This window comes from Capsicum annuum, chromosome 3 (genome assembly GCF_002878395.1).
Source record: "Capsicum annuum cultivar UCD-10X-F1 chromosome 3, UCD10Xv1.1, whole genome shotgun sequence".
In the NCBI taxonomy this organism is placed as follows: domain Eukaryota; kingdom Viridiplantae; phylum Streptophyta; class Magnoliopsida; order Solanales; family Solanaceae; genus Capsicum; species Capsicum annuum.
In genome coordinates, this window is record NC_061113.1 from 13300799 (window position 1) to 13372887 (window position 72089).

Consider the following 72089-nt stretch of genomic DNA (forward strand, 5'->3'; position numbering starts at 1 on the left):
AATTAGTGTTCGATCAAACTTTTAAAACTATTTTTTAAGTATTTTTTTCAAAAGTGCTTTATGGGAAAAACTATTCTTTTTAATTTATGAAAAACTGCTTATTTTACTCCTCAAAAACAATTATTTTCTTTCATAAGTTTGACTACACATCTCCATTTTCTAAAATAAGCACTTCTAAAAAAACAAATATTTTTAAAGAAAAATAAGCTTGACCAAATAAATTTATTGATCCTTAAAATTCTTTAAATACTGCATAGTACAGTACTCATGAAATTTTTTATTAATATTTTATCCAAATATAAGGTTCCAGGCGACTGCAATTCAAATTTAAAACCCTAGATTCCATTTAATTTGGATTAGTTGAATAAAAAAATATGATAGCTAAATTAATTAAACTCATGTTTACTAATATTTTAGGAGCGATCTATTACCGTACCAATCAACCACCCTTCTATTGTTTGAAGTGAATTTAAGGCCTTTTTGGCGATGAAAATTATTTTTTTTCGGAATTGGAGATGAAATTGAAGATGAAGTTAGAGTTGGAGTTGTGTTTGATCATGAATATAAATTAAAGTCAGTGATGGATCCAGAATTTAAGGATGGTGGGTGCTTAAAAAATTTAAAAACTGAATAAAGTAAAAAATCATCTTAAGATTAACCTAAATGTCAATGCATCCACACAACTTTTTGTCACAGTGGTTGCTTTTATATATTTTATACCTATTTTTTTATATTTTTTATATAATTATACCTATTCCGCATCGAGTTTAGTGGGTGCCGGAGCACCTCAAAATCCTACATAGATTCGCTCCAAATTAAAGTTATTTTTGAAATTTTGTGAGAGAACTATGAGTGAAAACAAGTAAAACTTGTTTTTACTTTTTCAAATAATTTTTCGAAAGTAGAGTTGAAAAATTTATGACTAAACGAAACATATTTTCACTTTTTATGTTAAAGTAAAATAATTTTCTGAAAAAAAGAAATTTTTTTTTATGGCCAACTAATAAAACCTTCTGGACATATAAAACCAGTCGCATCAGCGTGATTTTCACGTGCCTGCCATATCATTGCAGACCTCCACGTGTTGCGTATGAAAGAAGATTACAACTTTTACAAGTCACTCCAATTTCTTTCATTTCTTTATTTTTTGTCAAATTAAATTTTTGGTCTAACTCACAATTTAATAAAGGAAGAAAGATTATGAATCTTACAAAAAAAACTCAGGATTTTATTTATCTTCTGGTGTGTGATATGTCATTCAGCATTATTAATAATCCACTAGTCAATTTGTCACACAATCATTATCAATTAGTGTTCATTAGAATGAAATACAACTTAATACATTTGATTATCGGTATTTATTTAATTTTTGTAAAAACTCAAAGATTCATTTCTTGTGTCATGAGTTATTCCGATTCAGGGTCTGTCTTCGGACTGCCCTGAAGGAGAGGAAGGTTGGACGCCTAACCTTTCGCGTGCTTAGTCTTGCTTGCCCAGACGATGTGCGTGTGGACCTCGGGCCTCTTGATACCCGGTACAATATAATAAAAGAAGAAAGATTGTGAACCTTATAAAAAACTCAGGATTTTATTCATTCTCTGGTGTGAGATATGTCATTCATCCTTTTTCATTATCCACTAGTCAATTTGTCACACAACCATTATCAATTAGTGTTCATTAGAATAGATTGCAATTTAATACATTTGATTATCGATATTTTTTTTTTTTTTTTTAAAAAACTCTAAAATTCATTTCTAGTATCATGACCTATCCCAATTCGGGATCTGTCGTGCTTAGTCTTGCCCAGACGACGTGCGCGTGGACCCCGGGCCTCTTGGTACCCGGTGAGAATGTTCCCCCAGCTCTGATCTAAAATCCATGGCCGATCACCCCTAAGGGGTAACCTGGGAAAAAAATAAAAAAATAAAAAAGTATCATGAGTTATAAGTTAGAATTATTTTGGTTAGCGAGTCCGATTACCAAATGATTAAACAAGAAAACCAATACTTAAAATGATAGAAATGATTTATTCCAACCAATAAAATTATTCATGACTAACCATACCTTAGCAAGTATTATTCCACTACATATTCAAAACAGCAATTTATGACCACTTATACACTAAACTAACTTGACCACTAATAACAAGATAAAGTCCATCTGGTTTAGCTTGCCAAAGACATCTACCATTGACCATTGTAACATGTATTTGGTTCTTTTGAAGGATCGAACACAACAAAATTCCCATGCAAATTTCCAGAACTTAATTCACATGATTCATTTGGATTATCAACACTTGTATCAACGGACATATTAAGTACAAATCCACCAGGTGCATTTTCTCTACCCAACATTTTTACCTTGTGCTATGCAATTCAGAGTTAATGGTGCATTCAATAAATTAGCAATAGACACTGGATAAAGTGTGGCTAAACAAAAAGTTAAAATTTGGACAAGGATAAAAATTGGGAGATAAAATTTGAAGGAATTCATGATTTTTTTTTTATTTTTTTGATGAGTAGGGTGACAATTTTTACCTGGTTTTATAGTTGCATGTGGCTTATTGGGTAAGGTAAGTTACTATATTATTTTGGGGGAAGTTGAATTGATTGTATTTCCAAAAATTTTCATAATACATAAAGGAAATTTTATATTTGGATGGAAAATGAGATTATAAAAGATTTATTTGTTACTATAGCTGGGTGATAAAATTGGCTATCTGATTTGATTGAAGTTTGGAAACTTAAATGATGGATCTCTGTCCCGCTTTAATTTAGCTAGTATACAAGTTTTTGCATGGATTGCCCCTATTTTTGGGTGATCTTTAATTTCGCTCTCTCAAATGGTGATTTTTAATTTCTGTACCTATTATATTTAATTTCTAGAGTTAAAATTTGAAGCCTTTTATTAAGGGAGGATACAATCACCCAAAATTTAAAAAAAAACATTTTGCCACATCATTGAAATAAATATGACAATTTCTTTCCATTTGGCCATATATTTTAAAGTTGAAATTTAAAAATTTAAATTTTTGAGTTGTGATTTTAGGAACATGAAATTGTGTATAACATGTGTTTTAGTTGAAATTTTGTGACTGAAAGTCAATTTTTAAAAACTTGAAAACATTTAAAGACCATATTTCAATATTTGAAAGTAAATTTTCAAACTCTACAATCAAACACTAGCTAAATATTTGCCACAATTTTTGCTGCAATCCAGTTTACTTCAAAATTTATATTTTTGGGGTAAAAAAAGCATCATCAGCATTTGATGAGCTTGGACAGCCGGTGCATCAAACATCTTGCATTCACATAGGGTCCAAGAAAGAACCGCACTGTAATAATCAATCCTAATATAATCATTAATGATTGCTTCCACATCTCGAGCCCCATGACCTTTTACAGGATTAAATCTTTCCTTTGTACTGAGCTTCTAGAAAATAAAAAAGTGGCTTTACTGATTAAAAGATGTCACTTCTGGTACTATGCCATTTGAACTTTTACATTGCATCCATCAAAAAGAGAAACAAAAATAACATTTAGCTTTTACTATGTATACCCTTAATCAAAAACCTTAATTACAATTATCAAACTGATATGAAATACAACATTTTTGAATTCTAAAATTTCCTCTGATAATAAATGGGCAGGTTTTAAAGCAAAGTCTGTTATTGTTGTTAGATCTGAAGTTCTATGTTAGAAGAGTAAATGCATGGGGATTTTCCAGTATAACTACTGAACACTTTACCATCATATGTTAATTATGTTTCTTGCACCAGCATAAAAGTTATCAACGAGTTCTGCTAAAACATCTGTATCCCCACCTACTTTCTGCAACATGCTGTTGAACGCGGTCTTCAAATGCTTTCTACCCTCTGGTTGACTCCAGAGAACGCTAAGGACATGCGAGGAGTAGACAGGTGCAGGCTTAGCTACCAACTGCTGACCATCTTCTTCATATCCGTTGAGACTTGGCACGTACAGAATCAAATCAGAAAAGAGCATGAGGGAAGCAAATGCCTAAGGGAAACCAATATCAGATAAGCAAGCAACTACCTGTTTATAATCTCTAACATTCTTGGCCATTCAGCAAATTTGTAATGCACATCCATGATGCCAGGAGTTCTCGTTACGAATTGGCTAGTCTTTCCCAGTTCTTTGCATAAGGGGATCATTTTTCTCATTGTAAGGAAATCCATATTTGACATCCTTACAATGGTTGTTCGTGGTGCATCGATTCTCAAGATTGATAGTTTCTCTCCATGCATGATCAATGCATGCTTTTCAATAGCAATTTCTTTGCCCTCTACTGTCTGGGAGAAGAAGCGTTTCATTGTAAATAACTAAAACCTCAACTAGTCAAACTACATGATTGGTCATTGGATGAACTCAAAAGAGGAAAACAAGGAAACTTATTCCAATAAAAGCAAATTACCTCAAATTCCACATAAGCAACGGAGCTTGACGAACCAAAGAAAATTCCAGTTATGTTGCTTATGCAGAAGGCTAGAGCTTCTTCAATGTCGCGAAAGGTCACATTGTGCTTGAATTCTTTTATCATAACTGTCCTTGAAGGATGCTTTACTAACGAGGTGGGAACTTCTGGATAACCAATTAAATCAGGTATACACGTGGCCTCCAAAACTACCGTATCCATAATCATCACATCAGATCTTTTAAGAGCCTTTTGCCTTCCCTCTTGTGACTGCAAAAACCAAAAAATGATAAGTGGAAACGAAATGTGAAACTGGCTGTTCAAATCATGAGCCTATGCTTCCACCATTTTGTATCTCAAAATGGAGACATTTTATTCACAGCAGCACAAAGTTGATACTGAACATATCATTTTGTGCAAGCCATGTGAAGAAGGGACACAAAAGGGAAGTGCATTGACGAACATACTTCCATAAGAAAATCAAACCATGACATATTATCAGTTTTAGCCCCTCAAATTGAACATAGAGAGGGTGTATTGTAAATAGCAGAGCCCTATTTTTGTACTAGTTACACATTTTAAAAAGTATTTAGTGTAAACTTGGTATAACATTAAATAAATTTCATTGTTGCATCTATTCATTAAACAACAGGGTAGTACAGCTATACTTCCTTCAAGTTAAGGAACTAACTTCAGTCCCTACACTTCTCTCCATCTCCTTGAACAAGCAAAACTAAGGTACGTCAGCACTACTGTCTGTTTTCCTGCTGAAGTGGAACTCATTTCATATTGGTCTGGAAAACACGTGTTTGTTTCTTGTTTCTCATTTTTTTTTTCTTATTTTGTGTTTCCTTTTGTGCTTGTGCTTTTTTGCCCTTTCTGTTTCTTGCTGCTCTACAATTTTGAATTTTACAACTAAAGAAAGTCGAGAACACAACCTGAAGCAAAATGGTCAAAGACTGGATAGTGAAGACAGAAAACATACCTTAAAATAAATGTGTGCAGCTTTATAATTAGTCGATTTGACACTTGGAAACACAACCTTAGAAATAGCCCCAGAACCCTGGAAAGCTCTAGAGACAGCACTTTCTGTGGCTTTAATGTTCACAAACTTAACAATCATTTTGTTTTCATCTGATAACTTTTCAGATGAAGAGGCCTCCTCACCCTTGCTCAGATTACCCTTTTCCCTCAAAGATGTAGTCTCTTTAGTTTCTATTGACATGCAGAAACCAAGCGGTGCAGTATTCCTGATCTCTGTTCTTTCATCACCCGGGTTAAGATCTGCATGGACTTCGTTGGATAGCCCACTGTTTTTTTTCTTTCCAGTCACACTCTGAGATGAAGTTTTTCTTTTTTTACTGTCTAATGTCTGCTTATCAGTGTGTGCTTGGATTCTGTTACTTGCACTTCTTTCCCTATCACTTCTGTCAACAACAATTTCTTCATGCCTAACAAAAGACGGATCCCAAGGAGGCAGCTCACCAATAAGTTCTATTAAGCCCTTTATGGTGGTGCCACTTTTTCCGAGAACATTCTGAGATGTTTCATCGAGGTGTTCAGACTCTCTAGGCACAGATTTTTCACTCTTTGGGTCGACAATCTGATCTATCGCTTGATGATCAGCCTCCACGTGAGAAGAATCATTGGAGAAAGATGAAATTTCGTCCATTTTGGTATTAGAAAGTGCGATAGGAATAGAGATGTCTTCAGCTGGATGGTGTTCACTTGTCGACAAAACTGTTTTTTTTACAAGAACATCCCGCCATTTGTTGGTTGATTCACTCTGTATGAAACTATTAGAATGTGCAACCTGCTTGAGATTGGATATTCCGTCATTCTTCTCAAAAATTGAAAGAATGTCTGATATTACATCCTTTTTCTGCATTTGGCCATTCTTAACCTCGAACTCTGGTTCACCATCTGATATTACGTCCTTTTTCTGCATTTGGCCATTCTTAGCCTCCAACTCGGGTTCATTATTTCTTTTTTCCTGAGCAACATCTACTACTTGGGCAACCCTCTTTATTACACATGATGAATCATCGGTACCACTCCTTCCAAGTTCTAAATTTGATGAAAATTTACACGACTCCATAATTTCCTGCTGCTCGTTTTCAGGTGCAGTTGAACCAGATTTATTTGCAGAAACTCTATGTGATGTCCTAGATATCTCAACTTGCATTTGATGTTCTACAAAACATGCTTCCTCAGATTTTGAAAGGATCTCTTCTTCAGAACTGATTTGTACACTTGATGATGCCTCCTCAGCTAGCAATTGTTCTCTCTCTTTCTCAACGAACTCTGAATGATGGAAACCATTAATCAGTTGAACACCGTCATTGGAATTGGCTTTTCCGCAGATAGATGAAGCGCCAGAAGACATGCCATTTACCCCATAGTCAGTGCTTCCTTCACATTCTTTTGAAGAGATATTTAACAATTCTTCAGGCCCAACTGAATCAGAAATGTTTTTCATATTATTAATAACCTCTAAAGCTTTACTGTTGTCAGCATGAGAAGAAAGATATGTTTCACTGTCAACGTTTTCTGCCATATTAGTTAGAGATGTCTTTTCTGAATGAATTGTAATCTTAAGATCATTCATACTTCCACTATCATGACTATCAGCAGATACAACATTATCAGAATCTTTAAGCTCGGAAGTGGAAGTTAATGCATGAGTGCTACTGCTCTTCTGCTCCATAAACTTTTCAAAAATCTTCTTTTTAGTTCTTTGAAAGCCGGATAGCAAATAATCCCAGGGACCTACTTCCTTCCGGGCATATGTTTCTCTGGGAAAGACCCCTTCATTTTCGGTCATATGCCTATAAAAACAACGACGATCCGACATATGTTTCAGAACAGATGAGATATTAGAGTTTACTCATTGTTACGAAATGAAAAGAACAGATACGCACCGACTTAAACACACAAAATACAGTAGAATTTTGCACGCTGAAGCAACTATATCATCAAACCAGAGAGAAAAAAGAAGAAACAAGAAAAGAAGCACCCTATAAATATGACATTACTGTATAGATTGGGTAAGCCAAAGAAGTGAAAAGGCAATCGATCTGCATGAAATTGGTCCATCACTAAATATGATATCCATTTCACATCTCGGAGCACTGTTACCAAGTCCCAATTCACGCACTCTCTATACTTTTAGAGACCCACAAATTTGGCTAGGTTCAGATCTTACCATGGTTTAATGATCTATGCAGGAACTATTATCGTTCATTTTTTTCTGTTCTTATATCATTTCGGCTATAACCTACAATGACTACAAATCTCAAGATTTATACTTCCTTATTCATTTTAAATTTATGACCTATCAATTTTAATGTTAGTAGCCAGATTTGCATGTTTTTTATTTCTCATGAACAATGCTTAGCATGCTAATCTTCCACAATCATTTCCATCATTAGTTTCACAATATGGTTACCCTTTCGTCAACATTTTCTACAATATGATTCACAAACAAACTGCAAGCATGAGCACAATTTTGTACTATCATACACACTAATTTCACTAACAGGTTAAATTTGTGATCGATAGATCATCTTCACGTCATACTACCAAAAATGCTAAGGTCATAATCTTGCAAATGAACACTCAATAAGCAACTAATAATTTTGAGGACCATGCTAATATTATCATCAAATTTCAACCAAATAGTTTAGCTCAAAATGCAGCTAAAGGCTCATAAGCATTTATAATTAAAAGATCTTACTTCTTTTCAGATATCTGCATTTCTGATTTCTTCAACGGCTGCGAAATTTCGCCTTTATCATTCACTGAAGAATACCATCTTCTACATTCTGTAACAGAAACTAGCTTCAATTAACACATACAATTAAAAAACGAAAACAGTACTCCTCGACCCTCCCTCCCCCAAACCAATATAACGGACCAAGAGTAGCATTTTACAGCAAAAATGATAAATGAGAAGAAGACATATTTTTTCCCAAATAGGTTCATTAATGAATACAAGTGATAAAATCAACACCCCTGGGGAAAGCTGGCCCAAACACCACGGTTATCAAAAAATACCCCTCCGCACACACACCCCACCACACATACCATAAAAGGTAATCAGGAATCAATATTTGACACCAAATACAACAACATACCCAGTATAATCCCACAAACAAAGTGGAGTCTGGGAAGGGTAGAGTATACACAGGCTGTTTCCGATAGACGTTTTAATACCAAATGAGAGAAAAAAAGAACACACGTCTTTCCAAAGGGATATCTGATAAACTACCTATTCATCTGCTTAATTCCAGGAACAGAAAAGAGGACCATTTTTCCAATAACTACAAGTGAAATAATCACATCATTCAACTCCCAACCGATCCCAACTGAGCCCCAACATTGAGGCAAAAGAGACAATTTTTTTCAAGTATGTATTTGATAAACTACTTATTCACTCCTCTGCTGTTCTACATTCTGCAAATAGGTTCATTAACACATACAACTGATAAAATCAACATCCCCCAACCCCCATCCACCCCACACCTAAAAAAAGATAATCAGGAACCAATATTTTGAGACAAATGAAAAGAAAGACATTTCTTTTTCCAATGGGTATCTGATAAACTACCTATTCATCTGCCTAACTCTACAAATAGAAAATACGTCCATTTTTTCCATAAACACAACAGCATACTCAATGTAATCCCTCAAGTGGGGTCTCGGTAGGATATAGTATACGCAGACCTTACCTCTACCTCGGGGTAAAGAGCATGTTTCCTATAGACCCTCAGCTTATGTACAGCAAATCAAAGTACAATTCAACCCCCCAACACCAAAATCAAGAAACAACATTATGCAAAAAAGACAATTTTTTTCAAGTGAGCATCTGCTAAACTACTCATTTCTTGAAATAGGTCCATTTGTTCAATAAACATAATGGAAATAATCACATCATTAAACCCCCCCCCCCCCCCCCCCCTCCCCGGCACACACACACACATAAGAGACACACAACACCAAAATCAAGAAACAACATTATGAGATTAAAAAGACAATATTTTTCCGACAGTGCTCGATCCAGTTTTCGTGCACCTCAACTAGTTCCACACAATAGTTGTCACCTCCCACCTGCAACAAGTACTATTAGGTAACTCCATCAAGAAAAGACAATTTTTTTCAAATGGGTATATGATAAACTAATTATTTCATGAAAATAGGTCCATCTTTTAAATAAACATCAATCACATCATTAAACCCCCAACATCGAAATCAAGAAACAACATTATGAGATAGGTGTTCAGGCCATCCTTCGCGCAGCTCAACTAACTCTACAGAATACCTGTCACCTCCCACCATCAGTAACTCTATAAAAAAGAAAACAATTTTTTTTCAAATTTGTACTCCCTCCGTCCCAAATTACCCATCCCAAATTGAGATGACACAACTATTAAGGAAACAATGATTGCTAATGTAATTTTATTATTTTGCCCCTATTAACTATGTCATGCTGTTAGTTCCAATATTGATGAGTTATTCTATGGCTATACCAAAGTATTTTTTGCATGAATAATTAGGATTATAGATTACCAAAGTCTTTGCAACATTTTTCAAGATTCGATAATTCAATGCTAGTAACAAGGAGTAATCAACTACTAAGGGTATAATGGAAAAAAAAAATTATCTTGTCTTAGATTGATGAAAAAAAACAAGTAAAATGAGAAATCACATTAGTAAATTTGGAACGGGTGATTTGGAATGGAAGGAGTATGCGATAAACTACTCATTTCTTGAAAATAGGTCCATTTTTTCAGTAATCACATCACTGAATCCCCAAAACCAAAATCAAGAAACAACATTAAGAGGCAAAAAAGACAATATTTTTGAAGTGTATTTGGTAAAGTACCTACAGTGTTGATGAGTGATCTGAATCTGAGTGGAAGAAGACGAGAGAGGGACATTTTGCCCTCCCTTCTCTACAAGGGAGAGGAAGCAAACAGCAGAGGGTTTTTGCTGAGGTTTTAGAGCTTTGATACTCCAAATAATGCTTCACATGTAAATGTAATGAACTACCTAAAATACCCTTCTTCTTTAATCTCAACTTTTTTTTTTTTTTACCTTGTAACGGTAGGTTTTCGCGCACCAATCATCCTTTAAGATTAAAACAGATAGAGAAAGAATCAGCTAGTATTTTTTGTGTCTACCTGAGACTTCACCCTCTCAACCTATTTCACTGACCACCAGATCACACACTCTTAAATGTCTCAAATTAAACTATATGTTATTTGGTTTAATTCAATTTATTAATAATCAAAATTTCAAACAAAAGAGGCATGATATTTGGCAGGGAAATAATGTTTGATAATATCATTATAATTTTTTTTTTTTTTTTTTTATTATTATTATTATTATATTAATATTAAATGATTTTCTGACGTGTTTATCCATTTTCTTCGTGAGTGATTGTCTAAATATTACAACTTTGTTGTACTTAATTTCATGTGCACAAGTCCATCAATTTGTCGAACGTCTTCTGCCTTTCTGCAAACATAGTGGTTTTCGCAACTGGTGGAGGAGCAACAACCCTAGAAATAGCTGTGAGTGTGAGCTCCTGATTTCTGGAGTGGTACTTAATTACCATCCGTGAGAGAGTGAAATAAAGAGATTTAGAATATATTAAAGTTGGATATGTATCATTAATTGAAATTTTCTACATGTCCTAGCCTCCCAAAAATAGACGTTATTGTACCGTTCCCTAAGACTCTACTAGACATTGCTCTAGTACTCATGAGAGACTAAAGTGTCCGCCAAAACAGCCTAATCTAGAGCTCTAATACCAAACTATCAAGACTCAAAAATTGAGTTAGTCGTGATGGTACCTACCTAAATCCTGTACAAAAATCATAATTTAATTTTAATCCTTTTTAAGCAAGTAAAATGTGGAAGTAAAGTGAGAATAGTGTATAAGTCATTAGCAATGTCTCATGACCTTAAATATGTAGAAATAACCGTCACACCTTTTAAAACCTGGTGTCACAAGTACAAAAGCAGTTAAGATCGATGATACAAGTTAAAGAACATAAAATTCATCATCTAGGAAAGAAAAGACATGATAAGGGTAAAGATATGGAGTCCAGTGATGTGGATTAGCCAAAAAAACTCGTCCCAATAACTCCAATCTACACCTCAAAGGCTCAATGCACCTCATTTGTTAGTAGAATTCGAACCACTTGTTATTTTCGGGTACATAAAATCTGTATTTTGACACAACAATTTCAACACAAGTTTAAGTATAAACAAGAATACTAATGAAGTTATGCAACACCTTCAACACAAGATCAAAATGACGTTTTAAAGAAGTGTGTTTTCAGAATTTTACGAAGAAAATTAGATGAAGCAGAAAAGGCCAAGTCCTCCAACTTCACGGAGTGTCCTTAAGAAAATAATTCCCCTCAAGTATCCAAGGTTGCGAAATTTTCCTCCCAGGATAAAATGGCCTAAAAATCCGATTGTAGTGGTACCTCAAATGGTTGGATTCTCTTCGAACTCACTCAACGATTAGATGATCACAAAGAGTATTTCAGAAAACAAGAAGTGTTTTAATGCAGGAATTTTTTTTTCATCCTAAACCTAAACCTGTGGAAAAATGCAAGTTTATATAGCCATCAAGTGCCTCTTTCGAAAAGAGGCAATGGTTCATTCGGAAACTTTGGAACAGTCATGTTTGTTCATCGAATCATTGTATCCTTTTTCTGGACAGTGACAACCATTCGAACAGACATCTCTTTTCTCGAATCAGTGTGTCATTTCGTCAAAGAGTTACATCCCTTCCGAAGCAGCATTTCGCAAAGATGTATTCTTTGAAACAGTCATGTCTATTTATCGAATTATTGTGTCTTTTTTCTGGACAATGAAAACCATCCAAACAGATATCTCTTTTCTTGAATCAGTGTGACATTTCATCAAAGAGTTGTACCCTTTCCGAAGTAGCATTTCGCATTTCTGTAGTTTCTGCACCGCGTGCATGCATGTTAATGGAGGAACAAAAACTGTTACATTTTTTCCTTTGGATTTTTTGTGAAGCAGCATTTTGCATTTTGTAGTTTCTGCACTGCGTGCATGCATGTTAATGGAGGAACAAATTTTTTTACATTTTTTCCTTTGGATTTTTCAGACTGCATTGGATTTCTTCCCAAATAAATTTTGTTCAAATTTGAAGCCGAAGCTGAAGCCGAGCCCAGTGACGATGACGACGGCGCGAGGCACCTCTTGGTTCTTGCCTCACTTACCATGTGGAGTAAGTGTTTCTAGATATAAACACTTGAAAGTTTCCTTCTCCCACCAATGTGGGAGAATTAGTAGACTTTTCTTTTTTTTTTTTTAGTACAATTTCCATTTTAAGTGTTATCTCAATTTTTCTCTCCACTTGGTTCCCTCCATTTTTCATTCACACTTTTTAATTTTAAACCCAACAATCCCCCACATGAATGGGGAATGACTATTTTTTCATAAAACATTATAGACAAGTATGTGATTATCAAACAAAAACTGATTGCGTTTGGATAAGTGGGTTTCCCTTTGAACTTTTCATAGTGAACATGCATCGGATGCACTCGGTCAATCGATAAATTTGATATCTTTGAACCATCGATCTTTAATGTACATCTAGAAAACACATGTCACACAACCAGACTTATACCGTTTATGGTTCTCACGATTTTGTTTGTTTCAGCCATGAACATGTCCCGGTCTCATGAGAGCTTAGAGAATAGGCCTTTACTAACATTCTTTTTGAAGCAGCTTCCACTTCACGGTCACATAGGTGATTTCTAAACATTCAATCATCTAGATTAAACTATTTGATTAAATCTGCTAAATTAGATAATCATTAAAAGACTTCACACGTAAGTCTTATCCTTGTTTACTAAACATTGTCTACATCATGATAATGAGTTGGTATATTGACAATGTTGAACCTGTCAGATACAACTTTATTTGATCTCCTTGAACCTCACTCTTGGGATCTCTAGTCTGCTAGGTAGAGTTACCGTCCTAGGCCATAAACCCATTCCTTTGGATATCCTCTCAACTCTTTCTCTAAACAGACCTTTTGTAAGTGGATCCGATATATTATCCTTTGACTTCACATAGTCAGCAGTGATAATTCCACTAGAGAGAAGTTCTTTAATAGTATTATATCTTCGTCTTATGTGATGAGATTTATCGTTGTACATCATGCTCCCTACCCTACCTATTGTCTCTTGGATATCACAGTGTATACATACTGGTGCCACTGGTTTGGGCCAATAAGGAATATCTTTCAAGAAATTTTGGAGCTATTCTGCTTCTTTATCGGCTTTATCCAATGTGATAAACTCGAATTTCATTGTGTAGCAAGCAATACATGTCTGTTTGGATGATTTATAAAAGACCGCTCCTCCACCTATAGTAAATACATATCCACTTGTGGATTTTACTTCATTCGATCCAGTGATCCAATTTGCATCACTATATCTTTCAAGTACCGTGGGATATTTATTATAATGCAAAGCATAGTCTTGAGTGTATTTAAGATACCCCAAAACTCTTTTCATTGCCATCCAATGAGTTTTATTGGGATTACTCGTGTACTGACTCAACTTACTAATATCATATGTTATGTCTGGTCGTGTACAATTCATGATATACATTAAACATCCCAACACTCTTGAGTACTCCAACTGTGAGTCACTTTCACCTTCATTCTTTTGAAGTGCAAAGTTCACGTCCAATGGAGTCTTGGCAATACCAAATTTCAAATACTTGAATTTTTCAAGTACCTTTTCAATGTAATGAGAATGTGACAATGCCAACCCTTGTGAAGTTGTAATTATTCTTATTCCTAAGGTCACATCCACAACTCCAAGGTCTTTCATATAAAACTTGCTCTCGAGAATTCGTTTCGTAGAATTTATGTCAGAAATGTCTCTATACTGATGATCAACATATCATCCACATACAAACAAACAATGACTTGGTGATTTGGAGTGTCTTTAATGTAAACATATTCATCACATTCATTTATCTTGAACCCGTTTGCCAACATGGTTTGGTCAAACTTCGCAGGCCACTATTTAGGTGCTTATTTTAGTCCATAAAGTGACTTAACAAGTTTACACATCTTATTCTCTTTTCCTAGAACCACAAAACCCTCAGTCTATTCCATATAAATTTCTTTCTCCAATTCTTCATTTAGGAATGTTGTTTTCATATCCATTTGATCGATTTCAAGACCATATACCACTGCCAAGGTAATTAATATTCAAATTGACGTTATCCTCGTTACAGGTGAGTATGTATCAAAGTAATCAAGACTTTCTTTCTTTTTGAAGTCTTTTACTACAAGTCTTGCCTTGTATTTTTTAATAGTATCATCCACTTTCATTTTCCTTTTGAAGATCCATTTAGAACCTAAAGGTTTATTTCCTGGAGGAAGATCAACCAATTCTCACGTATAGTTTCTTAAGATTGAATCAATCTCACTATTAACTGCCTCTTTCCAAAAAGATGAATCTGACGACGACATCGCCTCTTTAAATGTTTGAGTCTCATTTTCTAAGAGAAATGTTACAAAATTCAATCCAAACAAAGTTGATGTTTTTTTACGTGTACTACGTCTTGTATTCTCATCATTATGTACATCCTCAATTGGTTCATCTCGAGGTCATTTAGACCCCCCACTAGACTGTTCATGTCTAGTTTTATACGGATAAATGTGTTCAAAATATTTAGCATTATCTAATTCAATTATCGTATTTTCATTGATATTCGAATGTTTGGATTTATGCATAAAAAACCGACATGATTTACTATTTTTAGCATATCATATGAACACACAGTCTATCGTCTTAGGTCCTATTTTTATCCTTTTAGGCAGAGAAACTTGGACCTTCGCTAGACACCCCCACACTTTGAAATATTTCAAGTTGGGTTTCCTTCCTTTCCATTTTTATATGAAATTGATTGTGTCTTACTATGGGGCACTCTATTGAGTATTCGGTTAGCTGTAAGGATAACTTCCCCTCATAAGTTTTGCTGTAAACCTGAACTTATAAGTAAGACATTTATTATTTCTTTTAAGATTCAATTTTTCTTTTCCGCAATTTCATTAGATTGAGGTGAATATGGGGCCGTAGTTTGATGGACAATTTCATTCTCTACACATATTTGCGCAAACGAAGATTTATATTCTCTGCCCCTATCACTTTTTATCATTTTGATCTTTTTCTCTAACTGATTTTCAACTTCTGTTTTATATTGCCTAAACGCATCTAATGCTTCATCCTTACTGTTTAGAAAATAGACATAACAGTTTCTAGTGCAATCGTTAATAAAAGTTATAAAATACTTTTTCCCACCACGAGATGGTGTTGACTTTATATCACAAATGTCAGTATGGATTAAGTCTAAAGGATTGGAATTCCTTTCATCGAACTTATACGGATGCTTGGCATACTTTGATTTCACACACGTTTGATATTTTGATTTATTGCACTCAAAGTTTGGCAAAACTTCTAAGTTAATCAGTTTTCGCAATGTTTTGTAATTGACCTGTCCTAATCGTTCATGCCACAAATCATTAGACTACAGCAAGTAAGAAGAAACTGAACTTTTATTGATTTCAACATTCATTACATTCATTTTGAATAGGCCCTCTGTGAGGTAGCCTTTTTCTACGTACACTTCTCCTTTACTAAGTATAATTTTTCCAGAAATAAATACACATTTGAATCCATTTTTGTCAAGAAGTGATACAAAAATCAAGTTCTTTCGTAACTTCGGTATATACAAAACATCGTTCAAAGTCAACACTTTGCCTGATATCATTTTCAGGCAGACTTTTCCTGTTTCTTCAACTTTTGCAGTTGCGGAGTTGGCCATATATATCTTCTCTTCGCCTTGAGCCAAATCAAAAACAACAAATAACTCCTTATTTACATAAACGTGACGGGTGGAACCGAAATCCATCCATCATTCTCGAGGATTTCCCACCAAGTTACATTCAGACAGCATGTCACATAGATCGTCCATTTCTTTCTTGGATTCAGTCATATTTGCTTGGTCCTTCTTTTTGCCTTTCTTTGGGGCATGACAATCTGTTGACTTGTGGCCAATCTTGCCACAGTTAAAGCATTTTTCCTTGAATTTTTTCTTAGGTTGATTGCTTTCCTGTCCAGCTTTTTTTCACTTTTTAGAGTTGTTGTGGTCATTTTCTACAATGTTTGCTCCACTTATTGCAGAATTTCCTTTCGACCTCCTTTCCACGGCTTTGTTGTCTTCTTTAATGCGCAGTCTCACTATGAGATCTTCAACTGTCATCTACTTTCATTTATGTTTCAAGTAGTTCTTGAAGTCCTTCCACATAGGTGGTAACTTCTTTATTATTGCCACGACTTGAAACGCCTCGTTCATAACCAAACCTACAATTAAGTTCATGTGAACATTAAGAACATTTTTAATATGTTCAACTAAGGTATTCATCAAACTCATACTTTTCGCGAAGAGATCGTGGATAATAACTTGCAGTTCCTGGACTTGAGATACAACAGGCTTTCTGTCAATCATTTTATATTCGAGGAATCTTACAACGAGGAACTTTTTGGTTCCAACATCCTCAGTCTTGTATTTTCTTTCCAGCGCCCCCCATGACTCTTTTGCCATCTTCATTTTCCTATACATATTGTATAGGCCATCTTGGAGGCCACTTATAATATAATTCTGGCATAGAAAATCAGAGTGTTTTCACACCTCCATAACGATAAATTCTCCTGGTTCAAAGTTCCTTCAGGAACCTCTGGAGCTTCTTCAAATGTAAATCTCTGAAGAAACAACGTTGTAAGGTAGAATAACATCTTTTGTTATCACCTTTTAAAGTCAATATCCGTAAATTTTTTGAATTTCTTCACTGGTGACATTGTCTGCGGAACACTCATACGACTTGTTGTGGAAACATTAGTTGTTGCCACATTCGTTGCAGCATCATTCACTTAACTGTCAGTAGTTATTTTCCTATCACAAGAAGACAGTAAATTTAGTATATTGAAATACTACTTATAAAGTTGTAGCAACTTTGAACACCCCTTGTTTCTAGTTTAACGATAAAGTTTTTATGACTTTCAATCGCTAAACGGATGACCTCTAACTTGTGATGAAGATTTTATTTCTTCAAACCACTTGTTAAGTTCAAACGAAGTAGAAAACTTAAAGTTTTAATCTCCAAAAATCAAAATAATAAAGATTAAAATTATTTCCTTAAGATTGTTGTTTTCGGGTACACAAATTTTGTATTTTGGCATAACAACTTCAACACAAGTTCAAGTATAAACAATAACACTTATTAAGTTATGCAACACCTTCAACACAAGATCAAAATGACCTTTCGAGAAAATGTGTTTTCAGAATTTTACAGAGAAAATTAGATGAAGTAGAAAAGGTCAAGTCCTCCGATTTCACGGAGTGTCCTTAAGGAAGTTATTCCCCTCAAGTATCCGAGGTTGCAGAATTTTCCTCCCAGAATAAAATGATCTAACAATCCGACTGTAATGGTACCTCAAACGATTTGATTCTCTTCGAACTCACTCAACGATTTTAGAAAACAAGAAGTGTTTTAATGCAGGAATTTTTTTTCATCCTAAGCCTGTATCCTTTGGAACAGTCATGTCCGAAAAAAGGTAATAGTGCATTGGATTTCTTCCCATATACGAAGCCGAGTCGAGCGACGACGACGGTGTGAGGCACCTCTTGATTCTTACCTCACTTACCGTGTGAAGTAAGTATTTCCTAATATAAACACTTGAAAGTTTCCTTTTTCCACCAATGTGGGAGAATTAGTAGACTTTTTCATTTTTTTTAGTACACTTTCCATTTTAAATGTTATCTCAATTTTTTCCTCCACTTGGTTCCCTCCATTTTCCATTTACACTTTTTAATCTAGAACCCAACACCACTACCTGCACACAAAAGGTGTAACAAGTGCAGAGTGAGTATGAAAAACTTGTGTACTTAGCAGTATCATCGACCGATTCTAAAATGAAAGGATGATGATGATTATTGGTCTTTCCATGCTTATCTCCATACTTATTGATAATCAACTCAACTATAGTATAACTAACTCGAGCAGCAGATAGAAAAATGATCATACTTCTCAATAAATTATCAGATTGGTACTCGTAAATGGGGGTCTGCGGACTCATATACTCACCTAGATTATAGAGTTGATCAGTTCACTTGTTCGGAGGCATTGCAGAAGGGAAAATCATAATTTTTTTGACTTTTCTTGACTCTTTACGATGTGTGAGTGTATTGGTTTGCTAAATAAAGGGGTAATAAGTAACGAGGGTCATGTATAAATGAGATAACGAACATTATTTTAAGTTAGTACCAAGTATAATTGACTAGCTCATTAGTGCCAAGTATATTTAACTAGCTCATTAGTGAGATTGACTGCTTGAGTCTATACCAACATGATTTTATAATGGTCACTAGGATCTAAGGTCTGCTTACTTATATATCTAACTTCTCATGTGTTTTTTTTTTACTAATGTGGAACTTTTATCCTGAGCTAGGGTACCATACACATCCTCTCTTTTGAACTTAGCATTCCCATTGAGGTTTAATTACCCATCACATGAGATTTGTCAAAAAAAAAAAACTCCACATTGAGGTTTGTACTACCTTCTCAAGATTTATCTAAACTTAGTTGAACTCTGACCCATTATCGACGATGATGATATTGAAGTAACTGTGATACCATTTGTCATTGTCCAACATGTTAGTGGTATTGTACGATCTGGCATAGGTCCGCACAATTTTAAACTGTCATTAGGGTGTAAGTCTTGCTCATTTATATGGGAAATTGAAAAAGTGAATCGAAGTTAAAGCTTTGAGGTGAGTTAAGACTTGTTCTTACTAAAGTTCTCCTCTTACAAAGTCATGCATATAATAGTGTGTGACTAAATATTTCTTAAGGTTAGTGTGAGCTTAATTGGAATGAGTAAGCTCACATTTGCTTATCGTGTCTATCTAGTGCTATATGTTATCCTCCTTGTGTTTATGCTTATTCATGTGACCAAGCCATAATATATCCTCTTCTATAGACTAATACAATACTTGATTTTGGATGCCTATTGTCAGCTTGCTAAATGTTAGCAATGTTTTTTAACGTGATTCTAAATGCTAAAGTGCTGAGTTTAGACAAATCAATCTCATGTGGTGGGGTAAACCTCAGTTTAGCATTTCTGGTATTTATTTGGACTCTGATATTATTCATGAGATGATTAGTGATGTCTTTAGTTGTTAGTGTGTCTTTGAATTGAGATTTTATACTTATACGTATAACAAAGCGTTAGAAAGAATAGTATTGGACCGACCATTGTCATTGCTTCACTTAAGGATTAGTTAATGATGATGGTGAGTAAATATGTTTTTTTGTACTCAAGCTTGTTTTCTGCACCTCTATTGTGTAGGTTTCAAACATAGTACTAGCGGCAGGTGATCCTCGCTTGAGTTGGCGCAACTAAAGCTTTGGGTTTGTAGTTTGTTTTACTTTGCGCTTTTGTTTAATCTATGAAAGCTTGATTTTAAGACATAATTATTTACACTTCTTAATTACTTCTTGTTTTGCATTTTGTTAAATTTTGAATTGGTTTATGTGAAAGTATTAGACAAGTGGACTAAGGTGCCTTGATAAAATAAACACATAGCTAAGTTTATATGGAAGTTAGTTGCTGTTTTAACAGTTAGTTGCTAGTATTAGTAGAGTTAGTTAGGAATCTTACAGCTGTCAATTAGTTGGCATAACTACCACTAGTGAGTTGGTTATTTGAACAGTATATATAGATGTATGAGTGATCAAATATCCGTAACTGATTCATTTTTTGATTAGAATGGAAAAATCTCAGCTGCTTCTCTTTCTCCTCTTTCTTTCTTCTTCTAGATCACCATAGAATCTGGAAGCTTCATGTATTTTCTTTCGTAATTATGTGAAATTTGTCATGGTATCAAAGCAGGACGTGAATGGATTTGAGAATTTCAGTTGATAATTGACTGAAATTATAGAGATTCATCGTAATTTTTTTTTAAATTTCTCACATGAATTGTTTGGTTTTCTTCCTTTTATTCTGCTGATGGAAAACACAAGAATTAGTGCTGCACAGAGTGCAGATAGAGCTGGTGTAGCAACTGTTGAAATTGATCATTTATATCTATTGTATTTGTATCCTTCCGATGCCATGGGATCAATGTCAGTGGGGATCGAGCTAAAAGGAATGGAGAATTATACAATCTGGAGTCGCACAATAAAGTTGGCCCTACTAGGGCAAAACAAATTGAGATTTATTGATGGATCGATAGCTCAAAGTCACTACAATGGAGAATTGGCAAAGTAATGGGATCGCTGTAATGCTATAGTGGTCTCGTGGTTAATGAAAAATGTAAATAAAAGCTTGCTTTTTGGAATTCTCTATGGCACGAGTGCAACTTTGATCTGGAAAAACCCCGAGGAGCATTTTGACAAGGTAAATGATTCACGTGCATACTATTTACACAGAGAAATTGCGATACTGACATAGGGGATTTCGACCATCTCTACGTATTTTTCTAAGATGAGAGACTTATGGGACGAATATGGTACTTTAGCTCCTTCTCCTTGTTGTGACTGTGAGAGATCAAGGGATTTTGTTTTATATCTAGAGAAATAGAGGTTATTTCAATTTCTTATGGGACTGAATGATAGTTACGCACATGGTCGTAGTCAAATACTAATGATAAAGCCGTTACCTAGTATAAATCAAGTTTATGCTATGCTGATTCAAGAGGAGAGTCAAAGGTAGTTTGTGATAGGGTCACTTAATTCAGGAGATATAGTTGAACCTACAACATTGCTTACTGCCAAATATCAGAATATGAAAAAAACCATGTACTGTGATAATTGTAATATGAAGGGACATACTAGAGCCACTTGTTATAAGCTATAGGAGTATGATTACTGTCATTTGAAGGGGCACGTTAGAGAGAAATGCTATAGACTCATTGGTTATCCTCAGGATTACAAAGGAAAGAAAAAGGCAAACGTGGCTGCAGGACAGACCATGCCATTAATAGCAACACCAGGAGGACAATACATGGGACCTATGTTGACATAAGAGCAATATAATCAAATAATGTCAAGGCCTATTCTAACACCTGAGTAACATAATAAAGTACTTGCTATGCTGAATCATACACCTGCTACAGAAGGAAGTGCTCACATTACAGGTGATTTCTCTATTGAAGATGTTAACGATATAATTAAATCATACATGGATTGTTGATACTGGTGTAATCAACCACATGGTTGGAAATAAGGATATTTTGAAAAATGATACTTTAGTAGAAAGTGCAGGAAAAGTTGAATTACCTACAGGAGAGTCAAATCACATTACTCATGTTGGAAGTACTCAAATGTCAGGAGGTGATTCTATATCTAACATCCTTTATGTGCCAGCTTTTAAGTTTCACCTTTTGTCAGTTTCTCAGTTGACAAAAGAGCTAAACTGCTGTGCCTCTTTTTATCCAAACTTCTTCATTCTCCAGGACCTATGTACTAGGAAGTTCAAGGAGATTGATAAGGTGCTTGACGGTTTGTATGTGGTCAACACAAGATAGATGACAGATCATCAAAGGAGTAGGAGTTGCCTACAAGTAGGGAACATGATGACAGAAGATCTTTGGCACAAGAGGATGGGGCATGTTCCTATTGCAGTTCTTAAAAGAGTTTCTGGTTTGAATTTTTGTGGTTCTTTTACTTTAAAAAACTGTGATGTTTGTCCTTTAGCAAGACAGTGTAGACTTTCTTTCAATCCTAGTAGTAGTAGGTCTACAAAAATATTTCAAGTAGTACACATGGATGTTTGGGGGCCTTACAAAGTTGCTACTCACCATGGAATGAAATACTTTCTTACTTTGGTTGATGACTATTCTAGATGGACCTGGACTTTTCTTATGAAATTAAAGTCTGATGTCGTTGTATTGCTTAAAAAATTTATTGTTATGTCAATACTCAATTTGGCACATCTGTTAAGACTTTGAGATCAGACAACGGTAGTGAGTTTTTCAACAGATATTGTCATGAGTTATTTGAGAATTATGGAATTTTGCACGAAAATTCCTACCCTTATACCCCACAATAGAATGCGGTGGTTGAGAGAAGACATAGACATATCTTGGAGATTGCTAGGGCTATTAAATTTCAAGGACATCTGCCTGCATCTTTTTGGGGTGAGTGTATTAAAGCTACTGTTTATATCATCAATAGAACCCCCTCTACTGTATTGAATCACAAGACACCTTATGAACTATTTTTTCAGAAAACACCTTCATATGATCATATAAGGGTCATCGGTTGTCTTTGTTATGCTACTAAATTACCCAGAGGTGACAAGTTTGAAGCAAGGGCAGTAAAATCAATTTTCTTGGCTATGGAGTGTCATAGAAGGGGTACAGACTCTTTGACCTAGAAGATGGAGTCTTTTTTATTAGTAGAAATGTGGTGTTCTTTGAACATATTTTTCCTTTTCAGCTTTTTCCTCAACATCATGATCCCTCTTTTCTGCATCATATACACTGTGACTCCTCAGTAGACACTTTCATTATTCCATTAGTTGTTCCTACAGAACCCCTACTTGTTCCCGCAACACCTCCTGCTGCTTCATTACCACAAGACAGTAGTGTTGTTCCTTCTATTGAACCTATTCCATTACCCGCTACAACTTCATCAACTCAGACACAACTGGTTATTAGGAGGTCAACTAGACCATCTAAACCTCCCATTTGGCAAAAGGACTATGTTTTTTCCAAAACTCATAATTGTTTGTACCCTATTAATAATGTTGTATGTTATTCAAGTCTTTGTACTGCCTATCAATGCTACATTGCTTGGATCTCTGCAGATGTTGAACCTCATTCATACACTGAGGCATCTAAGGATATCAGGTGGGTTGAAGCTATGAAAGCTAAGATTTGAGATTGCAGCTTTAGAAGCTAATAATACTTGGAAAATTGTTCCACTTCCTCCCCATAAAAGAGTTGTAGGTTATAAATGGGTGTACAAGATCAAATATAAAGCAGATGGTAGTGTTAAGATATTCAAGACCAGGCTAATTGCTAAAGGGTATAGCTAGACAGAGGGCATTTACTATCAAGAGACTTTTTCGCTAGTTGTCAAAATGGTAACTGTAAGATCAGTCCTCTCTGTTACACCAACCAAGAACTGGGAAGTTCATCAGTTGGATGTTTATAATACTTTCCTTTATGGTGACTTAAACGAGAAAGTATATATGACTTTACCAACGGGCTTTGCTTGTACTAATAAGACTGGTAAGACATGCAAGTTATTTAAATCTTTATATGGCCTTAAACAGGCATCTAGACAATGAAACATTAAATTGACTTCTACCCTTATTTCTTCTGGCTTTTCTCAAAGCCATTTAGATTATTCACTTTTCACTAAACATGTTGATGGACATATTGTGGTAGTTCTTGTGTATGTAGATGATTTACTCATTACTGGTGATCATATTGACTTGATTCAAGAAACTAAGGATTCTTTGCAGCTTGCCTTTAAAATCAAAGACCTTGGTCCTCTTAAATATTTTCTAGGCATTGAGTTTGCTAGGAGTAGTGAGGGCATACTCATGCATCAAAGGAAATATGCTTTAGAGCTCATTTCTGATTCAGGTTTAGCTGGGGGGAAACCTGTTCTTGCACCTTTTGAATAACATCACAAACTTACTTCAGTTGAGTTTGATGCTCATATTGGTGGTGATTCTACAAACTCTTTGTTGCCTGACCCCACCAGTTATCAAAGGCTTGTTGATCGACTGTTGTATATTACCATGACCAGGCTAGATATTTCCTTTGTTGTTCAGACTCTTAGTCAATATATGCACTCTCCAAAGTTATCTCATATGAATGCTGCTCTTAGAGTGGTAAGATATCTCAAGTCAGCTCCTGGACTTGGGATCTTACTTTCTTCTCAGGTTGGTTCTCAACTTCAAGCCTTTTGTGATGCTGACTGGGGGGTTTGTCCCAATAGCAGAAAGTCTATTACTGATTTTCTTATCAAATTTTGTGGCTCTTCTATTTCTTGAAAGTCCAAGAAATAATCTACCATTTCTAGAAACTCTGCTGAGGCAGAGTACAGAAGTCCGACTTCCACAGTTGTTGAGCTAGTATGGTTGGTTGGCTTATTCAAAGAGCTTGGTGTCAGTGTTACATTACTTATTCCAGTACATTGTAATAGCAAGTCTGCTATGCAGATTACTGCCAATCCTGTGTTTTATGAGCGGATCAAACACATTGATATTGACTGTCACTTCATCCAAGAGAAGATACAACTTGGTCTGATTGAGACAGTGTATCTTGCATCTGATCAACAACCTGCTGACTTGCTTACCAAGGGTCTTACTTGTGTCCAACATCAGTTACTAGTATCCAAGCTAGGCATGAAGAACATCTTTATTGCTGCTAGCTTGAGGGGGGATGTGAAAGTATTAGACAAGTGCACTAAGGTGCCTTGATAAAATAAACACATAGCTAAGTTTATATGGAAGTTAGTTGCTGTTTTAACAGTTAATTGCTGGTATTAGTGGAGTTAGTTAGGAATCTTACAGCTGTCAATTAGTTGGCACAACTACCACTAGTGTGTTGGTTAGTTGGACAGTATATATAGATGTATGAGTGATCAAATATCCGTAACTGATTCATTTTCTAATTAGAATGGAAAAATCTCAGCTGCTTCTCTTTCTCCTCTTTCTTTCTTCTTCCAGATCACCATAGAATCTGGAAGCTTCATGTATTTTCTTCCGCAATTATGTGAAATTTGTCAGTTTAGGGTTAATCAATGGTATTGGAATGGGTGTCATCGCAATCTCAACTTTTGATAGTGACAGTTAAATTGGCTAGACGAAACATGTTAGAAGGGCAAATGTTAAAACTATAAACCTAACTGAAAATCTCTTTGAGTTCACAAGTCCATACGTAAATGAGTTGGATTTTCCTATTAGAGTAGAGGACCTGATAAATCTTTGTCTGTTATGTTGATGGCAAAATTAATAAATATGGATGTATGACATAAAAAAATGTTTAATGCACCGATCATATGTGTTTACGTCTATATATATGATAAATTACATGTGATTTGCATCATTATATACATTCATCTTTTTATGAAAGATTTATCCCAGAATTTTAAAATAAGGTTTTTGATGCTTACATAAGCATTATTACTCACCACTTTACTCATTGTAAATTCCTTTTTTGAATGCTACCATTGATTCCTATGTTGTTTCATCTCCCTAGTTGAATTGTCCACTTATGATGTGGAACTAACACAATTTTAATTGTTATAATATAATAGTTTAATTGTAAATAAGATTTGTCTTTAATTTCTTTTTATCGGGTTATAGTAGAGGCTCTCTGACTAGTTTGGATTTAGGATTTGCTTTACAATATTCTCTCAAACTTTATTCAATTGTTATAATATTTACCTTTATTTAGTTAATGAAGTTATGCTTTGGGAAATGTTGATTTAATTACAAATGATGGATTTACTTAGTCTTAGATGTTGAATTGCTTATCTCAGCTACATAAATTTGGATTGTGATTTAAAAAAAATTTTAGGGGTAGATACAAGATGTGAAAAGTTATTTTATGTACTGAATATCTATAATATAAATTGTTTGACCTATCAAAAGGAAAAAAAATAAAAATTCTATGGCTAAGTTTGTCTACTTTGAGGAAAAGAATAAATTTGGCAACCATCGAGTAAGACAGTCTTTTTAGTATACCATGGTTTTGTTGATCTTTTGGTAGGTACATTTTTCATAATTAAAAACCTTGCAATATTTGCTTCAATCTTCATAATTACTCATAATGGAAGAATAATAAAGTGGCCATAAGTATTTCCTATGAAATAATTGTGATAATTTAATTCTGAATTCATCTAGATTGGAAGGTACTTATGTGCAAAAAGAAAAAAGGGCAGAACAATTACTACAACAATATCATTTTCTATGACCAATGAGATATAATTTTTATTATAGTTTGGTAGTTAACATTTAAAAGCAGACCAAAAATCAATAAATATTTGACTATTTATACAAAACTATTTTAGCTTATTAATGGTAATTTCCTTTTGAGAAATAAAAATTCAAAAGAGGAAAACCATTTTTCTGGTAATGTTTAGAAAATAATTAACCAACTATATACATATATTGGAAAAATATAAGCATAAAAGATACTAATAACTCTAACAAGGAAAAGACATCAATAACATTCAATTTTTTTGTTTTTGCAAATCTATCTCTTTAATACATTTAATTACCAAAATAAGAGATGTGAAATCTACAAGTCTCATTGCACTGGCCTATAAATCCTTCATAGAGTCTCAAAAATTACCATGAATTCAGTAACATCTCCTCATTCTGATAGGATCATATAGGTAAATATGGCCTCTTTCTAGGTAAAATTTTTATGTTGTTTGAGCTTAAATAATAGTTTTGATGTTGCTTCTATTTTGTTTGTGCTTCAGAATGTCGACTCATCTATCGATGCACCAGTGTATTTTTTGTGACCAAATCATTTACGGTTTTCAAGAACTAATAATTCATGTTGAATCTCATCAAACACACCAACAAAAGGAGATACATGTCGCAGAAGGTTCAAATACTCGTAGTGTACCATTATCAAAGCCTTCAGAATTAGTTGAACATGTAAAAACCATGAGAAACAAAAGAGCTAATGCACAGTCACCATCACCACCATCGTCATTTCGTCCCCACTGGGTTAGAGATAATGTTAGTGACACAAATGTGTATGTAAACCAACAACTATCAGGGTTGCCGCCACCTTCATTCTCATCAGATAGGTGAAGTACTTTTCCTCTTTTTAGGTTAATTTTTTTATGTTGCTTGACCTCGAATATTTAACATTTTTTATGTTGCTTCCCTTTCTATTTTGTTTTTCAGGATGTCAACTTATCCATCGCTGCTCCATCCCCCTTTTCATCCCGAAATTGTTCATGCCTATCAAGAATTCATAAATCATGTTCAATCTCATCCAATCGACCAAGAGATAGATGCTATTGTAGGAGGTTCAAACAACATAAGTAAACCATTACCAAAACTTTCAGATGTGATCCAACATGTACAAACCATGATAAACAAAAGAGCCAATTTACAATCACCACCGCCACCACCAACACCAATACCTCCATCATCATATCATCCCCGATGGGTTAGAGATAACATTAGTGATAGAAACATGCATGTAAACCAACAACTACTGTTGCCACCACCACCACCATCCTTATATCGTCACTGTCCAATTAGAGGTAATGCCGATTGCATGGATGTTTATATTAATCAGAAGCTATCACCACCACCAACACCCTCATATCTTGCCACCTCTATCAGTAATCATGATGACAAAGATTTCTATAAAAACCAACAACTACTGCCACCACCATCACCACATCTTGCCACCTCTATTAGTGGTAACCATAATAACAAAGATCTGTATACAAACCAACAACTACTGCCACCATCACAAACCTCATATCTTGCCACTTCTATTAGAGGTACAAACCAACAACTACTGCCACCATCACCACCACCCTCATATCTTGCCACCTTTATTAGAGGTAACCATGATGAAAAATATCTGTATACAAACCAAAAATTACTGCCTCCACCACCACCAAATCTGTATACAAACCAACAACTGCTGTCACTACCACCACCACCCTCATATCTTGCCACCTCTATTAGAGGTATCCATGATGACAAAGACTTGTATACAAACCAACAACTACTGCCGCCGCCGCCACCACCCTCATATCTTTCCACCTATACAAACCAACAACTACTGCCTCCACCACCACCACCCTCATATCCTGCCACCTCTATTAGAGGTGATCATGGTGACAAAGATCTGTATACAAACCAACAACTACTGCCACCATCACAAACCTCATATCTTGCCACTTCTATTAGAGGTACAAACCAACAACTACTGCCACCATCACCACCACCCTCATATCTTGCCACCTTTATTAGAGGTAACCATGATGAAAAATATCTGTATACAAACCAAAAATTACTGCCTCCACCACCACCAAATCTGTATACAAACCAACAACTGCTGTCACTACCACCACCACCCTCATATCTTGCCACCTCTATTAGAGGTATCCATGATGACAAAGACTTGTATACAAACCAACAACTACTGCCGCCGCCGCCACCACCCTCATATCTTTCCACCTATACAAACCAACAACTACTGCCTCCACCACCACCACCCTCATATCCTGCCACCTCTATTAGAGGTGATCATGGTGACAAAGATCTGTATACAAATCAACAACTATTGTCTCCAGCACGACCACCCTCATATCTTGCCACCTCTATTAGGGGTAATCGTGATGACAAAGAGTTGTATACAAACCAACAACTACTGCCACCATCATCACCACCCTCATATCTTGCCACCTCTATTAGAGGTAACCATGATGGCAAAGATCTGTATACAAACCAACAACTACTACCACCACCATCATATCATCCTCTCTCAATTAGAGGAAATGATAATGACAGAAACATGCATGCAAATCAATTCCAAAAAATGCTTCAACCAACAAGAAGGACCTATGTTCGAGGTTCAAATTCAATACCTGTTGACCTAAATGAAACTGCTCCTCAGTTAGCAAGACCATATATAAAGGAGATGGATTTCCCTATCATGCACAGAACTGATCCAACTCAGTTGAAATTCACACCACAGGTCATTTGTGATAACGAAACTAGCAGTGTGGACGTAAGCTTAAGTCTTTAAGGCCAAAAGCATTCATGCCTAAAATGTTTATTGTAAATTATCTGAACTACCCATTGCTTGGATATTCTATTTCAAGTTTTTTTTCCTTATTTACAAAGTTGTATTAACCCCCTTGAAGTTTTAGTATAGCTTTTCTCTGTGTCATTGAAATTCTTTTGTGTTGTTACTGTAGTCTAAAATCTTCTTATATATGTTGGTATCATTCATTCCAGAATTCTACGCATCATAATTTTCTTTCTAAAATTAAAAAATTACTATTTAATCAAATAGAAGCCGCCAAAATGTCTGTCAGAGCCCAGAGGTACTTAATATAATCAGAACTACTATAAATTCTAGTTGGACTAAATGGGACAGACATACAATTTTTCCACCGCGGCATGAATATTCATAATATTATATCAAAATTTAATAGCTCATTCTCTAATGAAGGAAAACAAATGATTAGCCCTAAGTATTTACTACGTCAACTATTATGAAAATCTTAGTTCTAGATTCAATTTTATGTACTAACTTAAACTAATTATTAAACAAACAACAACATACCTAATATATTCTCACAAAGTGGGGTCTGCAGAGGGTAAGTGTATGTAGTCCATACAACTACCTCTGCGGTGAGATAGAGAAACTGTTTTCGATAGACCCTTGACTCAAGACAAAAACATGCTAGAAAAGAAATGGTAAGGTCGTTTGGTTTGAGGTATAAGGTATAATAATTTCGAGATAAAATGTTGGATTATTTTATCCTAATGTTTGGTTGGAGGTTTTAGGCAGTCCTGTGAGGTATAAGGTATAATTAAGGGAAACAAATGATTTGCCCTAAGTATTTACTATGTCAACTGTTATGATGATCTTAGTTCTAAATTCACTTTTATGTATTAACTTTAACAAATTATTAAAAAATAATTAACAATACTAAAATACATGATTTTTCAATTAAATTTTCAATGGAATCCGTAGAAAATTGATATTAAAGTTTACACTTCAACAAAAGTTCACATCTTTTAGTAATGTAATGTACAACACTGTCATTTTATATTAAATCCATTAAAAAAATTCTAATCATTATGGGGTAAACTTTGTTGCAATAATGATTCATCATAGACAAAAAAGAACTTAGAAATGTTATTTTAACTATTTATAACACCGTTGATGTTAGGGAAAAAGATTTTTCCTTTTTCAAATAGTGTTACAACATGAAGAGACACATAAAAAAAGGTTGAAGTAGACCTCGTGTATCGTCCATGTTCAATTCGTTACATTTACAACAGGTTTGACAGAAATACATATATGTAAAAAAGCATCGATAATTAAATCAGTTCGCCAAAAGAAACATGTTCGAGGTGCAAATGTAATAATTATACAATTAAATGGAAGTATCTTTTGAGTGTAAAATTAGACCATACATCAATCTGTTGGATTTTTATATTATATAAAGACCTGATACATCTTATTCCGCTTATGTTGATAACGAAATTAATATGGATGTATGACATAGTAGAATATAATGTTTGACGTATTGAGCGTACAAGTGTACGTGTGTATATATATATATATATTTCTCTCTCTATATATATATATGATAAATTACATGTGATTTACATCATTACATGCATTCATTTTATGACATAGTAGAATGTTTGACGTATTGTTATGTATTTTTTTCGATATTAATACGGATATTGCTGCATTAATACACATTGTGGGTTGTAAATTGTAATATTGAACACCGTGTTAGGTTAGCTTTCTGTACGTGTGATTTGCTATTAATCTTCTTGTATTAAGGTATTGTAGATGCTCTATGTTTAGCTTAGTTTGGGTATAGGATTTGTATACGATGTTTTCTCTAACTTTATTCAATTATTATAATATTTACCTTTATCTAGCTATTGATGTTATATATGTTTTGCAAAATGATGATTTAATAACAAATGATAATTTTACTTTGTGGGTAGATGTTTAATTGTTTTCCTCAGCTACATACATTTGGATCATGATAAAGAATTTCTTTTTAAAGATAGTATAAGACGTGAAAAGATATTTTTATTTAATACACATAGGTATCGAAAATATTTGATCTAAAAAAGAAAAAATGTTAAGTTTTCTAGGACAAGTTTTTCTACTTTGAGAAAAAGAACGAATTCATGATTACGTTTCTTTTGCTGGATATGGTTTTTCAAATTAAAAAGCTTGCAATATTTCTTCAATCTTATAATTCCTCTTATTGGAAGAATAATAATATATAGACTCTTCATAAGCATTTACCATGAAAGTAGTGTGATAATCCAATTCTTAATACATGTAGATTGGAATGTACATACCTGTAAACCGAAAAATGGGCACAGCTAATTACTACTACAATATTATTTTCTAATAAACTATAAGATATTATTTTAAATATAATTTGGTAACTAACGCCCAAAAAAATAAAGGACAGTGAGTCCGGTATACTAAAACTCTCGCTAAGAGATTCGGAGAAGGATCGAACCACAATTCACAAAGGTAGGATCGAACCACAATTCACAAAGGTCTATTACATGCAACTGTATCTTGCATTTCTGCCCGAGGCTGTTTCCATGACTTACACCCGTGACCTCCTAATTATATTGCATCAACTTTATCGATTATATTAAGACGCCCCTTTTAATGTCAAAAAAAATACAAAGTAAAAATTATTAAATATAACAATTATTTAACTATTTATACAAAAATGACAATAGTATATCTAAAAAGAAAAAAAAACATAATACATAAACATGTCCTTTAACTTGGTCTCAAGTTCCTTCTATAACCTCCAGTTTTGGGTATGCAAAGTAGACACTTAAACATGTATAAAGTTGAATAATTAGACATACACGTCCTATGTGGCATATACACGCAGGATGCCATCGTCACGACCCAAATCGGGGTCTGGCCATGACGAGTATCCCAAGCCAACCAACGCTCGGGGTATGGCCATGGCGAGTATCCCAAGCCAACCAACGCCCGATATGACCCCTAGCCTTACCTCAAGAGCACATTAATAATAATAAACAGCGGAAGCCTGCCAAGGTAATAAGAGAAAATATAAATGAAAAAGAAAGTTTGAGAGTCAAAACGAAACAATAATAATATCCCGATACTAGCCACAAAATCCTCTAATCCAAAGTATATCAATTAACTTGGGACATGCCTCCGATAATAACAAAAGAAATTCAAAAGAGATAGACTAATAAATGAAAACTAAGAGAGAGTCCGGCTCTTCTGAAAGATGGAGGGCTCACCACTTCACAGCTGATCGACAGGAGTACCAAACCACCTAACGCTGCACAGGGGTCACAAGAAAAATCAGCGGAACCTACATCATGAAACAGTGTAGCGTTCGGGGACGATTAGTACATCGAGTGGTGGCATGCAACCCAAGAAAAGGGATAAAATAAATGTGTTTATCAAAAATCCAGTCATAAACCACATGCACAACAATTATCCACATATATAGGATATCAGAATCGAGGAAAGGGACATGAAACATGATCAACCTAGAGGCATCCACAGACTATATGGGTCCGGATCCCCTTGCCGGAAGGCCTCCAATCCATATTAGCCGCATGTACCGAGGAAATGGCTAAAGACATCAAAGCGACAACCGTCCAAAATATAATGTGTATCTAGACACAATATTCCTAGACCCCTCAACGTCGGCAAACGTGGTTTTCAATGTTGGTCGCCCCCGGGATTACACCTTCTCGGTGAGCTACACAACTCCTTTTAAGCCCAAATTTAAATAATTTTACACATAACATCAACCATTAACAGAGAATTTTTTATTAAGGCATTTCTAACTTGGTATCATCATAACAATAGACTTGCAAGCTATTTCAATTATGTCAAACCATAGCCATTTAATCGATTGGACTCCAATTTTTGATTTAAAATCCAAAACCATTGTAAGACCCTAAAAAAAATTTCAAGCCTACCTCAGTCCTTTATAGCATGAAAAGAGATCCCAGACTTAGAAAATTTTAAGGTAAGTATTGACACTTAGTTTTATTTTGGCCTCGATACTTCTATAAACTTATTTTCGACCCTTACGACCATAAAATATCAATTTTTAGGATGATTCATGATCACGAATGTTAGTAGGTGTTCTCGGATGAGTTTCAGATTTTTTGAACATCATTTGAGGCACGTTTGGGAGTCTAAAATAGTGGATCGATGCGATGTCGACGCGTCGCATTGCCTATCATGTCAATAGCTATTTTTTCCCAGCTCTCAGTGTAAAATCCAGTAAGCCGACATGATCTCGACGCATCGCATCGGCCGTAGCATTGACCCAATTGAAGCGGCGCATCGCTAGGCACATTTTCAGTAATTAAAAGCCCGCATCCAGAGGGGTATTTGGGTCACTTTCCCACTCCTATTCAGCTCTAAAATACGAGATTAATTATTTTTACTGGCAAAAATCACCCACTTTCTCTCAATTTCTCTCAAGAACATATCCTAGGGCATTCAATTTCAAGTTTAAGCTTCAAGAACACACCATCAATTTCCACAAATTTGATTATCAAGGTATGTTAGGTATTCATCCAAGGGTTTCCTTCTACCCTTGGAGCTCAAGAATCTTTTTGAAACTACAAGTTTATTGTTTTCATGAATTCCATGATTTTACTAGACTGTATTGATATTCATGATAATTGTTTGGGTTTTGATCCATGGTAAATTGCAAATTTCATGTGAATTAAAGAGCATGTGGGTAGTGTTGTATGATCTCATGTTAAAACACTTGAATTTGCAAGTTAGAGTTATAATCATGATGTTTATATATGTTGTTGGTTATTATGCGCATAAATTATGCCCTCTAAGTGTTTGATAGAATGTCCATGTGAGTGAAACAGTGAAATCATGACATAATAGTATGTGTACAAGTTCATGCCTTACAAATGTTTGATGAAATACCTCAATGAATGAATGAGTTATGACAAGTGACTAGTTATCATGCTTTCAAGATTGTGCTATGTTTTACTATCTACACCATCGAGTCCTGGGGGTATTCAATACCCAAAAATCTAGCTGTTTACATAGAATTATAGTAACTTCAGAATAGTCTTAGTAATGTCACGAACAGTAGTACTCAGTGATTCACAGAACTCAATGAAGTCAGTCCAGTTCAGTCAGTAACATGATCAGTAATAGTTCAGTCCGGCCTAGTACAGTCTAGTGATCAGTTTAGTGTTTATTTAGTTGGGATTAAGATTCATCACCGAGTGAACCCAAGGATGGGGGCTCACCTGCCAGTTGAGGGTGTGATCCTTAGCAGCAGTCCTTGCATTCTAGAACTACGTAACTAGCATAGATTGAGATATCAACCTGCCAGTTGAGGGTTGATAAGGTGTTTACCTGTCAGTTGAGGGTAATACCGTTCTCATTAGAGTACCTACCAGATGAGGGTGACTCTTCAACTTGTCTTTACCCATAGTACCGTATTGACACCCTTCTAATTGGGGTTACAGGTTGGACCTCAATCAGTTCAGAGAGGGGCATATCATTTAAATAATTACCTCCCACAGTCTCAATTTAAAACTCAGTATAAAACTTAGTTCAGTTCTACAGAATCAAAACTATCAGTTACAGTCACCCAGCTCAGCATAGAACTCAGTTCAGTTCTATAGAATCAGGACTGTCAGTTATAGTCACCCAACTCAACATAGAACTCAGTTTAGTTCTACAGAATTATGACTATCAGAAATAGTTACCCAGTTATCAGTAACCCAGTTACTAGTAACTCAGTTATCAGTTAGCCAGTTATCAGTACTCACTATTCAATTTCAGCGTAACCTCAGTTATAATATATATTTTTATATAGTTATACGCTCAGAAATGCAAAGTGAATTAGTAGGTACAACAGTTTTAGTTATACATACACTCTCTTCCAAGTTGCATTCATACTATTTAGTCAGTTATTGAATATGCATATGAACCCATGCATATCAGCCTACCTCACTTATCATACCAGTACATTCAAAGTACTGACGCATACTCTTTCTTTTCTCTATGATGTCTCATATCACAGGTTTAAATGCACGGGCTCCTGGTCATACTTAGCAGCTCAGACTATCAGCAACTTACTTAGTGGTGAGTCCTTATAGTTTAAGAACAGAGTTATTATTTTAGTATCTCAGTTTATTTCAGTAGTCAGAGTTAGTTGGGGGCTTGTCCTATCAACTCCCTATTCAAACAGTTAGAGGCTTTCAGAATAGACTATTTCAAATAGATATTCAGTTTTCAGTAGCTATTTATTAGAATTTGATTTTAGTTGTGAACCTTATGACAGTTTCAGTCTAATTTCCTCAATATTATAGTATTATTATTCAGTGATTTCAGCAGGTACCAGTCATAGGTTAGCTTTTGGTCCTTCAAGATCGTAAGCACCATGTGACGTCCAACGTACAGACTCAGGGCATTACAAACTTGGTATCAGAGCCTAAGGTTCAACAAAGTCCTAGAAAGTCTGAAATCCACATCTAATAGGGTCTTGTTCATGGATGTGTAGCGCACCACACTTATGGATGAGAGGTATGAGGTATTTTAGGAAAGGTTTCCCTTCTTTCAGTATTGTATTATGTGAGTAAGCATGAGCTCAAGTTAAACTCTCTGTCTAATTCAAGTTTTCTTTTCATTTAAAGAATATGCCTCCCAAAAAAACTAATGGAAGAAGAATGGGAAATCAACCAGCACCTCTACCTGTTCAGGCAGATCCTCTGGATGAGCATATTTCCTATGCAAAATTCAGAGGAAATTTCACCATCCTAGCTCATTCTATGATGGCCCAGAATAAACATCCAGTTGTTGTCTAAGACAACTTAGTGGCCAATACTGTTGCATCTAGAATTTGGGACTTCACCCGAATGAATCCTCCATCATTTATAGGATCTAAGTCAGATGAAGACCCACAGGAATTCCTTGATCGGGTGCAGAAAGTTACAAATATTATGGGGGTAACTGCTAGTAAGAGTGATGAGTTGGCCACATATCAGTTGCAGGATATGGATCACTCATGGTTAAAGTAGTGGAAGGCAGAGAGGGATGTAGATGCAGGGCCCATAGAATGAGAGGAGTTTACCACTGCTTTTTTGGATAGGTTCTTCCACTGGAGTTGAGAGAAGTAAAGATTTTAGAGTTTATTAATCTGAACCAGGGAAACATAACAGTGAAGGAGTAGTCTCTCAAGTTTATTCAATTATCCAAATACGCTCCTCATGTGGTAGAAAATAGTAGGTCTAAGATGAGTAAGTTAATGTCTAGTGTGTCTAACAGTGTGGTCAGGGAGTGTATGACCGCAATGCTGATTAAGGATATAGATATATCTAGGATTATGGTCCATGCCAGCAGATAGAAGAGGCTAAGACCAAAGAGAAGGAGAGGGAGGATAAGAGAGCTAGAACAGGTAGCTTTAACTTTACTCAGCCTAAGTCAAAGGGTGGTAATCATTCTTAGTTCCACCCAAAATCTTTTGTTCCAGCTCCGTCCTCAGCCAGTGCTCCAATATCAAATTCAAAGATAGTAATAGAGATAGAATGCCAGTCATTAAGCCTCAGGGTAGTGTTAGCAGTGCCCGAACAAATCCTCTTTGCCAGAAGTATGGCAGAAACTATTAAAGTGTCTGCAGAGCTGGTAGTGATGTGTGTTTTGAGTATGTCAAGCTAGGTCATAGAATCAGAGATTGTCCTCAGTTGGGTTCACAGGGTCAGTTTATTTTCCCCCCAGCTCATTCCGGTCTCCCGAATCAGTAGGGTGCCGCTTCCAGTGCCACCAGTGGGCAGCACCCAAATAGACTCTACGCACTCCAGTCCCAACAGGATCAGAAAAGTTCTCCTGAAGTGGTCACTGTTACGTTACAAGTTTACCATTTACATATTTATGCTTTGCTAGATCCAGGAGCTTCTTTGTCTTTTGTAACTCCGTATATAGCTGTTGACTTCAGAGTCAGCCCTGAAATCCTAGTAGAGCCCTTCTCAGTCTCTACTCCAGTAGGTAAATCTATCATAGCTCGGTGGGTATACAGGAACTGTCCGATTATGGTATCTCAGAAATTTACTTCAGCAGACTTAGTAGAATTAGAGATGATAGATTTTGACGTTATTCTAAGCATGGATTGGATTCATTCATACTATTTAGTGGACTCTAGAAAAAGAGTTGTCCACTTTTAATTCCCGAATGGACCTGTCCTATAATGAAGGGGTAGTACTTCAGCACTTAGGGGTCAGCTTATTTCCTACCTTATACCAAGAAAAATGATATCCAAGGGGTATTTCTATCATCTCGTTTGATTTCAAGACTTTAGTTGTAATACCCGTGCCTTTTCTTAGCTTGAAAATCATCTCAAGGATGTTAAAACTTGCTTTGAAATATGAATCTATTTTTGTACACATGATATTTTTATGATTTTCACTTTCCATCACGTGGGAAATTGATTAATCTTTCCATCGATACCAATTTCATCAAAATTTGGTGTCTAATGAGAAAGTTATGTTCGAAATACAGAACATAGGAAAATCGCCCAGGTGCGATGGTAGAGGCGACGAACCATCAGACATACGACGTACCATCAACCAATACCATCACATGGAGGTAGTAGACCCACGTTCTGGAAAGGTGCAACGGCAAGGTCAGATGGACCGTTGACCATGCGACATTCCGTTGCACCCCCATCGTTATAGTTAGGCAGTGTACCCCAGTTCTGTTCCAGTCCGATGGAAAGGTCTGACGGACCGTCGACCATGCAGAGTACCATCGTGACCCACCATTGGATAAATTGCTCAGTCATTTTAATACATTTTAATAGGGATATTTTGGTTATTTAGCACCCGTCTATATATACCCATTAATACACGATTTCAACCACTTTATTCATTATTATTTCACAAATAAGATTAGGGTTTCTCTCTAATATCAATCCCCAAGAACAAAATCCAATCTTCTTTAAGAGATTAAGAAATTTTCAATTCTCTAAGTTCAAGAACATCATCCCAGGTATGCATAGTGTTCATTCATGGACCCCTTTCGTCCATAAAGTCCAAGAATCCCTTTTCTAAACTCAAGTTATGAATTTTCTTCATGTTTTCATGATTTGACTGCTTATGTTCATGTTGATAAATGTGAAATTGGATTCTACTCCATGATTGTTGATAATTTCTATGTGGGTTTAATTACTATAGCCATAAATTCATGCAACCCTAAGATTTAAACCTTGAATGATGAAATTAGAATTGAATAATGATGTTTACATGAACCATGCCTACAATATGTTCGATCAAATGCCTAGATGAAGGAAAATTTCCTAACTAGCATGATATCATGAAATCGCCATGTATGTACAAGTTCATGCCTATTACATGTTTGATGAAATGCCTCTATAAATGTATCATGGTGATTGTTATGTATTCAAGTAAGTCATGCGTTATAAGTTTTCTTCCATCGAGTCCTGGGGGTACTTGTACCCAAAATATTAGTTGTGTGCTTAGAGCTATGTCATGTTTTCATGATACTCTCAGTCAAGCTATGAACTCTTAGACTTCATACAGTCTTATGACTCTTGAAATCTCCATGATCTCATGAACTCAGTCAGTTGTCAGATATCACTAGTATTTCGTCAGTCAATGGAATTCAGTAGTTCAGCTCATGTTCAGTTCAGTAAATCATGTTCAGTGTCCATTCAGATGGGAGTAGAAATTAGCACCGAGTGAACCCAAGGATGGGGACACACACTATCAGATGAGGATGTGATCCTTAGCAGTCATCCTTATATTCCAGAACTATATAGCCAGCATAGGTTGAGACATCAATACTGTCGATGAGGGTTGATGAGGTGGATTAGCACTGTCAAATAAGGACCCCATCACTCTTGTATAGGGGAAACTATCAGATGAGGGTCACCCATAACTTTTCCTCACCAGTGGCATAGTATTGACACCCTTTCAATTGGGGTTACAGATTAGACCCCAACTTAGCTATAATGGCGTCTCAGGGGAATGTTGGTTAAATACTACTTCCCATAGTTTTATGTTATAGAATTAGGACTGTCAGTCTCAGTCAATCAGTTTCAGTAGTAGAACTTATCTATTTCTTTAGATTTCAGGACAGTCAGATACAGTCAACTCAGATACAGTACAGAGCTCAGATGGTTTCACCAGATTTAGGACTGTCAGATACAATCATCCATGTTATCAGTTATATTCAGATATAGTTATTTATGCTCTAAGTTATATTAGTCATCAGTAATATCATGTTATCAGTATTCAAATTCAGTAATCATGTTATCACGGTATCAGTTATAGTTACGTAGTTATGCATGCACTCTCATATTCATGTTAGATAGTCAGTTAGCATTAATCATGTATGCAAACCTTTGCATATATCCTACCTCACATGTATACTCAGTATATCCCATTGTACTAATGCATTTGCACTATGGTTCTTTCTTTTTATGTTACATCATAGGTTCAGAGACACGAGTTCCAGATCAGTAGTAGATTTTAGTTTCAGCAGTCAGAGTCAGAAGTAATTCCTCATTCTTTGAGGACATGATTATTTCTTTGCTATCTCATTGATTCACTTATTAGTTGGAGTTAGTTGGGGACTTGTTCCATCAACTCTTTATTCAAATTATTCAGACAGTAGAGGCTTTCAGACTAGATGCAGACTAGATATAGATTATCATATTTTAGACTTCAGTTACCTTAATTTTGTTTCAGGTATTCTATTACCCCACACATATGTTATGTTATTCAGTTATGTTCAGTATTAAACCTTATGGCCTTTCAGTACATGTTTCTGCATTATTAGGTCATATATGCAGTGTATAGGTATAAATATCAGTCATGGGTTAGATTATGGTCCTTCGAGGTCATAAGCATCGCGTAGCATTCTGGTTTAGCAAATTGGAATGTTACACTAGTTCAGAGACCTCCAATCTTGAGTCAGTGGTAGTAGCAAATGAATTTCTAGATGTGTTTCCCGAAGATCTTCCCTGAGTTCCTTCCAAAAGGGAAATTGACTTCAGAATCGACCTTCTTTAAAATACTCAGCCTATCTCTATTCTGTTATACAGAATGGCTCCAACAAAACTCAAAGAATTAAAAGAACAATTAAAGATCTCCTAGATGAGGGGTTTATCAGACCCAGTGTTTCCCTATAGGGTGCACCAGTTCTATTCGTGCATAAAAAAGATAGTTCTCTTAGAATATGTATAGACTACCATCATCTAAATAAAGTCACAGTCAAGAACAAGTACCCACTTCCCATAATCAGTGATTTATTTGACTAACTTCAGGGTGCCAGTTACTTTTCTAAGATAGACCTTAGATCAAGCTATCATCAACTCAGAGTCAGAGAATGTGACATTTCAAAAATAGCTTTTAGAACTTGTTATTGTCACTTTGAATTCTTAGTCATGTCATTTGGTCTTACCAATGCTCCAGCAGCCTTCATGGACTTGATGAACCGCGTGTTCAAGTAGTACTTGGATATGTTTATCATAGTCTTCATTGATGATATTCTTGTCTACTCCCGCAGTAAAAGTGATCATGTAGACCATCTCAGAATAGGATTACAAACTCTCAGAGCCCATTAGTTGTTCGCCAAATTTAGTATGTGCTAATTCTAGCTAAGGTCAGTAGCTTTCCTTGATCATATAGTTTCCGGTGCTGGCATTAGAGTTGATCCTCAAAAGACCAAAGTAGGGAAAAACTGGCCCAGACCCATCTCTCTATCAGATATTAGGAGTTTCTTGGGTTTGGCTGGTTATTATCGATAGTTTGTTGAAGGATTTTCATCTATTGCATCCCCTATGTCCATATTGACTCAAAAAAAGTCAGATTCTAATGGTCAGATTCTTGTGAGAAGAGTTTTCAGGAGTTGAAGACTCGACTCACTACAGCCCTAGTTTTAACCTGAATAGATGGTTTAGATGGTTTTGTTGTGTATTGTGATGCTTCCAGAGTTGGTTTGAGGTATGTTTTGATGTAGAAAGGTAAGGTCATAGCCTACGCCTCTAGACAGCTTAAGCCCCATGAAAAGAATTACCCCACTCATGATCTTGAGTTAGCGGCTGTAGTGTTTGCCATAAAGATTTGGAGGCACTTTTTGTATGGGTGCATGTTGATGTGTTCACAGACCATAAAATCATTCAGTATGTATTTTCTCAGAAAGATTTAAACTTGCGGCAAAGGAGTTGGCTAGAGTTGTTAAAAGATTATGACATGAGTGTTCTATATCATTCGGGCAAGGCCAATATAGTGGTTGATGCTCTAAGCAGACTGTCCATAGAAAGTATTGCTCATGTAGAGGATGGTAAGAAAAAGTTAGTTCAAGAATTTCACCAACTTGCCAGGTTAGGTGTTCGTTTGGTTGATTCAACTGAGGTAGTGTGTGGGTGTAGAGTAGCTCAGAATCATCTTTGGTTTCTGAGGTAAAATAAAAGCAGAACAGAGATCCCAGTTTAGTTAAGCTGAAAGAGTCAGTCAGAGATTAGAAGGTAGAGGTTTTCTCCTAAGGGAGTGATGGTGTGTTGCGTTGCTCAGGTAGACTATGTGTACCATGTATGGATGGCATGAGGCATAGGATTCTTATAGAGGCGCATGGAGTACGTTACTCGATTCACCCAGGGCTACTAACATGTACCAAAATTTGCGGGAGGTCTATTGGTAGAGTGGGATGAAGAGATACATTGTAGAGATTATGGCTAAGTGCTCTACATGTCAGTAGGTCAAGATTGAGTATCAAAAGCCTAGTGGGTCTACACAGGAGTTCAGTATTCCCACATGGAAGTAGGGGGAAGTGAACATAGATTTTGTGACGGGTTTGCCCTGTACTCGTCACCAACATGATTTGATTTGGGTCATTATGGATAGGATAACCAAGTCACCCTATTTCTTACCAATTCATACCTCTTATTCATCCGAGGATTATGCCAAGCTCTATGTCAGAGAGTTGGCTAGATTGCATGGAGTTCCGCTAACCATCATCTCAGATAGAGGTATGCAATTCACCTCACTTTTGTAAATCCTTCCAAAAGGGTCTTGGTACCTAAGGTCACCTCAGTACAGCCTTCTACCATCAGGCGGATGGTCAAGAAAAAGGACCATTCAGACTTTGGAAGATATGTTAAGGGCGTGTGTTGTCAACTTTAAGGGTATTTGAGATGACCACTTGCCTTTGATTGAGTTTGCCTATAATAACAGCTATCATTCGAGTATTTAGATGGCTCTATTTGAGGCTCTTTATGAGAGGATATATAAATCTCCCATTGGTTGGTTCGAAGTAGGCGAAGCCGCAGTGGTAGGGCCATACTTGGTATTTGATACCTTAAAAAAAGTTTAGTTAATCAGGGAATGGCTTAGGAAAGCTCAGAGCTGACAGAAATCATACGTAGATGTGAGAAGAAAAGATCTCTAGTTTGAGATTGGAGATTTTATGTACTTAAAAATCTCTCTTATGAAGGGAGTGAGAGGTTTGGAAAAAAAAGGGAAGCTCAGTCCCCGATATGTCGGTCCTTACCGAATTCTCAGCCATTTCAGAAAGGTAGTGCACGAGATTAAGTTGCCTTTAGACTTAGCTTCAGTACATCCAGTGTTTCATGTCTCCTTGTTAAAGAAATGCATTGGCGGCCCAGCAGTTGTAGTCCTTATAGAGGACATAGATGTTCAGAACAGTCTCTCTTCTGAGAAAGTTCCAGTCGAAATTCTTGATCATTAGGTTCGCAGACTGAGGAACAAAGAAGTTCCTCTAGTCAAAGTTCTTTAGTGGAATCAGTCCATTGAGCTACTTGGGAAGCAGAAGCAGATATGCGTACCAAGTATCCTTACCTTTTCTCCGCCGACTCAGACTCAGCACAAGGTAGCAATTTTCCTTAAATTTACTCAGTTCCATGCTCTGATTTCCTTTACCAACTTGGTAATAAATCCAGCTGCATAGCATTTTCAAGTCTTGCATACCTTTATGAAAATAGTTCAGTCAGGTGTCATGTCTTCAGAATTCAATCATGCGTTAGTTGTGCATGTTCAGTATGTAAAATTAGTCTATCAATATTCTCAGCTTAGACAATCTCATTCGAGGACGAATGTTCCCAAGAGGGAGATATTGTAAGACCCCAAAAAAAATTCCAAGCCTAACTCGGTCCTTTATAGCATGAAAAGAGGTCCCAGACTTAGAAAATTTTAAGCTAAGTATTGGAACTTAGTTTTATTTTGTCCTCAATACTTGCATGAACTTATTTTGACCCTTACGACCGTAAAATGTCAATTTTTAGGTTGATTCATGATCAGAGATGTCAGTAGGTGTTCTCGGATGAGTTTCAAATTTTTTAAACATCATTTGAGACATGTTTAGGACTCCAAAATAGTGGATCATGATGTCAATGCATCGCATCACCTATCACATCGATAGATATTTTTTCCCAGCTTTTAATGTAAATTCCAGTGAGCTGATGCGATCTCGATGCATCACCTCGGCCATCGTGTCGACCCAATCGACGCGACGCGTCGGTCTGTCTTTGGTGGGCACATTTTTAGTAATTAAAAGTCGACATCCAGAGGGATGTTTGGGTCACTTTACCACTCCTATTCAGCCCTAAAACACGAGATTAATCATTCTTAAGGGCAAAAATCACTCATTTTCTCTCAATTTCTCTTAAATTTCTCTCAAGAACATACCCTGGGGCATTCAATTTCAAGTTCAAGATTCAAGAACACACCATCAATTTCCACCAATTTGATTATCAAGGTATGTTAGTGTTCATCCAAGGGTTTGATTCCACCCTTAGAGTTCAAGAATCTCTTTTAAACTACAAGTTTATTGTTTTCATGAATTTCATGATTTTACTAGACTGTATTGATATTCATGATAATTGTTTGGGTTTCGATCCATAGTAAATTGCAAATTTCATGTGAATTAAAGAGCATGTTCTAGTGTTATGTGATCTCATGTTAAAACACTTGAATTTGCAAGTTGGAGTTGTAATCATGATGTTTATATATGTTGTTGGTTATTATGCGCATAAATTATGCCCTCTAAGTGTTTGATAGAATGTCCATGTGAGTGAAACAGTAAAATCATGACATAATAGTATGTGTACAAGTTCATGCCTTACAAATGTTTGATAAAATACCTCAATGAATGAATGATTTGTGACAAGCGACTAGTTATTATGCTTTTAAGATTGTGCTATGTTTTACTATCTACACTATCGAGTTCTGGGGGTATTCAATACCCAAAAATCTAGTTGCTTACCTAGAATTATAGTAACTTCAGAATAGTCTCAGTAATGTCACAAACAGTAGAACTCAGTGAGTCACAGAACTCAGTGAACTCAGTCCAGTTCAGTCAGTAACACAATGAGTAACAGTTCAGTACGGCCTAGTATAGTCTAGTGATCAGTTCAGTGTTTATTCAGTTGGGAGTAAGATTCAGCATCGAGTGAACCCAAGGATGGGGGCTCACCTGCCAATTGAGGGTGTGATCCTCAGCAGCAGTCCTTGCATTGCAGAACTACGTAGCCAGCATAGGTTGAGATAAAAACCTGTCAGTTGAGGGTTGATAAGGTGTTTACCTGCCAGGTGAGGGTAATATCATTCTCATTAGAGAATCTACCAGATGAAGGTGACTCTTTAATTTGTCTTTACCCGTATCACAGTACTGACGTCCATCCAACTAGGGTTATAGGTTGGATCTCAGTTAGTTCAGAAAAGGGCATGTCGGTTAGATGATTACCTTCCACAATCTCAGATTCGAACTCAGTATAGAACTCAGCTTAGTTCTACAGAATCAGGATTGTCAGTTATAGTTACCCAACTTAGCATAGAACTCAGTTCAGTTCTACAGAATCAGGACTGTCAGTTACACTCACCTAACTCAGCATAGAATTCAGTTCAATTCTACAGAATTATGACTGTCAAACACAGTCACCCAGTTATCAGTAACCCAGTTACTAGTAACTCAGTTATCAGTAATCTCAGATATCACTTAACCAGTTATCAGTACTCAGTATTCAGTTTAAGCATAACCTCAATTACAATATATATTTTTGTATATAGTTATATGCTCAGCAATGCAAAGTAAATTAGTAGTTACAGAAGTTTCAGTTATACATGTACTCTCTTCCAAGTGGCATTCATATTATTCAGTCAATTATTGTTCATGCATATAAACCCCTACATATCATCCTACCTCACTTAGAATAACAGTACATTCAAAGTACTGATGCATACTCTTTCTTTGCGCTATGATGTCTCATATCATAGGTTCAGACGCATGGGCTTCTGGTCATACTTAGCAGCTCGAACTATCAGCAGCTTACTTAGTGGTGAGTCCTTATAGTTTGAGGATGGAGTTATTATTTCAGTATCTTAGTTTATTTCAGTAGTCAGAGTTGGTTGGGGGCTTTTCCCATTAACTCCCTATTCAGACAGTTAGAGGCTTTCAGATTAGACTATTTCAGAAAAATGTTCAGTTTTCAGTATCTATTTATCAGTATTTGATTTTAGTTGTGAACCTTATGGCAGTTTCTTTCTAATTTTGGCAATATTATAGTGTTATTATTCAGTGATTTCAGCAGGTACTAGTCATGGGTTAGCTTGTGGTCCTTCAAGATCATAAGCACCGTGTGGCATCCGGGGCACAGACTCAGGGCATTACAAACTTAGCCACCATGGGCATTCCAAAATCCTTTTCATCCGTTTACTCTTTAGTGCAATGCAACGTCTCAAAAGATTAGTTAAAATATGTAGAATCCTTATTCAAAACCAAAGTTTATAATGTGGTTGAGGTTCATGTCATTACCATGCCAAATTCATCAACTTTGTGAAACCTAAATTACCAAATTCCACCCTTATCATAATGCACAATTTCAATTCACAATTCATCATTTAAAATATGAATAAACCATTTAAAATATGAAATAAAAAATGCAAGAATTTAATACCAAAATTCCTCAATCCTAGTTTGAGTTCAACCACCAAAAAACATGTACATACCAAGTAATTTGATGCAATATCATAATAATTAAAATAGGAAGTGCGCAACATGCCTGAAAATTGAAAGAATTTGGAGAGGATTTTGAGTTTAGAGCCTGGAGTAATAAATTCTTGTGAAAACTACTTGGGAGTTGGAGAGGAGAATGGAAATGTTAAAGAATTGATAACTGATGTCTATGAGAGATAAAAAGGTGTTTTATTCATGTCATTTAATGGAAAAAGGACCAAAAATCCCTTGCCCTCAATTGAAAAAAAATGAAGTTGGGCAATTTATGCCTAGCAGTATGACACATTGCTATCACGGAGCCTAGTCAATGTGCCACACCGCTATCGCGGAGGCTAGGCGATGTGCCAGGGCCTTATTGCGGAGGCTCACTAATTCAAGGTCCCAAAATGACCCCGAACGCTTTTCAAAAGTTTTAAAACCTTCCCAAATCACTCCTTTAAGATCCATAATCATGGCTCAAGTAAAAAATTTACCACTAGACACGAGAAAGGGTCCAGAATAAATTGGTTGCAAATTTATGGGATCTTACAACCATGTAGGATAAGAATTAGCCACGTAAGATGGCACATAGGACATATATGTGTCTACTTGTTCAAATTTATACAAGTTTAAGTGCCTATTTGTGCACATCAAAGTTGGAGATTATAGATGTGATCTGAGACTAAGTTAAAGGATATGTTTACGTATTGTTCCAAAAAAAAGAGTAACTTTCACGTTGGTTGAAGAGTTATCACTGTTAGGAATTGGGAAAAAATAAAGCAACTCACAAGAAGAAAGAAAACAAGAACACATAGATTTACGTGAAAATTCTTGCGGAAAAAATCACAGACAGAGGCAGAGGATGTTTCACTATCATGAAAGAAGAGGAGTACAATGTGGAGAATGAGTACTTTTTGGATACACAAAACAACCCACTAAATGCACTTATATAATATGTGCATACAAATAAGTCCTAGGCCCAAATAACATAAAGGTACACGGGCCATTCGACCCGATCCCTACGCTACCACCACAGACCCCATTGAAAATAAAAAACATGGGGTCACACCGCGAAACTTTCTAGGCCGGATCAACAAAATTCAGGTCACAACTCTAACAATCTCCACCTTGACATAAATTCTAATTCAAAACTCAAATCCATTTTAAGACAAACTCTCCACTTCTTCCATAAAAGCCCTTAAGGGCACATCTTAACAGCTAACACTAACAAAGTCCAAGCAATGCTCAAACTTGGTACTTGGTAGTGACTTGGTCATCATATCAGCAGGATTATCATGAGTACTAATCTTGCTTACCGCAATATTACCACGAGCAATAATTTCACACAAAATAATATCGAACATCGATGTGCTTTGTCCTCTCGTGAAACATCTGATCTTTCATAAGGAAGATAACACTCTGACTATTGCAAAAGACCGTATTAATCTATAAGTCTTTACTGAGTTCACCAAATAGACCCTTCAACCAAATAGCTTCCTTGAAAGCCTCTATAATAGCTATATACTCTACCTTAGTAGTTGACAAAGCAACCGTAGTCTGTAAGGTAGCTTTTCAACTAATAGCACAACCACCAATGGTGAAAACAATGCCTGTAAAGGATCTTTTTTTATTATGATTTCCTGAAAAATCAGAATCAACATACCTGATTACTCAATTTCTATTTTGCCCAAACTGCAAACAAACATCAGTAGATCCATGCAAGTGTCTGAAAATCTACTGAACTATTTTCTGATGTTCTTTGCCAGAATTTGCCATGTATCTGCTAACTACACTGACGGCATAAGATAAATTTGGTCAGGAACACACCATCACATACATAAGAGACCCAACAACACTAGAGTATGGAACTCGAAACATATAGTCAAGCTCATCATCTGTTTTTGGAGATAAAGTGGCCGAGAGTTTAAAGTGAGCTGCCAATAGAGTACTTACAGGTTTGGCATTTTGCATATTGAACCTGTGAAGCACTTTTTCAATATATCCTTTCTGACTCAAGTATAACTTACAATTCTTTCTATCCCTCAGAATCTCCATGCCAAGAATTTTCTTTGCTGCACCTAGATCCTTCATATCAAACTCCTTACTAAGCTGGGCTTTGACTTTTATTATCTTTCTCATATCATCAATATACAAGAGAAGATACATGAATGAACCATTACTTACCTCCTTAAAGTAGACACAACTATCATAGTTGCTCCTCTGAAACATAAGATGGTCATAAAAGAGTCAAACCTCTTATACTACTGCCTGGGCGACTGCTTTAAGCCATAAAGAGACTTTTTCAACAAGCATACATAGTCCTCCTTTCCTGAGACTACAAATCTCTCTGGTTGCTATATATATATGTCCTCCTCAAGTTATCCATGTAAGAATGTAGTTTTGACATCCAACTGCTCAAGCTTAAGATTATGTATGGCCATAATACCAAGCAATGCTCGAATCAAACTATGCTTTACAACTGGAGAAAACATATATGTGAAGTTGATACCTGGAACCTGACTGTAACCTTTAGCAACTAGGCTTGCTTTGCACCTAGCATCTATAAATCCCGATGTTCCTTCTTTCTTTTTGAATACCCACTTGAAACAGACAATTTTTTTATCTTTAGGAAATCTCACCAGATCCCATGTGCCATTTTTATGAAGTGATTCCATCTCCTCCTACATAGCAATCATCCATCGGATGGAATCATCACAACTAAATGCCTCTAAGTAAGAAGAAGGATCTTCACCGAAATCAATACCTTATGCTACACTCTATGCATAAGCAACCAAATCAGTTTCAGTATACTTCTGAGGAGATCCAATATCTCTTCTAGGCCTATTTTTAATAATAGAATATTGTGGCACCACTAGTGGTAAAGAAGAAACAGTATCACTCTGTATCTCTGGTCTAGACTGAGAAGTAGGCACTGGTGTAAACTCTGCTCCAATCTGCAGTTCAACATGGGTGATTGAATTTTACTGATTCATGTTACTAAGCTCATCTGGGGGCAAAGCAATAGATTTGTAGGGAGCTTAAAGCATGGTAGTTTCATCAAACACAATATCCCTGCTAATTATAACCTTTCTATTTTCTGGACACCAAAGCTTGTAACCTTTAATACTAGGCTTATAACTCATAAAAAAGCACTTGACAGATCGAGGTTCCAACTTTCTATTATCAACATGGTCATACGTAGAACATCCAAATATTCTTAAATCAGAATAACTAGCAGGAGTACCAGACCATACCTCTTATGGAGTTTTTTATCAATCACGGCTGAGGGAGAGCGGTTAATAAGAAGGAAAGTTGCGGAAGCAGCTTGCATTAGAGAGCATACAGCGCACCTTCTCCATTATAGTCCTATTCATTCATTTGGCCATACCATTCTGCTACGGAGTATAACAAACTGTCAAGTGCCTCACAATTCCTTCTGACTTGCATAAAGCATTAAATTCATTAGAACAGAACTCTAAACCATTATCGGTCCGAAGGCGTTTTACCTGTTTCCCTGTCTGTTTTTCAATCATAGTCTTCTACTCATTAAAAGTAGGCAACACATCATTCTTTTTTTTTAGAAAGATCACCCAAACTTTTATGGAATAGTCATCAATAATAGTCAACAAGTATTTAGCGCCTCTTATAAAAGGTAATCTAACAGGACCCTAGAGATCAGAGTGAATGTAATCAAGTATGCCCTTAGTTGAGTGGATGCACTTAGTGAATCTGACTTTCTTCTGCTTGCCAAAAATGCAGTGCTCACAGAACTCCAATTTGGTAATACTCCGCCCATTAAAAGTCCTCTCCTGCTTAGTTCAGCCATCCCGTTTTCACTCAAATGCCCCAAGCACATATGCCAAAGTTTAGCAATGTCACTTTCTGATAAAAAAGAGGTAGAAATAACTACATCAACTGTAACAATAGAGCCTTTCAGGACATACAAATTTGCAGATTTTCTTTGTCCCTTCATCACAAAAAGAGCACCTTTAGTAACCTTTAGGACTCCATCTTCACCAGTGTACCTATAACCATTTGAATCAAGGGTACCCAAGAAAATAAGATTTTTCTTCAGGTCTAGGACATACCGTACATCACCAAGAGTCCTCAAAACCCCATCAAACATCTTGATCCTAATTGTTCTAATACCATCTATCTTATAAGGTGTGTTATTTCCCATCAACATAACACCTTTAGAGACTGTTTCATATGTTGTAAACCAATCCTGATTATGACATATATGAAGCATGTAAGCTGAATCAAGAATCCAATACTCACAGGGTTTGGAGTTACCATCAAAAACTACCAAGAGTTCTCCATCACTACCTCCATCTTCCACAAAACTGGCTTCACCAAACTTCTCTAGTCCTTTTTCCTTCGATTTTGGAGATTTTCTTTTCTCTCTATTCTTTAGCTTCCTACACTCGGATTTGATATGACCCTTCTTCTTATAGTAATTACAACTTTGGTTTTTGTTTCTGGATTTTGACCTATTCCTGTCATCACCCCCAGAATTTCTCTCACGAGTCCTTCCTTCTTGAATAATAAGACCATCTCCTTGAGTCTCCGACTCATTCACAAGATTCTTCATCTTCTTCTTAGAGAACAACACATCATAGAATTCATCAATTGTTAGGGTATCATGACTATATAAAATCATATCCCTAAAGGTCGTGTATGATACAGGTAGAGAACACAACAAAATCAACCCTAGATCTTCCTCATCATACTTAACCTCCAGAGTCTCTAAATCAGAGACGATTTTCTTAAATACAGATAGGTGATCCTCCAAAGACGCACCCTTAGACATGCGATGGGAATAAAGTCGTTACTTGAGATGAAACTTACTTGTTTAGGATCTTAGTCATACATAATGATTCCAGTTTTAACCACAATGCAGCGGTTGTGGTCTCCTTCAAAACATCCTGTAGAATCTGATTAGATAAATAAAGAGAGATCTGAGATAGAGCCTTCTGATCCTTACATCATTTGTCCTCGTCCATCCACAATGAGGGAATCTTCTCAAATCCTAATAAAGAATCATCCAAATTCATCTGTGCAAGCACAACCCACATCTTAACCTGCCATAATGAAAATCAAGTATTGCGATCCAACAACGGAATATCATACTTCATGGTTACCATCCCTGAGAAAGTAATCGAATAGTCTCTGATACCAATTTGTTAGGAATTGGGCAGAAATAAAGTAAACCACAAGTAGAAAGAAAATAAGAACACACAGATTTATGTGGAAACTCTTGTGGGAAAAACCACGGGCAGAGACAGAGGATGTTTCACTATAATGAAAGGTAAAGAGTACAATGTGGAGAATGAGTATTTTATGGAGACACAAAACAACCCACTAAATGCACTTATATAATATGTGCATTCAAATAAGTCCTAGGCCTCAAAAACATAAAGGTCCACAGGCCTATCAGCCCGATCCCTACGCTACCGCCATAACCCCCATTGAATATCACAAACATGGGTCGCACCGTAAAACTTTCTGAGCCGGATCAACAAAATTTAGGTCACAACTCTAACAGTCACTTTGACTAACTTATCCCATTTAAGGAGCCTCATCTGATGAAGACCATTACTCAACCTCCAAATAAAATATTGGTTTAGATAACAAATGGACAATGTCACATGAATGAGCATATGTTGATTACACAAAAGTCCTACTTGATATTCTCTCTTTATCTCATATTGATTTGGATAATCTTGTGTAGTTCAGGTAATTCTGGCCAACTTTAAAAAGACTTTCCTATAATTGCATATTGAAATTTTTTTAAACAATCATACGTCTAACTTCATTTTTAGTCTATATTATAGCTATTTCGCCGTGTACGTAGAGATGATTGACTTCAAAGAAAGTTGTTCACAATGAATAGAGTAACCACAAGAATGCTATGTATCTATCACATGATTAATTGATGCTGACTTGCTAGTAGATACGGCCAGAGTATTTGCAAGAACTTAAAGACATTTTGGAAAACCACGTCTCTACACATTTTATGGAATATTTTCTTCAACCAAAAAAAAATTTAAGGGGAAGAAATACCATATTAACTTCTTTACAAAATTTATATTTTTGGTGTAAGCTGTAAGGTTGATACGACATTCTTCTTGGATTTTCTAGATGATATAAGGAAATAGTGTTGGGATTGTGTACATTACTGCTTTGTATTGTTAGGAAGCTCAACTATGGCAGATTAAATGTAGAATTAAAGGAAGAAGGAAGAGAGAAAGGAAGCCCTTTTGCTATAGAAGCTCAATTAAACAGTACAAGTGAAAAAAAATAACTACCTACTCTATTTATAGACTGATAGCTGTAACCATTCAAGAAAATATCTAAAATATCTTAGCTACAAAATCTGTTGTAACTAACTAACTAACTACATCTTTAAGTTACAACACCTAAAACTTCACTTTCTTCTACACTCCTCCTCAACCTAGTGGATGAAAACAAGTTTTTCATTCCTAGCTTGTTGATCAGATAGTCATGTTGAGTCTTGCAAAGGCTTTTATTTAAAAAATCTGCCAACTGTTTTCTGGTGCCAATGTGTTGAGTTTGAATTAGTTTTTCTTGAACCTTTTCTCTAAGAAAGTGACAATCAATATCAATATGTTTGGTTCTCTTATGAAATATAGGATGAGAAGCAATTTGGATAGCTGCCTTGCTATCACAAAAAAAGGTGATAGGTTTTTCAATCTCAACTCCTAACTCTTTGAACATACTAGTTAACCAGGTAACCTCAGCCACTGTGGTTACCATACTTATGAATTCTGATTCTGCAGAGAATCTAGAAATAATTGGGTTTTTTTTACTTCCATGATATTAAAGCTTTCCAAACTTCACAATATATCCAATTACTACTTTCTAATTTCAACACAAGAACCCCAGTCTGAATCACAGTCTGCAACAAGATTCAATTCACCATTTGCAGGCATGAGAAGAACAAGACCTGTTGTTCCTTTAATGTATCTAAACACCCTGGCTGCAACATCCAAGTAAAACTATTTGGGAGCATACATGTATTGACCGAGGACTTGCACCACAAAATACAAATCTAGTCTAGTCATGGTGAGGTATAATAATATTCAAACAATCCTTGATAAGCTCCTCTATCTTCCAGCAGCTTATCATGAGTAAGATTTTCTGGCCTGATTTTCTTGTCAAATTCTAAGAAAGTGAGTTTATGGTTAAACTCTAAAGGAGTTCCAGCTGTTTTGCTCCCACATAACCCCATTTCTGAAACCTCACACCTGGAGAATTCTATGCGAAGGAAATATTTGAGCTCCCCTAAGTCCTTTATCTTAAACTTGGACTTTAAATCTTTTTTGGTCTTCTGGATATGAACAAGACTGCTACCTATTATCAAAAGATCATCAACATACACTAAAACAACTATTACAGCTTTATCCATAACTTGAGTGAACAATGAGTAATCATAATGGGATTGAATAAATCCCGTACTATTCAAAGTTTCTATGTGACGTCCCAAATCTGGTACCCGAAATGCTACACGGTGCTCATGACCCCAAAGCACCACAAGCTAACCCATGACTGATATCTTTACCTGTATACAGCATAAAATACTAAATAATGCAGAAACATGAACTGAAAGGCCATAAAGTTCAATACTGGACAAAATCTGAATAATATAACATATGAGTGGGGTAATAGAGTACCCAAAAAAAACTAAAAATACTGAAGTCTGAAACATGATAGTTTGAAAAGCCTCTAAACATGACTGAAACTGTCTGAGTGAGCAGTTGATGGGACGTGTCCCTGACTAAATCCAACTAATAAAATAATTAATGAGATAATAAAGAAACGTAAATGATCATGTCCTCGAAAGATGAGGACTCACTTCTAACTCTGACAATTAAGACTGGGATCTACTGCTGCTTTAGAACTCGTGCCTCTGAACCTATGGTATAAGACACCATAGCACGAATGGATCAGTACGACTAAATGTACTGGTATGCATGTGAGGTAGGATGAATGCATGGGGTTCATATGCATGAACAATAATAATAACTGACTGACTATCATGAGTGTGAGAATATATGTATGAGACATAATAACTGACACTAATACTTTGATAACATGATTACTGATAATTGAATGCTGATAATATAACATACTGATAACTGATAGAATTGATAACATGAGTGACTGTAGTCGACAGTCCTAAATATGATGAAACTATCTGAGTTCTGTACCTTATCTAAGTTGACTATATCTAGCAGTCCTGAAATCTGAAGAACTATCTGAGCTCTTGACTGATACTGATACTGAAACTATGGAAAGTAGTTATTTAATCGACATGCCCCTGCTACGCCATTATGGCTAAGTTGGGGTCCAATCTGTAACCCCAATTGGAAGGGTGTCAATACCGTGCCACTGGTAAAGACAAGCTGTGGGTGACCCTCATCTGATAGTATCCCCAAAAGAGAATGGTGGGGCCCTTATCTGACAGTCCTTATCCACCTCATCAACCCTCATCGGACAGTGTTGATGTCTTAACCTATGCTGGCTACATAGTTCTGGAATACCAGGATGACTTTTAAGGATCACACCCTTATCTGACAGTGTGTGTCCCCATCCTTGGGTTCACTCGGTGCTAATTCCTACTCCCATCTGATTAGACTCTGAACATGATTAACTGAACTATACATAGACTGAGTTACTGTATTCCTTTGACTGACGAAATACTACTGATATCTAACAACTGACTGAGTTCATGAGATCATGGAGATTTCCTAAGTCATAAGACTGTCTAAAGTCTAAGGATTCATAGCTTGACTGAGAGTATCGTGAAAACATGACATGGCTCTAGGCACACAGCTAATGTTTTGGGTACAAGTACCCCTAGGACTCGATAGAAGGAAACTAACAGAGCATGACTTACTTGAATACATAATAATCACCTTAATACATTTATTGAAGCATTTCATCAAACATATGATAGGCATAAACTTGTACATACATGGGGATTTCATAATATCATGCTAGTTGGGCATTTTTCCTTCACATAGGCATTTAATCAAACACATGATAGGAATAGTATATGTGGATAACGTTATTTAACAATTGATCATCATGATTCAATTCTAATTTCATCAATCAAGGGTTTAGTCATAGGTTTGCATGAATCTACATCTATATTAATCAAACCCACATATAATTTATGACCTAACATGGAATAGAATTCAATTACTCATTATCAACATGAACAAGAGAAGCCAAATCATGAAATTCACAAAGAAAATCCATAACTTGAATTTAAAAAGGAGATTCTTGGACTTCATGGATGAAAAGGGACCATGAATGAACACTATGCATACCTGGATTGAGTTTCTTAATGTTCTTGAACTTGAGGGATTTGAATCTCTTAGTTCTTGAAGAAGATTTGGATTTTTGTTCTTGAGGATTAATTTAAGAGAGAAAACCCTAATCTTGTTGTTGTGAAATAATAATGAACAAAGGGGCTGAAAGAGGATATAACTGGGTATATATAAGTGGGTGCTAAAAGACCAAAATACCCTTTAAAAATGGCCTGAAAATACTGAACGTATGGTGCGATGGGCTAGGACGACGGTCCATCGAAACTACGATGGTCTGTCGGTCCTGATCATCAGACCTGGGTAGAAACGTGACTCACTACCTTAGAGTGATGGCGGGCTTCGACGGTCCGTCGAGCCAGCGATGGTTCGTTGGCTGCTACCATCGTTCTTGGGCAGAAAGCAGGTTCACTGCCTTAGTGCAATGGCAGGCTCCGACGGTCCGTCGAGCCAGCGATGGTCTGTCGACCTGACCGTCAGACCTGGGCAGTCCGAACTGCTTTCGTAAAATGTCCATAACTTCTTCCCCCGATACCAAATTTTGATGAAATTAGTATCGATGGAAAGCTTATTCATATTCTCACGTGATAGAAGGTGAAAATCTTAAAAATACCATGTGTACAAAAATAGTTTTATATTTTATAGCAATTTCTAACATCCTTGAGATGATTTCAAACAAATAAAAAGGCACGGGTATTACATTCTGTAAGTTTCAAATTCCATTGTCTAGTTTCCAATTTCAAGACATATTAACTATTTATGTAGCTTGCACACCTTATACTTCCCTAGCTTGAAAAGCCTTCAGGAACAACCATGTAGACATCTTCTGTAAGGTCACCTTGTAAAAAGGAATTACGAACATCCGTTTGCAAGATATACCAGCCAAAATAAGCATCATGAGGAACAACATACCTCACATTTACCATTTTTCCAGTTGGAGAGAGAGTTTCAATAAATTCATGTCCTTCTTGTTGATAATAACCTTTGGCAACCAAATTTACCTTATACCTTTCTATAGCATCAGATGTATGATACTTAACCTTAAATACCCACTTGCAGCCCATAGGAACCTTCCAGGAGACAGGTCAAACAGGGACCAGGTACCATTTTCTTTAAGAGCTGAAAATTCAGCTTTCATGGCTTTTATCCATAAAGGATCTTTACTAGCTTCAGCATAATATGAGGTTCAAACATAAGAAAAATGCAGCCAAAGAACCTTTATAAGAAGGAAGAATGTGATCATAAGTAATACAATTACTTTAAGGATAAGAACAACAGTTGGACTTGGACCTAGCAGATAGCACATAATCTGACATCCAAATAGGAGGTTTTAAAGATCTAGAAGATTTTCTAAGCTCAGTAGCAGCAACAAAAGCAAAAGATAGATCAGTAGAAGTAATAGGGCAGAAGAGAGTACAGGTTCCAGGTTAGGTGCAGAACCACCATCAAAATAAGGAGAAGAACCATCATGAGGCATATAATAGTCATTTGCAATACTAGAGGAAGCATCATATTCACTAGAAGAAGGAATAGAAGCAAAAAAATCTTTAGATGCATAGAGTTGAAGAACATGAAATATAGGTGATGGTATATCAGAAGAATGCTTAAAAGGATAGACTTCCTCTTGAAATACAGTATCTATGCAGACAAACAACCTCTTATAGCCTAAATCATACAATACATAACCCTTCTAAAAAGAAGAATATCCGAGATGGACAAAAGGTACTGCTCTAAGACTAAATTTATCAACCTTATTAGGTACAACAGCATAGCAGAGATAAACACTCTCATATGTACCAAGGAAAGTGATCTCTTATATAACATCTCAAAAGGAGAAGCACCATGGAAAGAGGAAGAGGGCAACCTGTTCGGTAGATAAACTGTTGTGGATACACATGTACCCCAAAACTTAAGAGGTATGCTATCCTAGAACCCTAACGCTCTAGCCATATCTAATATAGACTTGTGTATCTTCTCTACAACCACATTCTGTTGGGGAGTATACACACATGAACTCTAATGACTATCCCTTTACTTACAAATAAAGACTTAACTTGATCATTTAGTAATTCAACACCATTGTATGATCTCACACATTTAACTTGAGTGTTAAACTGAGTATGGAAAGATTGTAAAAATTCCTCGAGTTCAACTACAACCTATGACTTGGTGCTAATAAGAAAGATCCAAACAAATCTTGAAAACTCATCTACAAAGGTTAAAAAAATACCTTTTTATATCATGAGTAGGTACCTTATAAGGGCCCAAATATCAGCATGAATAAGATCAAACACACATGAAGAAACAGTAGAACTAGTGGGAAAGGGCAATCTTGATTGCTTAGCAACTGGACATACTATACATACATGATCATTAAATTGAACATTTCGAAAACCATTTATACTCTTCAACACCTTCACAGGAGCATGTCCTAATATTCTATGCCACAAAGTACCATTATTAGTTATCTGATTATTTGCTACATTAGTTATAGCTTGAACCTGGTTAGAGCTAAATTGTTGTTGTGACAACCTGAACTGTCTTATGCTATTAGCTTTATTTTTTTGGACATAGCCGATCTGATATCTCCATCTCTCAAGTTGTCAACTTTCAAAATGTAGAGACCTTTCTCTTCATTACCAACCCCTATCACCTTCTCACTTGATATTTCCTAAAATACATAGACATTAGGAAAAAATGCTACTAGACAATCTAGTTCTTTTGTGATCTGTGATACTAAGAGTAGATTATACTGAAAACTAGGAATATGCAACACATTCTGAATAGATCTATTTTGAAGAATAAGATTTTCTCCCTTATGAATAATCTCCACCCGATCTCCTATAGGCAATTGGACAGTATCTGTAGGTTCACCTGTCAGTTTCTCTATTCTGCTCTATTCTGTTGAGAAGATTAAGGTTGTGAACCATATGATTGGATGCTCCAGTATCCATTACACATTTTTGATCCACTAAATGAGTCATAAGAGAAGTAATAGTATTGGAGGTATTAGATGTACCAGTAGATCCTACTTGGGCAATATTTACTATTGCATTAGTGTCCTTCCACTTTTCTTTATTGAGCAGGTGTAGAAGTTGAGAGTGTTGTTCAGGTGGGAAAGATGGTACACCACTATTACAACTTGTAGCCATATTAGTGTTAGGTTAAGAACTATCCTATGATGAATGTACTGCCTCATCTGGAGCTTCAAAACCATAATTTATGGCATTATTAACATGAGTAGATACACCTCTTCCCTTCTTGAATTTGTAGTATGTTGGATAGCCATGCAATTTTCAACACACCTCTTTAGTGTGACCTATGAACTTACAATAGTCACAAAACAAGTTAGATTTATCATACTTTTTTCTAGACTTGAAACCTCTGTGATTGTGATTGTTGAATCCACCACCACCACTGGTAGATCCATCTGAGCCAATGGTAACCACCTTCTTGACTGCTAGAAGCACTTGAATAACCATGGTTATGTGACCTATTTGATATGAGAGCTATAGTCTCACTGACTTCTCTACCCATGATATTCTTTCTCTGGCTTTCAACATTTATAATCATAGCATAGGCTTGGTTTACAGTGGGTAAAAGAACTGTCATGACGATCTGACTTCTTGCATTATCATACAACTCATTTAAGCCCATAAGAAATTGTGATAGCTTATGTAGCTAAAAATGCTTAATGTATTGTTTAAATTCTGGGCATGGACAAGTAGGTGGAGAAAGTAGAGCTCCCAATTCATCCCATAACTCTCAATCTAGAGAAATACATTGATATAGAGAAAATACCTTGAGTGAAAGTAGTTATTTCCCTGTGTAGAAAAAATGCCCTAAAGGCATTCACTTTATCAAATATTTCTCTTAAATCTTCCCATACACTGTGAGCATCATTTTCATAAATCACTGTGCTTACTAAATCTTTAGAGACAGTGTTCATAATACAAGCTAGTACAATGGCATTACATCTATCCCAGAGTTCATAAAGATTAGAGTCAAATTTCTCTTTTCTAAAAGTTCCCAACACAAAGCCCAATTTGTTCCTTTCAGTAAGAACAATTTTCAGAGATTTGCTCCACAAAGAATAATTCTCAGATCCTTGAAGTTGAACAGAGATAAGAATCGAACCTTGTGTATCTAAGGGATGAATACAGACTGTATAATTATGATGAACTTCTTCAAGTTGAGTTGAAGAGTGGCCATTCTCGAAGTTTTCAGCTGGAGCCATTGAAACCTTCTCCAAATCGAGCAACAAATCTCATATGCAACTACTAAATTGACACTTTGAGCTCTGAATTTTCACTTCCTAAGCATCGAATTGACACAAATTATACAAAAAGCTCTCGAATTTCTGATTCGAACTTGTTGAGCTTGAAGATCCTTCTATGACACTTTCCTTAGAAGATTCTGTAAACTAAGTTGAGAGATGCATCAACCTGGCTCCGATACCATGTTAAGAAGCTCAGGTATCGCAGATTAAATGCAAAATTGAAGGAAGAAGGAAGAGATAAAGGAAAGCCCTTTTGCTATGGAAGCTCAATGAAACTGTACAAGTAAAAAAAGAATAACTACCGACTCTATTTATAGACAAACAGTTGTAACCATTCAAGAAAATATCTAAAATAATTTAGCTACTAAATCTGTTGTAACTAACTAACTAATTACATCATTAAGTTACAACACCTACAACTTCCCTTTCTTCTACATGTATTACATAAGTACAATCTTGATACTACTTTGAATAAAATTTAGAGACACTGAAAGGAAAAAAAGACAAAATACATAATCAGACATTCAAATTTGGCCTCGGCTTACAAGTAAGTGCTCCAACTTTGAGTATGCACATCTAGGCGCACCTCAACTTGTCTTTACTCTGTCAGTTGAAAACTCCAACTTATAAAATGATCATCTAAACACTTTCAAAATTTATGTTCACGTCAGTGTCAGGCGTCCACATGACACAATAGGGATGAGTTCAGTGTTTAGTTGCTAGTTAAGACCAAGTTAAGGTGTCTAGATGTGTACTATCTAAGTTGGAGTGTTTACTTGCTAGCTAAGGCCAAGTTTATATATAATGCCAAAAAATAATAATAGTTTCACCAATCTTTAAGAGACTTTTCACCTTCTGGTAATTCTTGTTCAGTAACTTTTGGCTTTTGCATTAGTGATTAATGAATGACAAGAAGCGTGTACGTTCACACAGGACACCTGATGAAGCCTAAATTTCTTTGATGAATATATATATATATATGTGTGTGTGTGTTGGGTTCTATATATATATATGTGTTGAATGGAAAATGAGAAATCAAGTGAAGGAAAGGAGACACCAAAATTGGAAAGTTTACTCTTCTCCCACATTGGTGGAAGAAGAGAACTTTAAAGTGTTTATAAAGTGAAACACTTACTTCACATAGTAAGTGAGGCAAGGAAATAGAGATGCCTCGCGCCGTCGTCGTCGTTCGCTCGGCTCGACTTTGGTTTTGGATTTGGCAAATGATTGATCGATGAGATCTATCTTTTTGGACAAATTTTATTTTACAGAAAAAAATAAATTCAATTCAAAGCAATAATGTTCCATTTATTTATTTATGCATGCAGTGAACAGTTGCACTATTTCGACATGAAACAGTGTTGTGTTTGAACTAGTGCAACGATATGTTGTAGTGTTCGACTGAGCAGATGCAGATTTTCGAAATAGTATATACATTGGTTCGAACAGATGCAACTCTTCAATGAAGTGATGTACTGTTTTGAACTGGTGCACTTGTTCTTGAAAAGGTAATAACCAAACATGTATTTTCAGGAAAAGACACACCTCTAAAATTGAACCAATGCCACCTTTTCAGAGGGGCATGTTGTGGCTATAAATGACCTGTTTTCTTCCACAGGTTAGAGCATGAAAATTTCAGATTACACATAAATCTTCTTGTCTTCTAAATACTCCTTGTGATTAATCAAACTGAGAATGCGTTCGAAGAATTCAAGTATTTGAGGTACCGCTATACTTGAATTGTTGGCCATTTATCCTGGGAGGAAAAATTCCGCAACCTCGGGTACAGTGAGGGGAATTATTTCCTTAAGGAAAGTCCGTGAATTCGGACGATTTGGCCTTAACAATTTCTGTTTCATCTATATTTCTGAAATATAAAATACACCTCTTGTAAAGATCATTTTGATCTTGTGTTGAGGGTATTTGTTCAAATTCACTATGTTCTTGTTCATACTTGAACTCGAGTTGAAGTTGTTATTCTATTATACAGATTCTACGTACCCGTATTGTGGAAGGTAACAATCTTAAGGAAATAAATCTTACAGAATCTGTATTGCTTGTTTTTGGAGATTAAAGCTTAGGCTTTCTACTCCGCTTGAATTTAACTAGTGATTAGAAGACATAAAATCTTCATCACAAGTTAAGGTTCACTCGGTTGACTATTCGAAGTAATAAAAACTTCATCGTTAACTAGAAACAGGAAGAAGAAGAGTTTAAAGTTATTTAACTTTATTAATAGTATTTTATAAAATACTAATTTTTTTGTCTTGTGGTGATAGGAAAAATGACAACTGAAAGTCAAATGATGGATGTGACAACGTCTATGGGGGCAAATAATATTGCCACATCAAGTCGCACAAATGCTCCGCCAACGATGGCACCGGCGGAGAAGGCCAAAAAATTTTCTGGCATTGACTTCAAGCGGTGGCAACAAAAGAAGTTCTTTTACCTCAACACTTTATGTCTACAATGGTTCACTAGCGAAGACGCTCCTGAGGTGCCCGAGAGAACCTCGGATAAGGACCGCTTCGTTATTTTAGAAGCTTGGAAACATTTGGATTTTCTCTGTAGGAACTATATTCTGAGTGGTCTCCAAGACAACCTCTATAATGTCTGTAGTGGAACCAAGACATCAAAAGAACTATGGGGGGTATTTGAACGGAAATATAAAATGGAAGATGCGGGAATTAAGAAATTCCTTGTTGCACGGTTCCTGAACTTCAAAATGATTGATAGCAAATCTGTTGTCTCTCAAGTACAGGAGTTACAAGTCATCATACATGATCTCCTAGCAAAAGGTTTAATTGTGAATGATACTTTCCAAGTAGCAGCAATAGTTGAGAAGCTACCACCTTTGTGGAAAGACTTCAAAAACTACTTAAAGCATAAGCACAAGGAGATAACTGTTGAAGACCTTATCGTCCAACTTCGTATTGAAGAGGACAATAAAGCTGTCGAAAGAAGGTCAAAGGGAAATTATACAATGAGTGGAGCACATATTGTAGAAGATGGCCAAAACAACTCGAAGAAAAGAAAGAAAGTTGAACATGAAAGAAATCAACCCAAGGAAAAGTTCAAGGAAAAATACTTCAATTATGGCAAAATTTGCCACAAGTCCACAGATTTTCGAGCCCCGAAGGCAAGAAAAAGGACCAAGCAAATATGATTGAGTCCAACCAAGAATATGATGATTTGTGTGCTATGTTCACGGAATGCAACTTGGTGGGGAATCCACGCGCGAATGGTGGATGGATTCAGGGGCCACACGCCATGTTTGCGTAAACAAAGAGTTGTTCTCGGCATTTTCTCCAGCTCAAGCAGAAAAAAATGCTTTACATGGCCAACTCCACTACTACTAAGGTGGAGGGAACAGGAAAAATTTGCCTACAGATGAATTTCGGCAAGGTCTTGAAATTGAACATGAGCTATATGTTCCGGAGTTACGTCGAAACTTAATTTCTGTTTCACTCCTTGATAAGAATGGATTCAAATGTGTAACCATTTCTAGAAAATTGTAGTTAGCAAAGGAGAAATGTATGTAGGAAAAGGCTATCTCACGGAGGGCCTTTATAAGATAAATGTAATGACTGTTGAAATGAATAAAAGTTTGAATTCGTCTTATTTGCTTGAGTATTATGATTTATGGCATGAACGTTTAGGCCATGTTAATTACAAAATACTACGAAAACTGATTGACTTAGAATTTTTGCCAAACTTTGAGTGCAATAAATCAAAGTGTCAAAAGTGTGTGGAATCGAAGTATACAAAGCATTTTTATAAGTCCGTTGAAAGGAATTTCAATCCCTTAGACATAATACACACTGACATTTATGATATGAAGTCAACTCCATCTCATGGTGGGAAAAGTATTTCATAATTTTTTTTGACGATTGCACTAGATATTGTTATGTCTACTTGCTAAATAGTAAGGATGAAGCAATAGATGCGTTTAGGCAATATAAAACTGAAGTTGAAAATCAGTTAGACAAAAAGATCAAAATGATAAGAAGTGATAAGGGCAGAGAATATGAATCTCCCTTTGCGCAAATATGTGTAGAGAATGGAATAATCCATCAAACTACGGCCCCGTATTCACCTCAATCTAATGGAAATACGAAAAGAAAAAATCAAACTTTGAAGGAAATGATGAATGCTTTACTTATAAGTTCCGATTTACCGCAAAACTTATGGGGGGAGGCTATCCTTACGACCAATCGTATACTCAACAGAATTTCCTATAGTAAGACACAATCAATTCCTTACAAAAAATGAAAATGAAGGAAACCTAACTTAAAATATTTCAAAGTGTGGGGGTGTCTAGCGAAGGTTCAAGTTCCTATACCTAAAAGGGTTAAAATAGGACCTAAAACGGTGGACTGCGTGTTCATAGGATATGCTAAAAGTAGTAAAGCATGTCAATTTTTAGTTCATAAATTCGAACATCCTGATATTAGTGAAAATACGGTAATTGAATCAGACAATGTTGAATTCTTTGAAAACATTTACCTGTATAAAATTAGACACGAACAGTCTAGTGGAGGTTCTAAACGACCTCAAGATGAACCAAGTGAGAATGTACATAATGAAGAAAATCCAAGACGTAGTACACGTCAAAGAACGTCAACTTCGTTTGGATCGAATTTTGTAACATTTCTCTTAGAAAATAAGACTCAAACATTTAAAGAAGCGATGTCTTCGTCAGACTCATCCTTTTGAAAAGAGGCAGTAAATAGTGAGATAGATTCAATCTTAAGCAACCATACATGGGAATTGGTTGACCTTCCTCCCGAAAATAAACCTTTAGGTTCTAAATGGATCTTCAAAAGGAAAATGAAGGCGGATGGTACTATTGACAAATACAAGGCAAGACTTGTAGTAAAAGGCTTCAAACAAAAGGAAGGCCTTGATTACTTTGATACATACTCGCCAGTAACAAGGATAAGCTCGATTTGAATGTTAATTGCCTTGGCGGCGGTATATGATCTTCAAATTCATCAAATGGATGTAAAGACCGCATTCCTAAATGGAGATCCAGAGGAAGAAATTTACATGGAACAACCTGAGGGTTTTGTGGTTCTAGGAAAGGAAAACAAGGTGTGTAAACTTATTAAATCATTATATGGACTAAAGCAAGCACCAAACCAATGGCATGCGAAGTTTGATCAAACCATGTTGGCAAACAGATTCAAAATAAATGAATATGATAAATGTGTTTATATTAAAGACACTCCAAATCACCAAGTCATTGTATGTTTATATGTGGATGATATGTTGATCATCGGTAGAGACATTTCTGACATAAATGCAACAAAATGAATGCTAGAGAGCAAGTTTGATATGAAAGACCTTGGAGTTGCAGATGTGATCTTAGGTATAAGAATCCATCGAACTACATAAGGGTTGGCATTGTCACAGTCTCATTATATCGAAAAGGTACTTGACAAGTTCAAGTATATAGAATTCGGTATTGCCAAGACTCCATTGGATGCGAGCTTTGCACTTCAAAAGAATGAAGGTGAAAGTGACTCACAATTGGAGTACGCAAGAGTATTGAAATGTTTAATGTATATAATGAACTGTACACGACCAAACATAGCATGCGCTATCAGTAAATTGAATCGGTACACGAGTAATCCCAACAAAACTCACTGGATGGCAATGAAAAGAGTTTTGGGGTATCTTAAATACACTCAAAATAATGCTTTGCATTATAATAAATATCATGCGGTACTTGAAGGATATAGTGATGCAAATTAGATCACCGGATCGAACGAGGTAAAATCTACAAGTGGATATGTATTTACTATCGATGGAGGAGCAGTTTCTTGGAAACCATCCAAACAGACTTGTATCGCTCCCTCTACAATGGAATCTGAATTTATCGCATTAGATAAAGCCGGTGAAGAAGAAGAATGGCTCCAAAATTTCTTGGAAGATATTTCGTATTGGCCCAAGCTAGTGGCACCAGTATGTATACACTGTGATAGCTAAGCGGCAATAGGTAGGGTAGGGAGCATGATGTATAACGGTAAATCTCGTCATATAAGACGAAGACATAATACCGTTAGAGAACTTCTCTCTAGTAGAATTATCACTGTAGACTATGTAAAGTCAAAGGATAATGTGTCGGATCCACTTACAAAAGGCCTATCTAGAGAAGGAGTGGAAAGAACATCCAAGGGAATGGGTTTAAGGACTAGGACAAGTCAGCATGGCGGTAACTCTACCTAGTAAACTGGAGACAATGTATAGTAAACAAGGATAAGACTTAAGGTGAAAAATCTTTTAATGATTATCTAAATTTGGCAGATTTGACCAAATAGTTTAATCTACAGGATTGGACGTTTAGAAATCACCTATGTGTGGGCGAAGTGGAAGACGCTTCAAAGAGAATGTTAGTAAAGGCCTATTCTCTAAGCTATCATAAAAACCGGGACGTGTTCATGGCTGAAAAGAACAAAATCGTAAGAACCATAAATGATAAAAGGCTGGTTGTGTGACATGTGTTGTCTAGGTGTACATTAAAGCTCGACGGTTCAAAGATTTCAAATCTACCGATTGATCGAGTGCATCCGATGCATGTTCACTATGGAAAGTTCAAAGGGAAACCCACTTATCCAGATGTAATCAGTCTTTGCTTGATGATCACATACTGTCCGTAAAGTTTTACGAAAAACATAGCCATTCCCCATTTATGTGGGGGATTGTTGGGTTCTATAAATATGTGTTGAATGGAAAATGGAGAAATCAAGTGAAGGAAAAGAGAAACCCAAATTGAAAAGTGTACTCTTTAACTTGGAAAGTTTACTCTTCTCCCACATTGGTGGAAGAAGAGAACTTTAAAGTGTTTATAAAGTGAAACACTTACTTCACATTGTAAGTGAGGCAAGGAAATAGAGATGCCTCGCGCCGTCGTCGTCACTCGCTCGGTTCAGATTTAGATTTGGATTTGGCAATCGATCGATGAGATCTATCTTTTTGGCTGGTGCAACGGAATGTTGTAGTGTTCGACTCTTCAACGAAGTGATGCACTGTTTCGAACTTGTTCTTGAAAAGGTGTACTGTTTATAAATAACCTATTTTCTTCCACAGGTTAGAGCATGAAAATTTCAGATTACACATAAATCTTCTTGTCTTCTAAATACTCCTTGTGATCAATCAAACCGAGAGTGCTTTCAAAGAATTCAAGAATTTGAGGTACCGCTATACTTGAATTATTGGCCATTTTATCCTGGGAGGGCAAATTCCGCAACCTCGGGTACAGTGAGGGGAATTATTTCCTTAAGGAGAGTCCGTGAATTCGAACGATTTGGCCTTAACAATTTTTGTTTCATCTATATTTCTGAAATATAAAATACACCTCTTGTAAAGATCATGTTGATCTTGTGTTGAGGGTATTTGTTCAACTTCACTGTGTTCTTGTTCATACTTGAACTCGAGTTGAAGTTGTTATTCTATTATACAGATTCTACGTACCCGTATTGTGGAAGGTAACAATATATATATGAGCAAATTTGATGATTCAAAAGTTAGAGAACGCCAGATCCATGAGAACTACCAAAACCAGGTGACCTGCTTCATGTTGTTCAGAAGACCTGTCTTCCATTAGATGACATAGTTTCAGATGATTGTAAACTTAGCTGCCCTTATAGCTTACAAATAACAGTTTACGTATCACTTTGACATCTCATCTGTGTCCTTATTCATTCTACGATTCTCAGAACATAGGAAGTATCAAGTGATGACTCAGATAAAGTACTGTTTTGAAATACCACCGATTTGAGCTACGTATATACAGTACTAAATATCTTCATAACAGAACTCCAACCTATTGCTTGAGAATTTCTAAGCATTTCCTTAGGCAAGCAAGTTCAATCTTCAGACAAAAAATGAACCATAATCATTTTATTCAACTGTTTAACTTCTCAAATAAACCGATATGGGAATAGATGTCTTCTTGTGTTACCTTGAAACACTAGATTCAACAAAAATAAATACTGGAACTTTTCTGTTCAGCGCTTTCTTGACTAAATATCTTCAGATTCCAGTGTGGATTTTGTTGTAATCTCTTTCCAAGATGTGTACCAGTATCTTCACATCATCATTTCCTTCGTCAGCTTTCTTTGCAGTTTGATCTTTGCTCAACTTTTCACATAATGATATCGGACTACTTACAGGATATCTTTTGCGTACCCCTCATTCCAATTCCAAAACAAAAACCTTATTTATCCTGAGTACAAGTACAATATAGCACATCCTACAAAAATAAAAGAACATTTCTGCTTAGTTGACTGGTCTAAGCCTCTCCGAATTACTTCTACTTTGTAGGAGCACATCAGTTCCTATATCTTACAGTATGGAAGAGTTTGATGAAAATAGTTGAGCATCGGTAATTTAGAGATCCTGGATCTGTCACTCTCTGTGTTAGTGACTCGTAACTGCTAAGGGACTGAGAGTCGCAAGGGATGGAACCTCCATCAAAATAACACCTCATTTGAGTTTATATACGAAGAACAGTTCCAAGGGAATAAGATAAAATATGTATATTTCTTCTAAATCATTCAGTGGTAGAACTTACGAGGCCTAAATCAACAGCCGTGGGCCTATTAAACCTTTTAATTACTATCAATGTCAATCAGCTTTCAAGCAGAAAGTATCATCTTTAAATTCACCTTAGTCTATGTTGATCAATCAAAGAAAACCTTACCAAGCATTTAGTAGTGTCACAATATAAGAGGATTGACATTTTGGCTAGCTGCATAATAGACTCCAGCTGTCCAGCATGAGCATGGCTGCAACAATTTGCTGAGAATGAACTCCGCCCACTCTATTTGCGCTTTCATTTTGCTGCAGTTATCTAAGCAATTGTCACGTTCTAACACACACTCGAATTAGTTAAAGATCGACATGGATCAATTAAGAGAAAGCAAGCATCCGAAAAAAACATAATGTAACAAGAAACATAAAGCTGAAAGAATACCATGTTGTTGTGACAAACACGTGCTAGACTCACAGCTGTTTTAGATTTCCCCACTATACCAATCCTGTATTGAAGATATTGTTTGTACATTATATGCACAAAACAACTGACATCCCGGGGAACTAAAGCTCCCCTTGCACAGGGTCCGGGGAAGGGCCTAACCACACGGGTTTAGTGTACGCAATCTTACACTACACTTCTGCAAGAGGCTGTTTCACGGCTTGAACCCATGACCTTCTGGTCACATGGCAACACATTATATGCACACAGATACTCAAAAACAGCATATAGGAGTTTGTTTCTACTTACTTCAATAATTACGTCAATACGGTTGCATCCTTCAATATCTTGGACTTCTTTGTTAATTCTCACCGCTGAAGCCACCAGAGGTTGATTGTTGCAGCCAATGAACTTAATCTGTTTCAATGTTTGAATATCTGCGAAGCTATAGGGGATACTCCAAAGCTTGTCACACCTTTTTATAGTAAGTGTTTCAAGCAGGGGAAAAGATTCCTCCGAGGCATCCCACCATGTGAAATCTAAGCTCACCAATTTTAAGAACTTAAGTCTATGGAATGTGATATCTCCAAGGCACAACTTTTCGTCATATCGATAATACTTTTCATCCCTTAATTGTAGATACTCCAAACTTGGTAGTCCTGCAATGAGGGAAATAGTGTTTTCTGTAATAACCACTCTTAGTATCAACTTCTTCAAATTTGAAGGCAAGTATAACTTCGATAAAATCAGTCGCTTGTCAACAGAAAGACGAAGAATTTGAAGTTGCGTAAAACTCTCTAAATTGAGACGAGTCCTTGCACTTTTAGAATCCTCTCTCAAAATAGTAGTTTCAAGTTCTTGAAGATTAGGACACCTCTGTGCTAAAATATTCAAACAATCAGCTTTATAGAGTGCAAAATCAATGGACCTTAATATCCTCAAGTTTTCCAATTTTGAGGATTCTTTAGAGATCTGCTCTTCCCAACAAGAAACAGCCCTAGTAATCTCGACATGCCTTAATTTTTCCATTTTCCAAAAATTTGTTGGCAACCATGTACGCCCGCAAAGCCACTTGACAACTAAAGTTTTTAAAAGGAGCAGATGTGATTTTTCATGAAAATGGAATTTGTCTGCTGTAACTGCGAGGTACTTCAGGTGAATTAGTGGCTGCAATGTAGCTGAAGACAAATAGTGCACTATATGAGAACTCAAATCCAAGACCTTAAGAAGCCTCAAATTAGTAACCTGACTGAAGGGATTCTGATATGAAATTTCACTTCTATTGGATTTGGTGGTTATCAGTGACCTCAAGTATTGGTGGAAAGGCTTCCGTGTTTTGGAGCCCGGCGATGCAAACTTGGTGAGCTCATTACTGAAACAGAAGGTAACTCGGCTTGCTTTCCAATGGGAAGGTTGAAAATGAAGCTCACTCGACTCAACTGCCAACATAAACTTCTCTTCTCTACTCCTCTCCAAGCAAAAGTGAAGCACTACATCATGAACCTGACAGTATTTGATTTTACCATTATATTTTCTCTTGGAAACCATTACCAAGTTACTGCTAATGAGATCCATCAAGTAGCCCTCAGCTGCCTCTTCCATTAATATCGCAGATTCAGTGATCTGGATGAAGCCTTCTGCGATCCACAGACATATCAATTTAGACACTAGAATTCTTGCGTCCTCTGGAAACATCCCAATGTAAAGAAGGCAAGGCTTTAAATAATCAGGTAAGTTATCATAACTTAACTTCATAGTTGAAAGACTATATTCCCCAGACTCATGATCAAGATAGTCAAATAGAGCATCTTTAACCTCATGCCACCAAAAGGCTTCCATTTTCTTCCTTTTGATTATTCCAGCTGCCAAGACAACCACAAGAGGCAATCCTTAGCATCTTTTTGCAACTGCTAGACTCACATCTTGTAGTTCAGGCGGGCAATCATACTTTTGAAACACTCTTTTCTGCAACAATTTGCAACTCTCATCTGGTGTGAGGAATGGAAGGAAATAAAGATCAGTATAGTGCTTGACATGTTCACCTACTTTCTCAAGTCGAGTTGTTACTATAATTCTGCTTCTATTTCCAACATCAGGGAAACAAAGGCTTAACTCATCCCATGCCATACCATTCCACATATCATCCAATACAATGAGATATCTCTTTCCCATTAGGCTTTTCCTCAACTTGTCAGCAAGGATGTCATTTTTATCTCCCTTATCCTTTGAGCTAGTAACTCGACTAAAGATATCTTGTAATAGCTCTCTCCAGTTATACGTCTGGGAAATGATGCACCATGCTCGAACATCAAAGTGAGAAACAACACTCTCATCATCGTAAAGCTTTCTAGCGATAGTTGTTTTCCCTTGTCCCCCCATGCCTATAATTGGGAGGACATCTAGCTCATTTGTACCTCTAATCAGATACTGAATCATTTTTTCTGTGTCATCCTCAAAACCCACTATCTCCTCATCAATCAATGGATTACTATACTGAGCTGACAGGTATTTAGATGGCTCAACTACAGAAAAGGGCGTCAGAGCAAGGTTCAGGGACCGCATCTCTGTCACCTCCACATTAATACAACTGATCTCTTTTATGATTGTAGGAAGTGAGCCAAAAGAATACCAAAGAGCATTATACTGAGAAAGAGTAGTCAATAGAAACTTCAGCTTCATATGCCAAATTGATAATACGCTTCCGTAGATCTTCAAGAATTCCGTGTCCGTGCTGCACCTTTGCAGCATCTTTAAAAACGTATATTAGAGACGAGAGCTCTTTGTCTAAAGTTCTAATATAAGGCTTCATCATGAAACCTAAACCTGTTTCAGATTTCAACATCTCATTCGATTTCCTAAGGAGAGCATCAAGAAAGCTCAATCCACCAACAGTTGGGAGCTCATGAGACGGAGTAAATAGCAAGGATTTGTAGTACTCCTCCACTTGTGCCTTTATATCTTCAATTTTCTCCAATATCTGTATCGTCCAAAGATCAATCTTGATGGTTTCAGCTTTGATTGTAGATCCTCCAAGAAGCATTTGAATTACACATAGTATATCGCCCACAAGAACGCCAATCTTTTTCGAAACTTCATTCAACCTATTGCCATTAATAACATGATTTGGCACATCACCAAGAAAAAACAATAAGAATTCTATAGCCAC

At 36.1% G+C, this 72089-nt stretch overlaps 3 protein-coding genes, 2 long non-coding RNA genes and 1 pseudogene across 8 annotated transcripts; 2 read left to right on the forward strand and 4 right to left on the reverse strand.

Annotated features, from left to right (window-relative positions):
• The first annotated feature begins 2037 nt into the window (after nucleotides 1-2037).
• On the forward strand, nucleotides 2038-6685 carry LOC124897003. The gene is made up of 3 exons (XR_007053394.1): nucleotides 2038-2332; nucleotides 3779-5172; nucleotides 6556-6685. It is a non-coding gene; the product is annotated as an uncharacterized LOC124897003 (long non-coding RNA).
• LOC107864585 lies at nucleotides 3436-10475 on the reverse strand. 4 transcript variants are annotated; one of them, XM_047409068.1, is made up of 7 exons: nucleotides 10319-10447; nucleotides 9508-9543; nucleotides 8171-8258; nucleotides 5420-7262; nucleotides 4435-4704; nucleotides 4056-4312; nucleotides 3436-3969 (listed from the first exon to the last, which is right to left on the reverse strand). In XM_047409068.1, the coding sequence occupies exons 3-7, from the start codon at nucleotides 8188-8190 to the stop codon at nucleotides 3750-3752; spliced, it is 2610 nt and encodes an 869-aa protein (XP_047265024.1). In that variant the 5' UTR covers nucleotides 8191-8258; nucleotides 9508-9543; nucleotides 10319-10447; the 3' UTR covers nucleotides 3436-3749. The 4 variants fall into 4 exon arrangements, with proteins under 4 accessions (XP_047265024.1, XP_016566489.2, XP_016566488.2 ...); XM_016711003.2 differs by having other exon boundaries at nucleotides 10323-10445; XM_016711002.2 differs by lacking the exon at nucleotides 9508-9543 and having other exon boundaries at nucleotides 10323-10475.
• Nucleotides 10476-27209: 16734 nt separating this feature from the next.
• Nucleotides 27210-29322, forward strand: LOC124896573 (formin-like protein 20). The gene is made up of 2 exons (XM_047408147.1): nucleotides 27210-27355; nucleotides 27456-29322. Exons 1-2 carry the CDS (start codon nucleotides 27210-27212, stop codon nucleotides 29320-29322), a joined length of 2013 nt encoding a protein of 670 aa, XP_047264103.1.
• Nucleotides 29323-51296: 21974 nt separating this feature from the next.
• LOC124896574 (uncharacterized mitochondrial protein AtMg00810-like) lies at nucleotides 51297-53740 on the reverse strand. Its single transcript, XM_047408148.1, has 3 exons — nucleotides 53421-53740; nucleotides 53205-53307; nucleotides 51297-51392 (listed from the first exon to the last, which is right to left on the reverse strand). The coding sequence occupies exons 1-3, from the start codon at nucleotides 53738-53740 to the stop codon at nucleotides 51297-51299; spliced, it is 519 nt and encodes a 172-aa protein (XP_047264104.1).
• Nucleotides 53741-56283: 2543 nt separating this feature from the next.
• Nucleotides 56284-60461, reverse strand: LOC107864584. Its single transcript, XR_001672672.2, has 2 exons — nucleotides 59802-60461; nucleotides 56284-56831 (listed from the first exon to the last, which is right to left on the reverse strand). It is a non-coding gene; the product is annotated as an uncharacterized LOC107864584 (long non-coding RNA).
• A 7301-nt stretch (nucleotides 60462-67762) lies between these two features.
• LOC107864582 overlaps nucleotides 67763-72089 on the reverse strand; it is a 7455-nt pseudogene continuing 3128 nt past the window's right edge.

Bases quoted from the DNA above. Each gene is read 5' to 3' on its own strand.
- LOC124896574 (XM_047408148.1), bottom strand. From the start codon at position 53,740: ATGGATAAAGCTGTAATAGTTGTTTTAGTGTATGTTGATGATCTTTTG. The intron at 53,308-53,420 runs GTTTGAATATTA...TGTTGCAGCCAG, and splicing joins AGAGGAGCTTATCAAGGATT to GGTGTTTAGATACATTAAAG. The intron at 51,393-53,204 runs GTTGAAATTAGA...TCATTATGGCAG, and splicing joins ATTCAGACTGGGGTTCTTGT to GTTAAGATGTGGGTTGTGCT.
- LOC107864585 (XM_016711001.2), bottom strand. From the start codon at position 10,373: ATGTCCCTCTCTCGTCTTCTTCCACTCAGATTCAGATCACTCATCAAC. The intron at 7,263-8,170 runs GTAAGATCTTTT...TTGTTTTTATAG, and splicing joins ATGCAGATATCTGAAAAGAA to GCATATGACCGAAAATGAAG. The intron at 4,313-4,434 runs GTAATTTGCTTT...TTCTTCTCCCAG, and splicing joins TTGCTTATGTGGAATTTGAG to ACAGTAGAGGGCAAAGAAAT.
- LOC124896573 (XM_047408147.1), top strand. From the start codon at position 27,210: ATGAGAAACAAAAGAGCTAATGCACAGTCACCATCACCACCATCGTCA. The intron at 27,356-27,455 runs GTGAAGTACTTT...TTTGTTTTTCAG, and splicing joins CCTTCATTCTCATCAGATAG to GATGTCAACTTATCCATCGC.